The sequence below is a fragment of the Mustela nivalis genome (assembly GCF_964662115.1).
Source record: "Mustela nivalis genome assembly, chromosome: 2".
In the NCBI taxonomy this organism is placed as follows: domain Eukaryota; kingdom Metazoa; phylum Chordata; class Mammalia; order Carnivora; family Mustelidae; genus Mustela; species Mustela nivalis.
The window spans coordinates 147,685,245-147,756,888 of NC_139021.1; the positions used below are offsets into that span (position 1 = coordinate 147,685,245).

The 71,644-nt window shown below is 46.3% G+C and overlaps 1 protein-coding gene and 1 long non-coding RNA gene across 3 annotated transcripts; one reads left to right on the forward strand and one right to left on the reverse strand.

The window, feature by feature from the left end:
• The first annotated feature begins 2,366 nt into the window (after positions 1–2,366).
• LOC309857367 lies at positions 2,367–15,458 on the forward strand. The gene is made up of 2 exons (XR_014307657.1): positions 2,367–2,530; positions 14,876–15,458. It is a non-coding gene; the product is annotated as an uncharacterized lncRNA (long non-coding RNA).
• OGDHL (oxoglutarate dehydrogenase L) lies at positions 15,458–41,748 on the reverse strand. Of its 2 annotated transcripts, XM_082718687.1 has the most exons (23): positions 41,661–41,747; positions 37,627–37,831; positions 35,618–35,776; positions 31,959–32,061; positions 31,428–31,543; positions 31,170–31,324; positions 30,280–30,426; positions 28,761–28,851; positions 26,291–26,470; positions 25,881–26,009; positions 24,672–24,851; positions 24,225–24,377; positions 23,581–23,683; positions 22,872–23,000; positions 21,673–21,823; positions 21,063–21,190; positions 20,274–20,452; positions 18,775–18,846; positions 18,569–18,694; positions 18,394–18,466; positions 16,933–17,096; positions 16,615–16,769; positions 15,460–16,210 (listed from the first exon to the last, which is right to left on the reverse strand). In XM_082718687.1, exons 2-23 carry the CDS (start codon positions 37,828–37,830, stop codon positions 16,087–16,089), a joined length of 3,021 nt encoding a protein of 1,006 aa, XP_082574813.1. In that variant the 5' UTR covers position 37,831; positions 41,661–41,747; the 3' UTR covers positions 15,460–16,086. The 2 variants fall into 2 exon arrangements, with proteins under 2 accessions (XP_082574814.1, XP_082574813.1); XM_082718688.1 differs by lacking the exon at positions 26,291–26,470 and having other exon boundaries at positions 15,458–16,210; positions 41,661–41,748.
• Between the last annotated feature and the right edge of the window lie 29,896 nt (positions 41,749–71,644).

Here is a 71,644-nt window from a genome sequence, read left to right on the forward strand (position 1 = left end):
GAGAGCCGGATGCGAGGCTCGATCCCAGGACACTGGGATCATGACCTGAGCTGAAGGCAGAGGCTTTAACCCACTGAGCCACCTGGACGCCCTGAGGATGCTTTTCAAATAAACATTTAAAATAAAATCAGGCGCCTGGGTGGCTCAATCGGTTAAGTGTCTGCCTTCAGCTTAGGTCTTGATCTCAGAGGCCCCGGGTCAGGCTCCCTGCTCAGTGGGGAGTGTGCTTCTCTCTCTCCCTCTGCTCCTCCTTCCAGCTCCTTCTCTTCCTCTCTCCCTCTCAAATAAATAAAAAAATCAAGAATTTGAGGGGCACCTTGGTAGCTCAGTGGGTTGGGCCTCTGCCTTCGGTTCAGGTCATAGTCTTGGGGTCCTGGGATCGAGCCCTGCATCGGACTCTCTGCTCAGCGGGGAGCCTGCTTCCCCTTCTCTCTCTCTGCCTGCCTCTCTGCCTTCTTGTGATCTCTCTCTCTCAAATAAATAAATAGAATCATTTTTAAAAATCGAGAATTTGATATAGAGGTCATCTGTCCATATAACCTAGCCCTTTTCTGTCATTGATTAAGCAGAGCTTTCTCTTTGGAAATGTAATCATTTTTCAGTCAAAGAAATGTGCCCAAATGCTTCTTCATCATCCTCTGTCTTATGTCTTCTTGAACATCTGTCTCCGTGCAAAGAAACGGGAAACATGGCCTGCTCCCGATTGAAGGCAAAAGCCCTCTGTGCTGCAACAAGCTAGACATCCAGGTGCCTTTTAATGCTTTTAAAATGTCACTTAATTAGCTCATATTTTAAGTTTATTAAGATGCCAAATCAATTTCATTGTGTGGCATGAGAATGTGGAAAAAAAAGTATCTCTTTAGAGGGGTCATCTTTCCTATCTTCTAATAAAATTAGAAACATACTCTCTAACTCATTAGCTATATGAAGTGAAATTCAGACTCTCTAAGCTTGTTTCTTCTAGTTTTAAAATGCAAAAAGAATGAAGTTTGCAGGAGCCTCCCCGGCCTTGCTGCCTGGGGACCTGGCTGGCTATCCCCGCTCTCTTGATGGTTTCACCCTTAAAACCTTGACAAACCATACGGGACAAGTACATATCGAAGAGAACTGTGTGAAAAATCAGTTCCCAAGGTGAGTGCCAGGACACTTGAGCAGTGAATATGGGGAGGGGGGCACCCATAGGACCCTGCACACCCTCGTTAGCAAAGTCTCCTCCCACAGACACCTACCCCGAAGGAATACTGGGGTTTGATGTACAAATCCCCCGTGCTTTGGGGGAGAATATCTTGGGGGACTTGTGGACACCCTATGGGGAACATGCTTCCAGGAGAAATACACGGGTGACCAAATCCAGGTGAAAGGCAAGCAAATACTGGCCCAGGTGGCTGGCATAAAGCCTAGAGAAATGTCCTTCCCAAACCGTCTGAACATTTCAAGGAAAAGAGTCGATCTATGGTTATTTGGTTATACACTTCAGTCCTGGCGGGGAGCTGATGTCCTAAAAGGAAGAGAGACCTGAATTCTCCTTCATGGGGGCCACAGGTCACTCCCCAGCCCGCGGAGGCCGCAGTCGGGACAGCACAGGCTGAGTGGCACTAAGAAGAAGAAACAAGAGGGTTAATGGCAGCATAGCGACCTCGGGCTGCGGAGGTGTGAGGGACGCTGTGGGGGGTGAGGGCTGGAAGGGCCAGAGGGGCCCACACTGTGCAGGACAGGCAGGCCCCTTGGGACCAACGTTCCAAGTTTACCAGGAGTGGAAATATAGATTTTTTTTTTTTTAAGATTTTATTTATTTGACAGACAGAGATCAGAAGTAGGCAGAGAGGCAGGAGAGAGAGAAGGGGAAGCAGGCTCCCCACTGAGCAGAGAGCCTGATGCGGGGATTGATCCCAGAACCCTGAGATCATGACCTTAGCTGAAGGCAGAGGCTTAACCCACTGAGCCACCCAGGTGCCCCGGAAATCTAGATTTTTTATTTGAAACTTTTGGTTTTAAAGCACGGGCTTGATTTTTTGAAAAACACAGTGCCAACCAAAAAGCAATAAGCAAAACTGAGACTACCACATCAGGTCCATTTGCAGGATAATCACCAGTTCCTGGTTGCCTGAAACCCCACCGGTTTATACCTTCCATCTGGCTGTCATTTTCCCCATAAGGAATGAGGTCACCCTTCACATGAGGCCCACGGCCCTCCAGTCCCAGTGAAACAGCTTGACCCTGCTATTTGATTATGCAAATGAAAAGCAAAGACTCTGTTTGCTGATCTCTGAAATGAAGACATTTGACAAGCTGAGCTCCTAAAAAGCCTTATTGTTCTCTGTGATTGGGTGCAAGGGGACCCAGCTGTAGGCAGCGCTGCTTCCCCCACATCACATTTCCTGTTGGGAAATGCTCCTTCTCTACATAAGGTAGGTATTAGACTCTAGGGGCCTGCATGATTATGGATGGGCCTTTTTGGAAGTATGGGTTCCTCTTTGAGCGGCTGTTCAGAAGGGGACAAGAGTGGAGACCCAGAAGCCCAAGGGGAATGGTAAGTCCCAACCATTGCTTCCCATGGGAGTATTAGGTCCAGCTGTATTACTCAAGCCCACAATATATAATATTTAGGACAAAATCTTCGGACTGCTTAAAGGAGTGCTCTGATGTTTGTATTCTCTGATGTTCTCCTATGCTCTGATTTAATGAGTCTGGGATGCGCCCCAGGAGTCTGCATTTTAACACATTAGTCTATTGATTCCAGGGCACAAAAGCCAACTGCTCTCTGAGAAACGTGGGACCGGGGTGTTAGGGAAAGACCACCTCCCTACAGGGAGAGGAGGGCTCCCCCTTGAAGAGAATGGAGTCGCCCTCCTTCAGTCATGCCGTGCAGGGAAAGGAAGACCGGTGAGATGGAATGTTTCCTCCCTCTGAGCCTCTCAGATTCCAAAGAGACTTGGGAATCCTCCTGGGGTGTGAGAGAAGCTGGCCTCTGGAGCACAAAGGTAGGTTGGGGGTTAGACGGGGAAGCTTGCTGTGGCTGGTACTCCATGAATGTGACCAATGATCCCAGAGCCTCCAGCGAGCTCTTGACATCTGCGCTGTGATGTGTGGAGAGGAATCGATTCTTCTTCTCAGTCTGTGTCTACTCTTGGGCTGCAGGGAGGCTTAACGAGGGAAGGGCATATCCCCCAAGGTGTGTAAGCAGCAGAGGCCTTGGAAGGCAGTGGCCTTGGAACATGCTGGGGGTGACTCCCTATGGAAAAAAGAGCAGTGTGGGAGACCATTGGGATGCATCCTCCCATCACTCCTGTCCAGAGAAGGGGGCACATTGAAGGGCGCTTGTCCTTAGCCACACAGAAAGACACTTCTGAGCAAACTTGGCCTTTTGTTGCTAACAGTTCAGTTGTACCCAGGAACCAAGAAGAGTCAGGCAGCATTTGGGTTATGCATACAGAAAGAAATTAAAAATAAAAATTACTTGCCCTTCTCTATGTATATCTGTTTATTAAGGACACACACTTCAATTAGTGGCTCTTTTATCTTGGATAAAAATCAATCCAGGTGCCCCTCCCTTGGCAGAAGCGGCAGACTCCAGCTCAGGGCAGCAGACAGCAGCCCCTCTGAGGACAGAGGAGGAGGGCTGACGAAAGGCCGCACCTGACTAAGGCTGGGTCAGATTTCGGCCTTGTTCAAACTGCAGACACCTTCTGTGGAGACAAGGTAGTACCCTGACCCTCCCTTGGAGGGAGGAGCCTTGCGGTCAGGTGAAGCTCTGCCATTGACATGACATGTCCTATATGAGGAAGACTAGGTGGGGAGAACTCCAGCTGGAAATGTTGTACAAAGTGCCTCTTTCTCCATTAACTTTCATTTTAAACCTAAAATTGTATTTCTGAACTACAATCATTATTTACTCCAAGTTGCACCCCAAATTCATTATGGTTTCTCACGCCTTTTAAGTCCTACCACGGACCTAGGCCTTAGCCCATACACGCCCAACCTGGTTACCTACATTTCTCACAGTTCTCAAACATACACCACGCCTTTCTTGTTCCTGGCATTTTCATGCTTTTTTCTCCTCCTGAAGTGCTCAGGCTGTGTTCTCTGCCTGAAAAAATGTTGTTGCCTAACCTTCAGGTCCCACTTACCCAACCAACCCTGCTCGAAGCCTTCCCTGGCCTCTCCCCTGTCTGGCCTGAGGCACTGGGTACAGCCTCACCAGTGGCTCCTACCGTGAGGTACTCTCTGCTGAGGAGGCTTGCTGCGTTCCCTCTGCGGGAGGAGCTCCTCCGTCCAGACTCTCTTCTTGCCGGTCCGCTCCTGATGAGTGGAATCAAGTTCGGCAACACATCGAAGAAAAACCCAAAGTAACAGTGGTTGAAACCAGTGAGAAGCCAGAAGAAGTGGTGGTTAATGTTATGAGTCAACTTGGTGGGATACAGGGTCCCCAGATATTTGCTTAAATGTTATTTTGAGGGTGTTTGTGAGGGTGTTTCTGGTTGAGATTAACACTGGAATCTGTTGACTGTCCCCATGTACGTGGGCCTCATCCCGTCTCTGAAGGCCTGACTAGAACAGAAGGCAGGGTGAAGGAGAATGCACCCCTTGCCCCCTTTAACTCTTTGACCTGGGACATCAGTCTTGGGCGGCAATTCAGTTAGAGAACTCACTCCTCTGGTTCTCCTGGTTCTCAGGCCTCCACACTAGACTGAACTACACCACCAGCTTTCCCAGGTCTTCAGTTTGCAGAGAGCAGACTGTGGGACTTCTCGGCCTCCCTAAACCTGGGAGCCAATCCCCTATAACACATTTTTCTGAGGGGCACCTGGGTGGCTCAGTCATTAAGCATCTGCCTTCAACTTAGGAGGTCCTGGGATTGAGCCCTGACTCGGGCTCTCTGCTCAGCAGGGAACCTGCTTCTCCTTCTCCCAATTCCCCTGCTTGTGTTCCCTCTCTTGCTGTCTCTTTCTGTGTGTCATAAAAATCTTTAAAAAATAATAATACATTTCCCCCCTCTCTCTAATGTATATATATAGATCATGAGCATACATACACTACATATATATATATATACACACACACACATACACACGTCCCTATACACAAATATTATAAAAATATAATGTGTGTGTGTGTGTGTATATATACACACACACACAAATGCATATATATCTCCTCTTGGTCCTGTGTCTCTGGAGAAGCCTGACTAATACAGCAGTCCAGGCTGTGGTTGCCCCTCCAGAGACCTGAACTCCATCGACCTCATCGTCCCAACATCTTAACATCAAGCCTCCTGTAGCTACCAGGTCATGCAGCAGGCAGCCAGAAAGAGAAGGGGCCAAGAAGAGGGGTCTTCCCCTGCCTGAGCAGGGAGCCCAACCACACGGGGCTCCATCTCAGGACCCTAGGATCATGACTTGAGCTGAAGGCAGACTCGCTTACAGACTTCACCGACCGAGCCACCCAGGTGCCCCTCCCCTTCTTTTTAAGAAGAATTCTCAGAAGCTTCACAGGATCCTTCATTCACATGGCCAAACCTTGCTGCAAAAGGAACAGGGAAATAGGGATGTTCAGCCAAGCAGTAGCATGCTCTAGAACATCTTATTATTAAAAAGACAGAACAGCTAATGTAAGGCCTCAGCCACACGTGGGCACAAAGCCACATGCTCACAGGATGTCTGCTAGATGCATTAAAGGCGACTCAGTCATCCTGGGAGGCTCATCATGCCCCGTCTTGTGACAAGCTGAGTGTCATAGTTCTGGGAATATTTCTAGGAAGTTCAAAAGCTCCCTCCTCGTATCTCCTACCTCTTACTAGAGGCTACTGGCAGACTCATCATAAAACATCAACTCTCCCTAAAGTAATCTATAAATGTCATGTTAAATTAAATTAAAATGCCAACAGGCCTTTTTAGAAACAAGAACTGATTATAAAGTTTATATTGAAATATAAAAAAATCAGTGGTGAAAAATAGAATAGAAATCTGAAATGGACAAACAGAGGAATGTAGGGTATGAGAAAGGGCTTTTCCAATCAGTGGAGAAAAAGAGTGTTTCTTCTAGAATTGTTGTAGACAACTGGGTGGCCATCTGGACAAAATCTGGTTTCCTATTCAACTTTATGTAGAATAAATTCCAGGCAGATCCATTATTTAAATGTAGTAAATAAAATCACAAACTTGAAATATTTTTTTAAACTTGTAATCAAGAAGGCCTTTTTAAGTGTGACTCAAAACCCAAAGACAGAGAACACAAAAAATAAATTCAACTCCATAAGAACAGAAACAATTTTGTGGTTTTTAAAAAATGCAAACAACACTGAAGTTAAAATACAGGTAGTGAAAAGTATTTTCAACTTGTATCTTCAGTTTAAACAGAGCTTCCACAAATCAATGAGAAAAAAGACCAGAAACCCAACGGAGAAGGGCGCCTGGGTGGCTCAGTGGGCTGAGCCTCTGCCTTCGGCCCAGGTCATGATCTCAGGGTTCTAGGATCAAGCCCTGCATCGGGCTCTCTGCTCAGCAGGGCACCTGCTTCTCCCACTCTCTCACTGCCTGCCTCTCTGCCCACTTGTGGTCTCTCTCTCTCTGTCAAATAAATAAATAAAATCTTAAAAAGAAAGAAAGAAACCCAACAGAAAAAAAGGCAAAGGACACAGAGAGACAATTCACAGAAAAGGAAATACATAGGGTCCTTAAACATGGGAAAAGATATCTAACCTCACATTAGATTCTTCTGATCCAAAAGATACACATTCACACATAGGAATTTCTACATGTACGAAAATTCTTTACAGGATGGCTTATCATAACAACATGTCCACTCACAAGGGACAGATTTGATAAACCACACACTTCATTCATAGAATGGAGTCCTGTGTGTCCTAGAAGAAGACAGATCTTTGGAATACTGTAATGGAAGGATCGCCAACATACATTGTTTAAGTAAAAAAATCATGGAACGTATGACTCAGAAAAGTATATGTACTATGCTACAATTTGTGGAAAAAAAGAGAAAGAACCTATGTATAAACGTATATATACACATACATACGTAAACATGTGCATAAAACACCAAGAAGCAGGATGTAGCTACGTCTAGATTGGGAGGCCTGGGGTAGCAGAAGGACAGCAGTGAAAGGGAGACCTTTTCATCACACAGTCTTTTTACCTATTAAATTTGTATTTAAATTTAAATTTGTATATATGATATTACCTACTCAAAAATAGAAATTTTTTCAAAAATTGCCTTTTAAAAAATAAAGCACTTAGGTTTGGATTAACAGAGAAGCCAGAGCCTAGCACAGCAGAGGGTCTTGGGAGACATGAAAAACAAGAATTAGGGGCACCTGGGTGGCTCAGTGGGTTAAGCCGCTGCCTTCGGCTCAGGTCATGATCTCAGGGTCCTGGGATCGAGTCCCACATCGGGCTCTCTGCTCAGCAGGGGGCCTGCTTCCCTTCCTCTCTCTCTGTGATCTCTTCCCTTCCTCTCTCCTACTGTGATCTCTCTCTGTCAAATAAATAAATAAAATCTTTAAAAAAAAACCAAAAAACAAGAATTAGCCAGAAGAAAACAAATCAACTGAAAGGCCCTAAAGAGAGAATTCAGGATATGGAGAAAGACCCAAAAGTTCATTCCCTTAAGAAATAGTTCTTGGACAACTGAATAGCCACATGCAAAAGAATGAGATTTGATCCTAACCTCATACCACATACAAAAATTACCTCAAAATGGATGAAAGACCTGTATGTGAGAACTGAAATCATAAAACTCCAGGTTTGTGCAACACACTTCAAAGTTCACCAAAATTAAGCGAGAGCCTAAGTAACACCAAAGGAGAGACTCAGAGCAGCTGGTGATCAGGCTCCAAGACTTGACTGATTCTTGTCTTTAAAATGTTCCAGTCATTTAAATACTCATTAGGAATTCAGCATCACTGGGGAACTGTATTAAATGAGCTAAAAGAGCTAAATACCACAATTCACAGTGGAAAAATATGCAAACTACTTGTTGAGTGTTGTATTTTCTGAAGCAAGCCCCGGAGTGGCACCAAAGCCAGGCAGCCCCCTGGCATTTAAATCGTGTGTGCCTTCTCAGAAGGAGAGACATTTATTTTCCCTTGTTCTGAAAAATGTTTCCAAGGCATCTAATAGTAGTTCAGTGGTTTTCTGTAGAAATTAAAAAAAAAAAAAAAAAAAAAAACTTGCCTTGGCAAAAAGTGCTTATTAGGACACAGGACTGGTTGCTGACGATTTCTTAGCATCTCCTTTTGGGGATCAGTTGACCTGCTGGAGAAAACTGTCTCCCTAGGTTCTAGGTGTCTGGAAAATCTCTGGAACTGTGGGGCCGAGGAGACTTGGCTCTCCTCTGTGTGGGGAATAGTGGCTTTTCACTTCTGCTGCCTCCCTGCCCCCTTCCTCCAGTTAATAGCTCTGTTGTTTGAGGAACCCACTTCTCCCCTGCCCTTAGCCTGTGGGGTCCAACTGGGATGCCCCTCTTTCCTCTGCGGCATCTGAAACTCAAGGCCAACTAATCAGAGCACAGCACCCCCAGGCCATAGGGACTGCCTTTTCTTAGGGCAGAGTGAGTTTGGATCCCTATCACTTGGAACCAAAATGGTGTTCACCAGCTCAGCCACCAAACACAACAGTGGGTGCTTGGAAAAAGAGCCAAGGCTATAGCATCTAAGAGCATCTGGGGAATCTGTGTCACCTCTCACCCAGGCCCTGGGGCAGCTCCCTGCAGCTCCAGGCACACGCCCCTCCAGTGTAGGACTTGGCCTTCCCACCTCTGCAACAGATGACTTGTCACTCACTTTATCTTCCTCTTAGGGCACTCCCAAATAAACCCACTTACCCAGGGGAGACCATGCGCACAGTAGAATTAATGGAAGCTTTCCTAGGAGAGAGGGGAAGGCTTCTGTCACGTACCCCACAGCAATGACTTCATAAGTCTTCATCACGTGTCTGCACTCCCCAAGGCTCTTCTCTGTCCCCTCTGGCCTGGCACATCCTCCTCCTCCTTGCCCCCCAACTCCCAAGGGCTCTGCAACCTCCCCCCTACAGAAGCAAACACTTTTCTATTTTCTCAGGCGGCAACTCCTCCAGGCAAACAAGGACCGTAGGCCTTGAGGCTTCGCTGCGGTACCTGTTTTAAGAGAGGAAACCATACGGTGCTCATCATGGATGTTAATGAGCTCTCAGCAACCTGGGAGCTAATGAGACTTGCTATCCAGATTTTTTAAAACAGTATTTCACAGGGTGAGGGAACTTGCTCCTGGCCACGAGGCTGGCAGGGGACAGAGTTGGGCCTCAAACCCACTCCGCCTGTGCAATCCGGATGAGGCTAAGCGGCTGGTGTGGACAAGCCGGGTGCTGACGGACAAGGGAGACAGGCAATGGAGGGGTCCAAGAATGCTCGGCTCTGCTTCATTAAATGAGAAGGTGTCCAAACATGTTAGGGCTTTGGGCAAAGGTACAGCAATATGTGTGGTGGCGTTTTTCCTGAGAAAAATGATTGTAACATTGATATGTTTGGGAAAATTGCACGTTTCTCAATTTGTTGTTCAGTGTGTCACCGTGAATGTGGCTATTTTCCAGACAGCCTGACTTGCTCATAACATGAGTTATGCCCGCCCCGGCATGTAGACTCACAGCACGGATGGCCCTTTTGTTGTTTAAAGCGCACGTTTCAATCGGCTGTGAGATCCAAGCAAAAGGTCGCCCCCCCAACCCCCAGCTGGGCAGCCCTCTCCAGGGCACTGGCTTCCCCCAACTTCAGGGACAGCCTTATTTCCAAATCTCCTTTTGACTGTAGAGTCCTCTGCACAACTCGCTGGGTTGTCCAGACACTTAGAACGGGCCTTCAAGGGAAGGGGTTGGGGGTCCCTCCTGGTTATAGATCCCCCTACTGTCCCAGCTCTGACCGGGCCCCAAGTGGTTGCTGTATAAATTAAATCTCCCCTTGCAACAATAAAAAGAAGTGTCCCCCAATCCCTTCCCTGAACAAGACAACCTTGGGAACACAGGTTGGAGAAAATGCTTTGCAGGTTGGTCAGATAGAAACATGTGTACCATTTTACGGACTTGGAGCACAGAAAAAAGAAAACATGGCTTTTTTTTTTTTTTTTTTTTTTTCTTTTTGTCAGCAACACCATAGGCAGAGTTCAGTTTGGAGGTTCAGAGTCTGGGTGTGAATGCTAGCCTCCTCTCTCAGGAGCTGTATGGACGAAAAATAACTCAACCTCACAATCCTCAGTTTTTTCATTGAGAAAATGGGAGAGGTACTAACGCCTTCCTGATCGGACTGGTATGAGGATAAAAATGAAAGAAAGACTCTAAGGAGCGGAGGCATCCTGGCACGCTGATAAGCCATCAGCCATACTGACAAGCCATCAGTAAATGTGAGGTCTTACTATTCCTTATTATGATCCTGAGTGTCTATTTTTGTTCAAGGGACATATATTCTTTTCCCATCAAGAAAAAGATGAAGAATGGTTTTTAAGATCCTCTGAAACAAAGCAGCAGAATCTGTTTTCTTCGGCTTTTCTTTGGGGCCCAGTGATTCTGAGAAGGAAGTGGCTGCAGGCTGTTTTCATTTTGCACTTCAGCTGGAAATAAAGGCGACAGGCAGCATGGAAGGCGGACAATTTGTAACACAGTTCGACTCTGGCCTCTGATGTTTGAGAATTCCTGCTTATGGCAAAATTTCCCTGGGGTATTCAAAATGAAAACAGCTCACAGTATCTCCTCTCACTCCCCACGTATGGAGGAAACCTAGTGAGCCCTGCTGGCCTCACACGGACCGACCTGGTCAGACATTAAACAAGCACCACAGACTGAGCTCTCTTAGGTGCTCTCCCTGCACTGTCTTAAGGTTCAGTCAAGGGTATGAAAATGCACTTGAGTCCGGAGGCAGTGTAATTCAGTGGCTCAGGATAAGAATACCAGACCCCAGCCAAATGCATGCAATTCCCAGCTATGTGACCTCTGGGGTCCTGTCACATTTTTAGATATAGTGAACAATGCTCCTATGAACATGGGTGTATGAATAGCTCCTTGAGACCCTGATTTCATTCTTTTGAAATATATACCCAGAAATGGAATTACTAGATCATACGGCAATTCTATTTTAAATTTTTTGAGGAACTGCCATACTGTTTTCACAACGGCTATACCATTTTACATTCCTACCAAAAATGCACAAGGGTTTTAATTTTCCCACATCCCTGCCAACACTTGTTATTTTCTTTTTTTCTTTTAAAGATTTATGTATTTGGAGGGGGGTGCAGTGGGAGAGGGAGAGAGAGTCTTAAGCTGACTCTGTGCCAAGCACACAGCTGAGCATGGGGCTTAAAACTCACCACCCTGAGGTCAAAACCTGAGCTGAAACCGAGTCAGACTTTCAACCAGCTGTGTCCCCCAGGCACCCCTTTCTTTTTTTAATGATCGCCATTCTAGTGAGTGTGAAATGATGTCTGTTGTAGTTTTGCTTTGCATTTTGATCAATAATTTTATGCTAGTAAGTTCAACAACTTGGTGAAATGGACAAATTCTTTAAAAGACCTTTAAAAGACTCTGCTAGGATTGTCATAAAGTACCAAGACTGGATATCTTAAACAATATAAGTTTATTTTTCCATAACTCTGGAGGCTAGAAGTCCAAGATCAAGATATCAGCAGGGTTGGTTTCTTTTGAGGCCTCTCTCCTTGGCCTATAGATGGTCACCTTTTCCCAATGTCTTCACATGGTCTTTCTCTAAACCTGTGTCCTCGCTTTTATTTATTTATTTATTTATTTATTTATTTATTTATTTGAGAGAGAGAGAGTGTGTGTGTGTGTGTGCACACAAGCAGGAGGAACAGAGAGAGAGGGAGAGAGAATCCCAAGCAGACTCCGAGCTGAACTGGAGCCCTATGTGGGTCTTGATCCCAGGACTCTGAGATCACCACCTGAGCTGAAACCAAGAGTGGGTCGTTCAACCAACTGCACCACCTAGGCACCCCCTAATCTCCTCTTCTTATAAAGACACCAGTTATATTTGATTGGGGCCCCACCCTAATGTCTCATTTTCACTTAATTATCTCATCAAAGGCCAGATCTCTCAATATAGTCCCATTCTGAAATATCAAGGGTTATGACTTCAACATTTTAATTTGTAGGGAACACAATTTAGCTCATAACAAATTACCAAAGCTCACTCAAGAGAAAACAGATAATGTGAGTAGCCCTAAATTTATTAAAGAAATTGAATTCATGGGCTGTCTAGCTGGCTCAGTTGCTTAAGCACCCAGCTCTTGGTTTCTGCTCAGGTCATGATCTCAGGGTCATGAGATGGCGCCCCACATCAGGCTCTGTTCTCAGTGCAGTATCTGCTTGGGGTTCTCTCTCTCCTTCTACCGCTCCCCCTCCTCCTCTCCCTTCTCCCAAATAAATGAAATCCGTAGTTTAAACCTTTCCACAAAAACAAAAACAAAAGAACTTCAAGCCCAAGTGTCTTCACTGGTTAATTCTACTCAAGTATTTAAGGAAGAATTAATGCTATACCTACACAATCTCATCCAGAAAACAAGAGATGATGGAACACTGATATTAAAACCTGACAAAGACACTACAAGAAAAAAAGCTGCAGAACTATATCCCTCAAAAGCACAGATACAAAAATCCTAAACCAAAATTTTAACAAATCAAGTCCATCAATATGTAAATAGGTAACATACCCTGGGAAAATGGGCTTATTCCAGGAATACAAAGTTGACTTAATATTCAAAAGTCAATCAATCTACCATATTAGCAGATTAAGAAAAAAATTATATGATCTTTCAATAAATGAGAGAAGAATTGCAAAAGTCCTATATCCCTCCCTTATAAAAACTCTCAGCAAACCAGAATAGAAGAAATTTTGCTGACCTGATAAAAAGTACCCAAGAAAATATTTTGATTAACATCATGCTTAATGATGAAAGACTAAATACTTTCTTTCTAAGAACAGGAATAAGGCAAATTCTTACAACTTCTATTCAACATATTATAGGAGGCCCTAGCCAGTGCAATAAGGCAAGAAAAATAAACAAAATGTGTATATATTACAAAGGAAGATATAAGACTCTATTTGCAGATGACATGATTATCTTTGTAAAAATCCAAGATCTATTTTTAAAAGCCACTAGAACTAATAAGCATAACATCATATAAAAATAAATTGTATTCCAATATAAACAATGAAGAAGCACAAATCAAAAAACTCTAATACCATTTTTGATGGCTAAAAAAATTTCACAGATAAACTTAATTATGTATATAATATTCTTTACACTGAAAAACTACAGAATATTGCTGAGTAAAATATAAAGATATAAATAAATGGAACATAGATATAGAACATATTTATGGATTGGGAGGTTTTTTCCTAAAACTGATACACACATTTGACAGAATCCCATTCAAAATCCCAGAAGATTTCCAGTATAGTCTATAACAAGCCCAAATTAGGTAGTGTTCTTTGTTCTTCCTTTTCAGTGTTCTTTGGACTAAGTATTTACATATAAATTTTAGAATCAACTTGTCAATTTCCACGAAACAGTTTAATTTGGGTGGGGATTGTACAGAATATAGATTGATTTGGGTAGAACTGATTCTTAACAATATTAAAATTTCTAATCTATGAACATTGTAGAACTCTTAATTTATTAGATCTACTTTAATTATCAGTAGTATACATTAAGTCTTACTTATCTTTTCATATTCTTGATGCCATGTAATTGACTATACATAGAAAAAGTTGCAAAGTTAATTCAATGAATAAAGGACAGTCTTTTTAACAGATGATACAGGATCAATTGGGTATCATATAGAAAATACTAAAGCTTGACCCTTTTTTCATACCACCTGCAAAGTAATTCAAAATGTGTGTTTATAGACTTAAATTTAAAACTATGGTCTAGGGGTTCCTGGGTGGCTCAGTTGGTTAAGTGGCTGCTTTGGGCTCAGGTCATGATCCCAGAGTCCTGGGATCGAGGCCCATATCCTGCTCCCTCCTCAGGGGAGAGCCTGCTTCTCCCTCTCCCTCTGCCTGCTGCTCTGCCTACCTGTGCTCTCTCTCTCTCAAATAAATAAATAAAATCTATTTTAAAAAATAAATAAAAGTAAAACCATGGTCTAAGAGAAAATCTTTGTGACATTAGTTTAAAGAACAATTTTTTACAGGACATAAAAATATGCAATATCAGCCATAGATTGATGATATTTGTAAAACATGTATCTGATAAAGGACTTGTATCCAAATCCTATAAGGATTTGGATAACACAACTTGATAACAGGGAGCAAACAGGTCATTTTTTAATGAACTTGTTTTTGTTATACCTGTACATTTGCATGCAGTTGTAAGAAATAGATCTTGTGTAGCCTTTATCCAGTTTCCACAATGATAACATCTTGCACAACTATAGCATAGTATCACAGCCACAACTCTGACATTGGACTGTCCAAGAACATCTCCATCATAAGACTCCCCCATATTTTCTCCTCCCGGGACCCCTATCCCATGCGAGTCAGAACTGTGGGATCTATGCGTATCCCATGTCTCTTTAAAGCATTCTTTTAAATACGTCTTTGTTCATTGTTCTACATTCTTTGGAGAATTCCTTGGCCTTATCTCCAAATGTTATATTTTTCATTTCAGCTGTGTCCCTTCTGCTATTCAGAACATCTACTGAAGTTATCATGGCAATATTTGGTATTTCCTAAATATCTAAATAGTCATTTTTTAAAATAGGGTGTTACTGCTTCATAGTAGCAATATCCTCCTTGCCCTCTGAAGTTATTACAGTTCATGTAAAGCTTGTGTTTGTTCCACAAGTGCCATTTTACTTCCCAGAATTGGCTCTTATGTTTATAGAGTTTGGACCCCTCATCTCGAGAAGCTGGCTTTCCTCAGTTCAGGATCTCGGCAGCTGGTCTTCATCAGCCTTTGCACAGTCTTTCTACACTGAGAGTGAGGAAGGGGCAACGTGTGCTACAGGTGGACACCCAACCATTCACCTCCGGAGCATGAAGGCTCTCTGCTCAGCCCAACTGAGCCTCCTTCAGGAAGCCTCCTTGACTCTCACAACCCTCTGAACTTACCTCCAATATAAGTCTTTTACTTAGGCCCCAGCATCTAGCACAGAGTACTAATTAAGTACTCAAAGAAGCGATAAATGAATAAATGCTTAGTAGAAAGCAAGACACCCTTCCTCTGCTGCACCTTCCCAGCATCTTTGTGGGGAAGCAAAATCAACAAAAGGCTGAAGAGTGGACATGCCAACAGATTGTTGGCAAACACTGCCTAGGGTGCAAAAAGAAATCTGTCCAGAGGAGGCAGATATTTTACCCTCTACAGGTTCAGTCTTTTTTCTTCCTCCCCCTTCCTTACCCTCTCTAAACCATATGCCTCTTCCCCAATTTTACAACATGAAATGAAAACAGAAAACCTCTCTTAAGCATTTTTTTATTTCTCTGTTATTTGGTTTCTACTTTGGTACACATGAGCTGTGGCTATATTTCACACAGAAGCTGACATATCTCATTATGACACGCCCCATAAAACAGAGCACATATAAATCACCTGGCATGGTTTTGCTTCACCTGGCTGTTATTGCTGAAATCTTTATTTCTAAGAGCACAAAAGGGAACATTCCTTGAATCTACAGATGAATGGGACAGGGTAAGCAGCAACCAAATCTGCTGGGATGGGGAGAGGGACCAAAGACATGGGCTCCCGCGTGGCCGTCTGCAGAGACATGAACAGCACTGACGGAGAAGCCAAACAAAAATTTCAGAAAGACCAGGGCCAGTGGGGAAACACACCCGAATGACAGCCCATCTATCAGACCCCTCTGGCTTGCTCAGTCCTAATAGATTCTGACATAAACACGATAACCCAGGTGGTGTAATACCGAAGCTGGCACGCCCACTCTTTGGCCTGAATCACTTACATGAGTATTGTTTTATCCTGGAGCTCTAGACGGCCCCTCCCCTGGGCAGAAGCACCATCCATCCCTCTCCATGACAGCCCCCATCATGTCCCCAGCCAGTCCCACAGAAAGACCCAGCTGGGCCCTGCCAACTCTAAAATGTCTTGCCCTCAAAAGCCTGGAGATTAAAGGCAGTATCCAGAAACTTCTTCAGAGAAACCAGGTGAGTGTTCCTATTTCCTGTGGCCGGTGCGGCCGCTGGGTCATGGCCAACGTACCTGGAGGAGAAGAGACAAGTTAAGTGGAGGTCTGGGCCCGACCCAGCCACTACCCCAGGACTGCATCAGGTCTAATCCCGATCACCACCCTGCGGCAGACGAAGAGCCGGAGGCTCCAAGAGGCCAAGCAACTGGCCTAAGATCAAAGGAGGTTCTCTCATTCAGCTCTGGCTGCAGAACAAAAACAAAGGTTTACTCTCCATAAGGCAGAACTGACGGGGTCCCTGATCTGGCATTAACAATCACAGGACCAGCAATGCCTATGGGACCCATCCCCTCAATTTCCAACCTGGTCCAGAGAAGGGCAGTGGCCAACAGGGCAGGTAGAGCCAGGATGGGGCCTCATGCCCCCAGAGTCCCTTGGGCCCAGAGGAGGCAAGGGGCACCCACAGCCAGGCTCGTACCATATGGGGCGCGCCCGACTCAGGATGGTCATGAAGCGCGGGTTGATGTAGTCATAGTAGCCCATGTTCTTGTGCTCCTCCTGGCACCACACCAGCTCTGCGTCTGGGTACTTCTCCGCCTCTCGCTTGATCAAGTCGAAGGGGAACGGAGAGATCTGGGGCAGGCAGGGAGACAGCAGAGTACCCCAGAGGAGGGCAGCAGCCTCAGCACCCCTGGTGAGGCTGAGCCCTACCCCTCATGTGCATGCCTCCCAAAGCTGGGGGGCCGCTGATCTGACCCCGTCCATTACTCTGACTGGGCGAGGGCTTAGGCTGCACCTGTTCCAGCCGGGTGATGGCCACTTGCTCCTCCAGGCCCTGGCTGCTGCGCTCTTTCACCAGGTCATAGTACACCTTTCCAGTGCAAAAGATGAGCCGCCGAACCTGCTCCGGGGCCCGCGCCGCAGCCCCGTCCTCAGGAATCACCCGCAGGAAGCTGGTCCCTGGAGGTCCAACAGGGCACAGATAGCCTGAGAACCAGGCCTCCATTCCTGCTGCCCCACAAGGCTCTCTCTGGTCCCTGAGACTAACCCCAGGTTTGGATCTGTGGCTGCCATGGGCACCTCTGAGCCAATCTATGGAGCAGCGGACTGATGACACCCTGAGATGGGCTGGAGTCAAGGGCACAGCCCTGGGAACATGAACATGTAAGGTTGCAGGCTAGGGGTGCAGGTGGGCATGTATGCTAGGGAGGACCTCTGGGGGGAACAGAGAAGGTGGCATCTAGTCCACATCTAATGGCATTGATGTCTGTGCCAAACCTGCTCCCCATCCAGTCACGCCTCCCTCCTGCATGCACTCCAGCCACTGCACCACCATGCTAGAAGGTGAGCAGCTGTCTGGGAGGCTGCTGCACATTTGTCCCTCCCTCCCTCAGCCCTGCAGCCAAGCCCCCACCACCCTGAACATTTTTCCTTCCTGCGCGCACACCACATGCCAGGCACCAAGCCAAGCGTGCAGCAGAGAAGTCACTCTGGTGTCCCCCAATCTCAGGCGAGGACACTGAGGCGCAGAGGGAAAGCAGTTGCCCGTCCCCAGCAGAGGAAAGTGAGCACCGGATGCTCAGGTGGGGCGGTCCGCAAAGCCAATGCCAGGGGTCTGAACTGCTGGCTCAGTCACCCGCCCACACCCGAGGGGATGCCCAAACATATACAGGTGAAAAACACCTGCCAAGTCCCTTTCTGGCCAGCCATCTCCCTCTACTACTTAGGACTGTTTTCCAAGATGACTCTGCTCTGGAGAGCCTCAGGGCCCCACCTCAGCCCCTCCCTCAGCCTCCCCTGCATCACATCTCAATTCTAATCCCTGATCCTTCAGATCAGGTCAGATGCTTTACGTGACCCTCAACTTTCAGGTTAAGGCGTCTGAAAGCTCCTGGAGGGACACTGGGTCCCCAGGGCCAGCAATGTCTATTTGGCTCAGGAGGAAAAAAAAAAAAAAAAAAAAAACTGACTCCATGAATGATACACAGTGCCCTGCCCTCTTAGCTAGGCCCACACCAGGCTTCCCCCCTCAGCTCCCCCAGCACAGCCGGGGGCCCGGCTGCTTGGCCCAGGTGAGCCTGCCCAGACCATGTCAGGTGGCTACCACACGAACCTCCCAACCTGACCACTGATGGAGACTGAGCCAGGAGCCACTACAGAGGCACAAGCAGAGGCGAGGACGAGAGTCCCAGGAGCAGAGAACCATGGGCCACTAGGATCCCCCTTGGCCACCTCCCCAGTAGACTTGGGCACTTACCAGATACCATTTGGTCGAAGCTGGACTTGGCCTCTGGGTGCCGCAACAGAGATTTTGGTGTGAAGATGATCAGCTGGAAGGGAAACATGCCCAGCTGCCGGCGGCCCCACCCGGCCAGAGCTCCCGTCCCCAGGACCCGGCGCAATCATGGCCGTGAGCAAGGCGGGCAGCTCACCGGCTTACGAAAGGGCAGCAGGACCTGGCGGCGCAGCACGTGGAAGTAGTTGGCCGGTGTGGAGCAGTTGACCACAATCCAGTTGCAGTCGTAGAGCTGGCTGACTTCGAAGTCCTCTGTGAACACCTGGGGGGCCAGGGTATGGCTGGGAGCTGGCCCACCTGCGGCACCCGTGCCCTGGCCCAGGGAGGGAGCACAGCACTTACAGGGTAGGCATCAGAGTCATCGTTGCTCATCTGCAGGAACCTCTCAGGCCTTGCTGAGGAGTGCTCTGGGCCCTGAAAGCAAGTGCCGATGGCATGGACTGGCCTAAGTGTGGGGACCCAGGGCACAGGGGAAAACCTGGGTGGCTTCCTAGAGGAGATGTCCTCTCTCTCTGGAGCCCAAACCACAGTAAAGAACCAGGAATGTGGGAGTAGAGTGGAGAGAACATCTTTAGAGGACGGTCTGGTCAGAGCCAGCACTTGTGAACATGTGTGGGACAGGAAGAACAGGTAAAAAGGCCAAGATGAGGTGCTTCTTCCAGAATGTTCTAGAATGGGCAGTTGCCATTTAGTGAGTACCCGCTGTGTGTCAGGCAGAGTTTTATGGGCTCCATACACATTATTCACTAATTCTGAAAGCAGCCCCATGGTGTAGACATGTTTTCTCACTTTACAGATGAAGTTGAGTGGCAAAGAGATTAAGAACAACCCCATGGTCACTCAACCACAAGGGGCAGATGCGAACCCATGACTGACTCCTACTCCTGCCCTCGCCCACGTGGGTGCCTCTGCTCCATGAGGCAGCAAGACGACACCACACTGGCATCCAGGGTGGCTCCCCGAGGGACCAGGGTGATCTGTCCCACAGCCCACAGATTCCAGTCAGGCCTTCCCAGCCTCCCCACCCAGCCTGGCTCCTGCTCCACCCTGGACCTTTCCAGCTACGAGCCCAGGGCAGGTCACTCCCCTTCTTTCCTCATGTATGCAACGGGAAACAGGACTGACCGCCCAGCCCAGGTGTGAGACTTCCACAGGATGACGCTGGGCATGTAAGCCGCTCAGCACCATGAATCCTGGCTGCGACAGGCCAGGATTCATGCACCGGCCAGGTCATCAGTCCCTGACTGGATGACCAGGCCACGCAGAACAGGCCCTCAGGGACACACACAGCAGCCCAGCCATCCAGAGTGGGGAAGGCCTTGCTCCAGGTCACAGAGCCAGGTTAGAGGCTGCACGCACCCTGCTCCTTGCTGCCCTGCAGCCCGCACGGCCCCACACGTCCCCTACCTAGTTGGGCTGCACCCCACCCCAAGTTGTCTCGAGGGTTCTGCTCCTGCCCTCCGTCCTCTCTCTGTGCCACCACTCAGGAGTAGACCACCGGACGGCACTACTACAGAGCATCACGTTCAGGTCCCAGCTTCTACTTCTCTGTCTCAGTTTCCTTCATGTGGAAAGCGGGAACAAGAGCTACTGCATTTGTTGTTGGGACTAGAAGAGTTTGTACAAAGGGTATGAAAGAGCACGAGGCCCAGAGCAAACCCTCAGACGTGTCGGCTAATGAGAGCAGTGCTGCAGACACGTGGGCCACCCTGGGCAAACCCATATGTTCCAGGGGCCTGGAAGGAAAACACCCCCTAGGCCTGCAAGCAGCCAAGGGCCCACCCACCCTCTCCCAGGCACATCAGAGCCTTCCGGACCCCCGGCCACCACGTGGCCCTCACCATGCCCTCCATGCCGTGGGGCAGCAGCAGCACGATGCCGTTGTGCCGCACCCACTTGGCCTGGCCGGTGCTGATGAACTGGTCGATGATGCACTGGGCTGTGTTGTGGAAGTCACCAAACTGAGCCTCCCAGAGGACCAGGGCATTGGGGCTGGCCATGGCATAGCCCAACTCAAAGCCTAAACAGAAGACACAGAGACAGAGCCCGCCGCACACTGTCACCAAGTGGCAGTGACTCCAGTCAAAATCAGCACTTGCTCTTAACTCTCCCTGCCCCCACCCATCCTTCCCAGCAGGCCAGAAAGAGCCAGGGGACTCCTTGGGGCCCAAAGGCCAGAATCTCCCTTCCTGGCAGCTCACAATGTGCCCAGAGATGCCACCCTCAGCCCTAACCTTACATATGGCCAGCTTCAGCCTTATCTAGACAAGAAACCAAGTCCAAAGATATCCTAGGGAAGCATCAGGAGTCATCTGCCAAGAAGAATCCCCCCAAAATATGTGCAGTGCAGCAAAGGGGAAGGAACAGGATGGGGGCTGCCCTCTGCAGGGTTCCGCTTCTCAGACGAGGCAGTAAAGGAGGAAGCAGGCTAGTTAAAGGTCAAGCTAGGGAGGAAAGCGTACAGGAGACACAGTCCTGGGAGCCCAGAGCCTCCGGAGGGGCTCTTAAGATAGGGCAGCTGGGTGGTCAAGGTCAAAATAATAAAGACAGGACAGCCTGGGGTCCAAGACCCTCTCTGGTCCCCAGGTATCACAGGGCCCGCCTGACCTGCAGGCCGAGTTCTGACCCACCCAGGACTCCATATTCTGAGAGGGAGCTGTTGCACACAGTGTAGGGGGCCTGGTCAGGCCAAAGGTGGTTCATGGGGACACATGTCCTCCGGTCAACTTCCTGGTCATGGAGAACGTGGTGCCGGTGACTGGAGAGAGACAGATGGGGAAGGGATGAAAGGCAGGTGGATTACCACCTGTTCACCCAGAGCAGGTGGGACAGGTAGCAGGAGGCAGGCAAGCCTCTGTCACTGTGCCAGGAAACCTGACAGAATTCCAGAGGATGGTGACACCAAGAAGGCCCTGGGAAGCCAGAGCAATCTGGTCTCTCCTCCAGGTAGCCTCCCTTCCCAGTGGAAGGGGTCAGAGAGGCAGCCAAGCAGCCCTCTGATGGCTTGACCCAAGAGCGGGGCCTGGAGAGGCTGATGGGGCTACCTGTGACTACCTCAGCCAGATAAGGGCTCCCCAGACATGGTCCAGGAAAAGGAGGAAGAGCCAGCTCCGTCCAGAGCTCTTGGGCTGATTCTGGGAGACCCCACACACAGAGAGTTCTCAGCAATCCCGTGGGGTCAGTGAGGACAAGGCTAATGCCATGGGGCCCAGGACCCAGATACCACTCTCCCACCCTCACCTGAACGTGCCCCGCTCCACGTCCTGCCCGCTAAGCCGCACATGGATGCCCTCCTTGAGCAGGGAGCCAAAGGCCATGTACTCCGCCAGCGCCCAGTCCACCGTCCGTGTCTTGGTCATGTCCGCACGGCCCCGGAGGATTCGAGAAAGGCCTGCAGGAATGAGCAGCCACGCTGAGGGATGCAGGGCCTCAGCCACCGCAGCTGGGACAGCTATAGCACCGGGGCCCTAACCTGGTATGTATGTACTCAGTATACACCCCTCACACAGAGCAGGGCCCTGGCAGGCCACAGGAGACCCAGCACTGGGCAGCCCTCCTCTGGCACCTCCACTCCACAAGCAGGACTGAACTTCTGGCCACCAACCTCCCTCCCTTCAGGAAGAAAGAACAGGCATCAGTAAGTGAGCGTCTGCCACGTGCCGACACCATGTGCACTGAGCCAGGAACATTCCTCATCGGCCACCTGCCAGAGAGTGCTGCTGACTGTCCCTAGTCTCCAGATGAGGACACTGGGGCTCAGAAGAGGGAACTGATTTACACACAACCACACCACTATAAAGGTGTCTGGGTTTGAGCCCAGGCACCGGCCCTAGAGGGATTCCTGCTGGCCCTACACCTGTACCAGCCCGAGGTGACAGGCACACAGAGCAGGCACCCCAAGACACCTGGGCCACCAGGCACATTGTACAGGAATCCCACAGGCTGGTCAGAGCACATGCAGGCATCCAACTACACCAGGCGGGCCTCCAGGCCACCCAGCCGAGAGGCTGGGCCAGCAACCACCTGCTAGCCTAGGTTCACTCAGAAGCGGCAGGCTCGCCCTCTCTCATCCATCTAGACCACCAGCAGGCCCAACACTCCTGCCCCTTCCGAGCATTCCAGAACCAACCAGCCCCTCCATGGAAGCCCTTGCTTCTCTGTTCTCCTTCTGTCTGACCCACGGACCACTCCAGCAAAGGCACTGTGAAAACCCTTGGGGCCCGACATAAGCCTCCATCACTACCACCCAGCAGCGGGCATGGCTTCCACATCTGCCCACCCTGACAGGAACTACTCTCACGGGCACCTCACAAGAGTGCCAGAGGCTCCAAGAACTCAGCTGACCGGCCAAGCACCAGGTGGGGACGCAAACCCAGCTCCCCTGACCCCTGAGCACCATCTCCTGCAGGGGCCATGCCGGTGCCTGCCCACAGCCTCACCAGTGTGGATCTTAAAGTCCTCCACGGGCACAGAGCTAGCCACCTCGCCGATGTGGGTCAGGATATCCTCGGGAATGCCTGTGGCTGGGCACGTCATGCTCTTGGGCTCCCCGTCCACGTTGAAGAAGCCTGCGAGGGCAGAGACTCTGTGTGCTTTTGGGTCGAGGTCAGGCCTCTGATCCCCTGGTCAGCCCGCCTTCCCAGGACTCAGGGGCCCTGCTCTTCCTTAACCCCACCTGCGCTCAAACCCTGACCCACCCTCAGGACCTGAGACAGCTGACAGCCGCAGCTCCATCTCCAACACCTACCCAACAGCTTCTCCTGAGTGCCTGTGGGGGCTGCTCCCTGGGCCCAGGGTCACTGCCATCTAGCTCCAGCACATGAAGGCCCTCTGAGCATCCCTTCCCCAGGCTCCCTCCACTTTGGTGTGCACCTGCCTTGGCTCAGCCCTCCTTTTCCAGAGGACAGCTGGTTGGATATGCTCCCAGGCCAAAGGCATCTCTCCTGTACCCTGCCCACCCCCACCTGCAGCAATCAGCTCCCCCCTGACCCCCCCACCGAAAGCCTCAGGAGTCTCAGGGATGGAGCGTGCAGCCTCTGGGCTGGGCCCTGACTGCCCTCACCCAGGACCACTGCAGTCCTGGTCCCATGCCCAGGTGAGTCACTCTCAGCCACACACCACTCCCTCACCGGGCCAGGGGAAACTCACCAGGCCAGGGGGAGTCCAGCCAGTGCTTTATATGCAGGATCTTTTTATCCTTGGACCTGCCATATGCCTCTTCACAGATCCGGTCATATTTGGCGATTTCCTCCTGAAATTAGGGTGAGTGCAAGGATTGAGGCAATGACGGCCTGGATAGCCAGAGGCTGGACCAACCTGGACTTGTAAGCCCTGGTCCCCTTCGCTGCATTCTAGAACTGTCTTTCTGCTGGCCTGCAGGGACCCTGTGACCAGGGGCTAAAGTCTCAGAGTTAAGGGGGATCCCTCTTGCTCAGCAAGGGACTTGGAGGAAGCTCAGAAAAGACTCACAGCATTTGCTCTCAGAGCCCCCTTAAAGCAGGAGGACCAATGCATCCATAGGTAACTGTAGGGACAAACCCAGCTCAGGGCTGCCTCCTGCAGGAAGCCTTCCTGGATTCCTGCCTGAAGCAGAGCTTCCCTCACATGGCAAGCATTCACTGGCCCACCAGGCTGTAAATGTCTTTGGCTCTGTCCCCCTTGACAACGACAAGTTGCAAGGACAAAGACCATATTGGCTACTTCTTGAAATCACTGCCAATGTCAGCAACTACTCCAGGATTCCAGCTCTGCCAGAGGCTTATCTCAGGCGTCCATGCAGCCCGCCTGCCCACCTCGAACTCCTGCAGGGTGACTGTGCCCTCAGCAATGAGCTTGTCTGCGTACTTCTTCAGCACAGGCACCTGCCTGTGGATCTGTTTGTACATGAGCGGCTGTGTGAACATGGGCTCGTCCATCTCATTGTGGCCACGCCGACGGTAACACACCTGCAAGGACAGCGTGAGGAGGGGCTCAGGCCATGCAGGCCTAGTCACTGCACAAGGGGGAGGCGGGCACGGTTGGGGGTGGCTGGCAGAATACACCCTTCCAGGCCCTTAAAAGCCCCCAACTACCATGAACCACTGAAAGCCCCACCTCCAATTCAAGCCTTTGCACAGACTCTCTCAGTGGCAGTAAACCTTCCAGCCAGGAAGCACTCCCAGCCCTCGGTGCCCACAACACCGCAGATGCAGCCCAGTCGGTCACGCACACCCCCACCTCGGTCCCAGCCCCAAACCCACCAAGTCCACCACAACGTCTTTGTTGAACGTGTTCCTCCACTCGGCTGCCACACTGCAGACGTATATCACGGCCTCTGGGTCATCGGCGTTCACGTGGAAGATAGGCGCGTTGACCACACGGGCCACGTCGGTGGGGTATGGTGAAGAGCGGGCCATGCGGGGGTCTGTGGTGAAGCCGATCTGCAGGAGTGGACAGTGCCTCTGCAGAGCTACACAGGCACCGCCCACTGGGAGACCAGTGGGTCCAGGAATTCGGGGGGATCTCTGCCTTGAGGTTAGGTGTGACCAGGAGGGACATGGCACAGGAAGGATAAGAATAAAGGGCCCCTCAATCGGGCACTGCAGCAGATCCTACAGTGATGGCAGCAACACCAAGGAAACCCTGCCTGTGCTTTTGTCCTACATTTCATACAGTGGAAGAGCACAGGCCTGGCTCGCTGCCACGCCCCACAGTGGCTATGCGTGCAGTGCTAAGCCAAGTGCTCAATTCCCCAAAGCCTCAGTTTCCTTGTCTGGTAAAAGGGCTCATTAAATACCACTTCACAGGGTTATTCTGTGAAAAGTAAGTGACTTAATGCAAATAAGGCAATTAACTTTACAGGCTCAGAAGAGCTATTAGTGAGCACAGCAGCCAGAAGAGCAAAGGCCTGTGACAGCTGTGCTCCCAGACTCACTGGTTCCCGGAGAGTTAAAAGGAGCATCTAGTTTCCTGTCCTGCCTCTGTACTAGTTACACCTGTACACCTTTGTCCTTGTAACGCCTCCATGGTGTGTGCATGTGTGTGTGCATTTACATGTACTGTATGCATACAGACACACACCAATTTCACAGACCAGGCTGGGGAGAGTAGGGATCCTGCCTGAAGTCACGCACTAAGGAGTGACATAGTGGTGGAAGTAAAGCCAGGATCATCTTGGGGCACCTGGGTGGCTCAGCCGGTTAAGTGTCCAACTCTTGGTCTTGGTTCAGGTCACGATCTCAGGGTCCTAAGATCAAGCCTCACATCAGGCTCCACACTCAGCACAGTGTCTGCTTGTCCCTCTCCCTCTGCTCTACACCCTCACTTGCTCTCATGCACTCTCTTGAATAAATAAAATCTTAAAAAAAAAAAAAAAAACTGGGATCATCTCAGACTTCCTGCAGAAGTGCTACCTGGAATTCAGGAAAGGGGGACACTGAAGAGGACTGCCAGGCAGCCCAGGTCCTCACCTGGTTGTTGACAACCACATGCACAGTACCATTGGTGGTGTAAGAGGGCAGGTCACTCAGGTGGAAGGTCTCGTACACCACACCTTGGCCAGCGAAGGCAGCATCCCCATGAACCAGGATGGACATGACCTGCGGGGCAGGATGTGAGACAGGAGGAATCTGAGCCTGGGCAGCCCAGCTCTGTGTCCTACAACGTAAAGATCCAAGCCCTATTTGTCAGAAGCCAGTACTCAGAGCCCAGGCCTCATAGTCCAGCCCTCGTAGCCCACCCCTAACAGTTCAGTTCCTCAGGGACCAGCCCTCAGAGACCATTACTCTCTCAGAGTTCAGCCCTCAGAGCCCATTCCTCAGAGCCCGGTCCTCAGATCCAGCCCCTCGGGGTACACCCCTTAGCAACCAGGTGGGTTCACCTTCTTGCCCTGGGCATCCCCTCGGTAGAACTGTTCTGCCTTCGTCTTTCCCTGCACCACAGGGTCCACGGCTTCCAGGTGGGAGGGGTTGGCCACGAGGGACAAAGTGATATTTCTGTTGGTGACCCGGTTGATCCTCTCATGGTACATGCCGAGGTGATATTTGACATCTCCGGAGCCCTGAAGGTGGAGGCAGGCACTGATGACACAGCCCTCTCACCGCAGACAGGCAGACAAGTAGACATGCAAGCCCACTGCGGGGCTGGGACATTCCCTGAATTCTGCTCCCTGGGAAGGCTGTGCTATTCCTAACGCTCACCCTCTTCTTGCCCTCACACTCCCACACACTACCCCTCCCTGAGAAAGGCAGGCATGTTCCCCTGGGCCTTGGCTCAAGAGGCCAGACAAGCTCCCTCATCAGAGCCCCTCTGCATTACCAACTACCATCCCAGAGTTAACGACAGGGCAAGCAGAGAAATGAAGGTGCTGTTAAGAAAAGAGGCATGGCCTCTGGGCAAATATTGGAGCTGCACCTTACCTGAGTCCTTACACCAAATAACAAATACTGTACACACAACAGGTGAACCCACAGTATAGCAGAGAAATCATATATCTTGTGATCTTGGAGTAAGGAAAGCCCTTCCAAACAATGTACAGAGCTCAGAAGGCATAAAAGATAAGGGAGCTAAAATTTAATAAACCTGCTGGGGTGGGTGCAGGGAAGCAAATCCATGCACAGTGTTAGGGGGGAAAGAATCAAGCTGAGAAAATATTTATAAGACAACTTCAGGCAAAGAGCTAACACCCTCAATATACAAGATACTATTATAAATCAGCAAGACAAAACCCCAAATCCCATAGAAAAATGAGCAAAAGCCAGGAAGAGGAATTTACAGAAAAAGAAATATACGTGGCTTAAAAACATGTGAAAAGATACTCAACTTAGTAACAAAGAAATATGTTAAAATACAAGCATTTTTGCATCTATCATATTGACAAAGCCAGAAAGATCTGACAGAGTAAGTGGGGACAAGGGCCTGGGACCCTCACACACACTGGGGGTGGGCTCACTGATGTCTTGAAGCTCTCGGGGGGGGAAGTCACTCTGGCCACTGCCCTCTCAGACACCATACAACAATGTACTCGCACATGTGTGAAAAGAAACTCATTCAGCAGCCTAACCGCCATCAACTGGCGAGGCGAACCCCCGCAGTGTGCTCACAGCTCGGGGGTCCCCCGTGCACTGCACAAGGCAGCGACAGCTCATTAAGGGAAAACAGCAAGGTGCCCAGTGCTGTCAGAGACTGCTCCCCCAGCCTTTTGCAAACAGGACTGCACCAGACAGCTGTGTGGGTGTGTGTGTGTACCTGTGTGGAACACTGGTGGAAGTACACACCTTAACACAAACATACATCAGCCACAGAGGAGCCTTCAAAGAGCAGGAGAGGGGCAGGGTCTCATGAGGGAAACACTCTCATCGAGTCTACTTTTTTTTTTTTTTAATAGTGTTCATATTTCTTTTCTGATTAAAAAAAAATAGTAAATACTTCTGTAAAAAATATCCTTTGACCAGACTTTTCAGTTTACACATGTCACCTCCGTGATTCCTCACCACCATCCTGGGGGCAGGGGTTTTCATCTCCATTTTACAGAAGAACAAACCAAGTCCAGGGGAGATGAAGGTGACTTCAGAGCGAGTGCGCTGATCTCTGAGAAGCCAAATGAACAGCATGTTGGGGAGATTCTGGGTTGGAAGCCAGCAGATGTGGATTTAGTCCCTGCTCTGCCTAATGTATGGGATGACCTTGGAGCGGCCAGTTGATGTGGTTCACTTTAACAAACCAAGCCTCTGTACTGGGTGCTGGAGGTTCAGGGACAAGGTCCCTGCCTCATCCTGTCACCAGCCTGGAGAGAGGAAAACAGATACACACACACGTGCACAGGCTGGAGAACGCCAGAAGAGAAACAGTACAGAGAGGAAGGCCATCTGCGTTCAGGCCTAGCGTGAGTGATCGCGTCAGGATGGTAGGTGTGCTTAACATATGTGCAGACCAGGAGCCGGGGTGTGAGCAAAGAAATGTTCCCTCTGCTCCGCAACAGGCACAGGAAGCTGTCCTGGGCAAATATATGAGTAAGAGACCCTTCTGGGCTGGTACACAGGACCTTTCAAACAGAATCAGACCACACAGCCAAAATAAATGCCTTTAGGCCCTCCCCTGCACCTCTCCGGGCCTTAGCTTCCCTAGCTGAAAATAAAGACACTGGTCCGGACTACCTGAGGGCTCTCCCAGCTGTCAGAGATCACAGTACTCACTCTAAAACACCTTAGGGACCTCACACAAACACACCCATTTTCTCCCACTTTCCTACATATCCATCCATCTCCAGGTCTGCTTGAGCCTAGATACTTCTGGTCCAGCCCCTCCCTAGTCCACCGCCCACATAAATGGGACCAGGGCTCAGCACCTACCTCATCTGCTGCCTCCAGCTTGGGGTCAAACTGGCAGAAGATCTGCTCCAGGTCCTTGCGAATCACGTTGGCCAGCACATTCAGCCTGCCCCTGGAGCCACAGGTGGTAGGACTCTCATCTGGCACAGAGGCCACCTCCCTGGTAGGCCCTAGCATCCCCCACATGCCTGCCCACCTGGGCTATCAGAATTAGCATGGGGGAGGGGGGCAGGGGAACCCTCTGTGTACAGCCCAAGGGAGGCCCAGCCTCTCGTCCATCTCAATCTACAAGGCCCATGAGTGATTCTAGCTGGCCAGCTCCCCCAGACACCCCTGGACCTCTCATTCCGACTGTGGGGGCCCTCATAAGCAGAAGCCACCCAGCCTCATGGCCACACAGCCTCATGGCAGGATATACACGCCCCCACTCCTGCCACCCACCCCTCCCTCCCTGCTGCACCCCATCTCCCTCCCCCCACCCACCCCCATCATCCAGAAGTGGAGCCTAACCCAGTACCCCAACCCCAACCTGCTAACGCATCACAGCTGCTCATACATGACTCCCAGCTCAGCCAGCAGTGTGTTGCCACAGGACGGGAAGAGGGAATTTGACTGATTCTAAGGTCAGAAGTTACGGGGGACCTGTCCAGAGGAGCTGAAGTCTAAAGGTAGGGACAGGAAAGCAGCCAGAGACTCTCTTGTCCAGCCTGGACTTCCCATCAGGAGACAGTTCATTCACGGGTGGGCACCAGGCTGACCAGGGCACAGGGGAGGACTCAGAGCTCACCCCCATACCCCACCAGCAGACACCAGCCCCAGGCTCCTGGCAGGCCACCCCACAGGTTGGGGACCCTCTCACATTGCACCTGGATGCCTAGACACCCCTCATGTTAGTACAGTCCGGGACTGGCCCACCCGTGAGCAGATGGAAACGACCATAGGAAATACTGGGGCTCTGCTTCAGGGACTGCTCAGCATGTCCACTTCCACCCCGTTCCCCAGGACCCCTGGCCACCCTGACTCGGGCCCCAGGCTGTCTGCTTCACTAGTCCACAGGCTCCAGCTCAGAGGCTGCCGGGCCAGCCTTCCAAGTCCATGCGCAGTCAGCTTGTAGCTGGGGGGAAAAGCCCTCAGCTCACCTCCACAGACCCCTTGTCCAGGGGATGCCAACCCAAGGCCATCTGCCCAGACCCGGCCCTCACTTTCCTAGGACACACCCCTCCACAGGAACCTTGAAAGGCACAATACACCACTTTTCTGAAATTCTGATGCTCCTGAGGACAGTGGCAACATGGGGAGAGAGAAACAGAGTCTGAGCAAACACGAGGAGTCCCTGCCTCCTTGCGCCCTTGGCCAAGTGCCTAACTCTTTGTGATGAGCAGGTTCTAGGGCCCAAGGACTGAGAACTTTTTAGGCCATCCCACCTCTCCCCGCCAGGTTCCACCCAAACTCCTGCTCTGATTTTCATCCCCTCCCTTCCACCTCTTTCTGCTGGACCTGGAGAACAGATAGGCTGTGGAGGAGCAGAAAGGGGGCCCACCTGTGTGGCATCCCTAGGATGACATTCTCGATCCCCATCTCACTGGATTTGTCAATGATGGTCTTGAGGGCAGGGATCATGACCTCACAGCCCTCTAGGCCAAATCGCTTCTCGGAGGACCATTTCCGGGCCAGGAAGTCTTCAAATCTGCTTGGGGAGAGGAGAAGGGAAAGAATGGAGAGAATGGGGCTCACAGGGGCTATTCGTGGGTGCCTGGGACAGAGGAAGTGGCAAAGTCACCTCCTTCTGCATCATCAGGACCTGCCATCAACAACTGCCAATAAGGAGCATAGGTCAGAGGAGAGGCTGGGCATCCTCCCAGCCCAAGCAAAGACCTCTGCCTGCACCCAAACCCATCTCTCACCTTCTCTCCCCCACCCCCAGCTCCCAGACCACCATCCTGCACACACACACTACACAGGGCTCCCTCTCCATGCTCCAAAGAACCCTGCACCACTCAATTCATATTCCAGCCTGCACTTCCACCAGGTATCCACTCTGCACCCGGCAGCTGAGCCCATGCTGTTCAGGGCCCTGCAGCCCAGTGTACCCAGCTTCAGATGGCCAGCAGGCAGAGCCAGGGGGCGCCCTGCCTGCAGGGAGGTGCTGCGATGCTCGCTCCATGGAGGGAAAGCTTCTTATCCAAACATTCCCACAGCCACTTTCTGCCCCTCTGCCCCTGCTGTCATATGCTCCTGGAGCCCATCCCTGCCCACCTGCCCCCCGTGCTCCTCTTATGGGCTTCCCCGAGGCCAGGGGACGAGGCCCACCCAGTCCTGACTTCCCCTGCCAGTGATCCAGTTTCTTAACCAGGGCCTGGGACTTCTCGAAGAGCCTGGAGCAGCCCCTCCAATCACCACAGCCACCCAGGGCAGGGCTGTGGGTCTGACCTCATGGAGCGCACCAGCCGGGCCAGCAGGGTCCGCTTCTCCTCACTGGAGAACTGCATCACGCCAGGCGTCTCGAACTTCTGCCGGATCCACTGGCACTGCTCCACGTCATTGATGAACATGAACTCTAGGCCGATGTGCTGGCAGTAGGTAGTCTGAGGGAAGAGGCAGGGACTCCACAAGGAGCCAGCAGGAGGGGCAACTGTTCTGAAAAGGCAGCACCCGCCCTCCCTCTAGTAGGCTCCAGAAAGAGCTCACCTCCAGGCGTCGAATGATCTCCCGCAGAGAAAGGGTATGTTCAGACCCTCCGATGAAGGTGGTCGTGGGCAGCTGGAACTCCTTATCTAAGTCAGCTTCCCGCAGGTCATAGAAGGCTGATGAGGCACACACACAGCCCAGGCAGCAGAGGGGAGGGGAGGGGAGGGGGGTCAGGCTGAGTGGGACCTAGCAGGACCCCCGGAACTTCCAACAGTGTCCCTGGTGCTCCCCCACCAGTTCGGGGCTTAAAGCTCAAGGACCCTATCCACAGGATCCAGGGAGGGCAAAAGTCAGAGGCCAGCCTCTACCACAAGGGGGTGCTGGGATGAGTCTCTGAGGTTGCTGAATATGGTGTACCAGCTAGGGATGATGGGGAGACAGTACAGGGAGGTAGATGGGCAAAGGGCAGAAGAAAGCCTCTAGGGCTGGCTGCTGAGCCCCAAGCTCCAGAGACAAGTCAGTTCCAGAGCCCCTCACTGGGCTACAGGTACCAGCTGGCTCTGGAGCTGCCAGAACGACAAGAACTCTCACCCAATTTATCGATGGTTGTGATTAAATCTGAGGGCACAAAGGAGTCCAGATCCGCATCCAGAATGCCCAGGGGGTCCAGCTGGGCCACATGGTGCCCCCGGATCTGGGAGAAAGGGAAAAAGGTTGGGGCCAGGCTGGGACACAGATGGACGGACTCTCACTAAAAGCCACGTTCTGAGCCCTGGCCCCTCATCTCCCACTTTAGAATCTCCACCTTCCACCTGTCTCCAGCACCCGGCCACTGCACAATTGCCCAGGCCTCAGGCACTAAGGCGGCAGGAGCTCAACCTGTTTCAAAGCACAACAGGCAGCTTTTGAAAATGAGGATGCATATGCAAAAGAATTAACTACAGTAGTACTGACAGTCACAAACAAATGTCCATCAGTAGAAGACTGTCATATGAATATGGGAAACCCAGACAAGGAAGTATGATAGAGCTGCTACGAGTAGTAAAAAAGGTCCCTTTCGGCTGCAGTGAGGTCATCTCCACACAATACCATTAAGCGAAAAAGCAAACTGCAGAAAAGGATGTGTGGCAAACTTGCCGTTATCTAAGAAAGAGGAGATTCGAGAAAATATACACATTTGCACTTATCTGTATATATGCAAATAAATATATGCATTAGACAAATACATCATAAAACAAGAAAAACTATTACTTGTGGAAAAAGGACAAAATAGGGTAGAATGCCAGGGCTAGAGGCCAGACTTTTAAGAATATATTTCGCTTCGAAGATTTGATTTGGGAATCTTGTGAATATTTTATATCACTATAATATAAAACAAAATTAAGTTTTAAAAATTAAAACAAAAACAAGTGAATTCACACATCCATTTTGTCACATAACTACACAATCGACTAACAGAATATCCCCGAAAGGCAAATAGAATTCCAGGAAAAAAATATTACAAATTCATTTCAATTACCAATCAGTAGGGGTTGTATTAAGAGTTATATCATAAAACTGTGGTGTACAGACTGTGGGAAAATCAAGTGAGTCATGGTATTGATGTCTTTGGGAACCTCTACTTTTGGCTTCTTTAAAAGACAGTGATGTAAGATTAATGGAGAGAAGAAAAAACCCCAAGTCCTGCATCTGAAGTACACGGAGGCATCAGAATAAACCCATAAATGTGTTATCTTTAAAAAAAAAAAAAAAGTACATAGTTCCTGGCTCTAACCACTAAAAGGGCCCAGAAGTCACGACCAGACCACGCCAGGGACACTCCCAGCATTCCCTGAAGAACTGGCTCATCCAGGATGGGGCAGAAATGCGCAAGACAAGCTCGGAGCGTCCCCTCAGACCAGAAAGCAAAGGGGTACTCCAACTACTGGGGAAGGGAATTAAGGACACAAGTGGACAATGGAAAGGATGGTGTCTGTAACAGATTAAACTTATCACATAGGTTTAAATTCATACATTCATATCACACTAAAAGGAGAAAAACCTTCCTGGACCATCTTCAGAGGACACCGAACACTTTCGAAAATCAGCCAATAAAAAGAAAAATCAAGCACTGATCTTGCCTTTCCTGTACCCTTTGCAGCTTAGGATACATGGGGTTAACAATGGAAGTTTCCCCTGATGGAAACATTTCAGGTAATAAACAAAGAAAGGTAGAAACGGAGTATGATCACCCTTTTTACCACTCCTAATGAATTAATGTGTCCAGGAAATAATTATCCAGAGCTGCCAACTGATGAAGTACCCATCACCACCAGGAAGCTGATTTTGAAACAAAAAAATCAAATCTATATTGGATAAAGCTTCTAGATGTAATTACCAATTTACAGAAATTACACGGGACAAAGGGACAGATGAAGTGACACCATGGGGATGCAATCAGCAAAATCCAGACTCAGAAAAACTCTACAGCACAAACAACCTGGTTTCTTACACACACACACAAACACTCACACACACACAATAAATAAATAAGTGAACGAATGAATGAATGACAAGAAAAACACGCACCCATACACACACAGAGAGAAAAACCAGAGAGGTATCTGGAGAGCACGAGAGACTTAAGAACCGCATCAGCTTATCACAACCTACGGCTTTATTTGGATCCTGATTCATTCAAGCAGTAAAATTGAAAGACAAACAATGTAAATACCAACCGGGTATCTGATGCCCCTAGGATTATTGTTAACATTGTTAGGGGTGATGGCGCTATCATGGCACATTTTGAAAGAGCCTTTACCTACAGAAATACATGCTGAAACCTTCGGTGAATGAAATGGTATGTCTGGGATAGGCTTCAACATAATCATCGGCCAACAGGTGAGGGCCCGAGGTGGTAACAGAGGATTAGAGACTGACCCTGTAATAGGGGTGGGATTTGCTATACAATTGAGCACCGTCTGTCGGCAGGTCAAACAAGAGCAAGGAGCTATAGCCGCCCTGGTAGGAAGGAACTCCCTCACATCAGGCACAGCCTTTGGCAGACTTCTACCCCATAAAAACACAGTAACAGGCCAGAATTCAGACACTGCCCCGTTGGAAGGACTCTCCCGGCATCGTCTAGGCTAAAGAACAAAGAGCCCCGAAAGAGCTGAGAACTGTGCTGAGAGGACAAGGCCCTGAGGCAGCACGAGGAATGTTACCCTGTACTTAACATGGAGTTTTCTGTTCTTTGTTCTTGGTTTTCAAAGGAAATGGTTAGATCATTTTCTGACTCATTCAGCCGAGAGGAACAATTATTACTTCTTTTGCTTGCAGGTGGCCTGTAATCCACAGGTCCTTAGGCCAGCAGGGTGGCCCAGCCCTGCTCTGCGTCACTGGTACCCAGGAAGTGCAGCTGCCCAGCCCCCTCCCCCAACCCAGAGGCAAGGCACCATTTCCATTGGCTAAGGCCTCCCCTCCCCGGCTCCTGTGGAGGCTTGGAGGCTTGCTGCTCCTTCCCAGGGAGTCTCTGCCAAGGGCCCGGAATGCCCTTGTCCCTCCTTCTGCAGGTCTGCCTGACAAGTTGCTCTTAGGAAATACTTTCTGCCACTGATTCCCAGAGAGATCCCAAATGATTACACTTGTTAGGGAGGGAAAACCCAGAGCGGCCTCTCCAATTAGTCCTGTTCGGTCAAGACCAAGACTATGGCACCTCATCAAGATGCTTTGTCAGAGCAGGGGCCCAGCCTGGGGAGCCCGAAGGGGAGAGCTGAAGTCTCCAGAACAGAGCAGCCGGTAGAGAAGGAGCTGTTTCCTGATATATCCATGTAGAGAGTGAGGCATCATTATAAACCTGAAAGTAAACCCTAAGTAAGCACCTGCTGTGTATCAGTCCCAGTCCTCCTGGAATGCTCAGTCAAGAAAACAGACACGAACAGGGTCAATCTACTCAATTTTCAAATCTTTAGCAAGACTGATTACTAAGTAAATCCTGTAGGTGCGTGGGGCATACAGGTGAGTGAGACAGCACTCCACAGGAAAGACCAGACCAAACACCAGGGCGTGGTTAGTGATATGGACAGTTACATGATAACGAGTCATGGGAAGAGCGAGAGCCACCTGACAGGACGACAGGACGCAGAGAAAGGCTCTCCAGAGGAGATGACTGGAGCTAAGTCAGCCCCCTTCCCAGTCAGTCCCCTTCCCAGCAGCACCTGGCCACACGCCAGAAGCCAGGTCTCCCTACCTGGGCATTCCCCGCCACTCACCTGGTAGGCCCGGATCAGAGACTGCACAGCCAGATGGTCTTCTACCAGCTTGCTGGTCTCAGTCCGACTGGAGACTGCCGGCCTGCTCTCAGGGAACCGCGGCTGAGCCGGATCCCAGGCGCCTTCCTCACTGGCTTTTCGGAAGAAGCTGTCCCAGGACTGGGCAGAAGTAGAAAGAAGAAAATGGTCAAGTCGGGGCCTGGGAGGAGTGGAAGGTGGCCCTGCCTGGGGGTTTCAAGGGGTGTTGGGTGTTCCTTCACCACTATAGCTCTTAGGGCCTTCCCAGGACTCTGCCGAGACCTCTTGTAACAGCCCAGGATCCCCCAACCCTAAGCCCAGATCTCTTCAGCTTGGAAGGGTGCTGGGGGAAGGCTCTAACTTGTGACCCAGGGGTCTCAGGTGTGAAAGCGGCTGGGGAACATGCCCTCACACACTGTGGGTTGGCAACCAGGCCCTCAACATCTTCAATGAATGTACCTTCTGAACCAGCAATTCTGTTTCAGTAATTTCTACAGATGTACTTGTGTGCCTGGATGTACGTGTGAGGATGTTCCCTATGAGACTGTTTATAAAAATGACAACATTAAAAAAAAAAAATCTAGAAACATGTGGCTGCCTCTGTCAGCAAAGCATGTGACTCTTGATCTTGGGTTGTAGGTTTGAGCCCCATGTTGGGTACAGAGACTACTTGAAAATAAAAATAAATCAAAAATAAAATTTTAAGAAGAATCTAAGTGGTGACCAGTAGGAAACAGGTTAAATAAATGATGGTACATTTCGATTCTGGGCAATTATGTGGCCTTAAAAAAAAAAAAAAAAGGTGCATTTATTACTATGGATGTAGAACATCACCAAGATATGTCACTGCAAAGTGAACCAAGCAGAAGGAGATGTGACTGATACCATTCATGTGGAAGCCAAAAGCAAACATGCATATACTCAAACAGCTCCGTGTTCCAGAAGAACACAGAAGTGTTTTTTCTCCACACCCTCATCTGAGAGAAGCCAGTCACACAAGTCTTTTGGAAAGCAATTTGGCAATGCCCATAAAAATGGTATCATGGAGCCTTCTGTGACCCAACTTTGGTGAACTGATCCCGCAGAGAGTGGTGCACACCCAAGATGACAAATGGACTAAGTGACGCCCTGTGGCACCGGCGGTGACAGCCAGGGACTGGAAATGAGTGAGTTGTCTGTCAGTGGGGACAGGGGTGGTACAGCCATGCCAGGGAACACTACACAACTGGAGAAAAGAACACTGAGCCCCTTGAGGCACTGACACGGGAAATTTCGACCATGTATGCTGAGAGAAGAGTGCCCGGCCGTCGTGTAAAGGGGTGAACTGAGTTATGTTTGCAATACATTTACTTACGGAAACTCGGAAAGGATACAGAAGAAACTAAGAATAAACTGGGGGACAGACAGGCGAGCACTGAGCAGATCAGGGATGGACGGGGAGGGTGACTTTTTATTACGTAAGCCCACACTTTCTGGTTTTGAATCATGTTATTACCTTCCTCGGAGGGTGCGTGAAGACAAGGGAGAGCAGCTTCACTTCTCACTCCTCGTTCAGTCATCTGATTTTTTGTGTTTTTTTTTGTTTGTTTGTTTGTTTGTTTGTTTTAGCAGTCAGCAGGTATTTATTTTATCAGCTCAGTACCTGTGTCAACACTTTTGGCCCTAACTACACAACAAAGAGCCTCCTGGGCACAGCACCCCATGACAAGGGGGCAGGGGTGGGTCTTGGACCACGTGTGGCTGAGCAGGACAGGATCGGGGCTTCCTAGGCCAGACTACCACCGACTGGCTGGGTCAGCAACGGGACAGCCACAGACCCTCCTCACCCAACACAAGGACAAGACTTTTATGAACGGGAACGCTGGAGGAGCTGAGAGGCAAAGGAACCTGCCCAGATCACAGGACAGGCAAGGTGCTTCTCCCCAGGACCCCCTCGACAGCCTGGCTCTAGAAGGTTCCCTCCTGCATGGCAGACAGGTAGGGGTGCCAACCTTGTGGACGCTCTGGGGGTTTTCCAACCAGGCGAAGTACATCTCCTCCATGTAACTGGAGCTGCCTCCACGTTTGCTGCTCGGGAAGGTAGCCGGTGGCCCAGACGACCTGCTTCGCCAGCCGAACATCTGGACATCATGTGGGGCCAGGAGCCTGGAGGCCTGCGCCCCAAGCCGGAAGGGCAGCAGTCTCAGCTGACTCATTCTGGACAAGGGCAATGAGGGAGAGGCATAAACCACAGGACCGGAACAAAGGCTCTGGCACCCGCTACTGGCTCCTCTGGCTTTTGTTGGTTCTACAGGGCAGGTGGCCCCAGGCTCAGCACCAATGGGACAAAAGAGACTAGGACAGGTGGCCAGCCCTCCTGGGGTCACTGCTTAGTGGGAGCTCCCAGCTCAGTCAACTTCACCAACAGCTATTCAACATCCCTGATCCCCAATCCTGCTGTGCCCCACTCACTCCAGCCCACACTCCCTCGCTGCTCTCCCCCTAAGCCTGATAGAGAGACAAGTACCTCACCCAGGCGCTGGCTCAGGGAGCATTCAGCCCAGGACCAGGAGCCCACTCAGAAGGTCCCAGGGTATGTGCGGGCACTACACTCAAGAAAGAGTGGGCCATACAGCTGGCCACCCTAAAACTCGAGCAAGGGAGTCCTGGGCGGGGGGGGGGGGGGGGTGCTGGTGTGTGCCATGCCTGGCCAGGAAAGAGCCTGAAGAAAGGGGTCTGGCCGCACTGTCTCAGGAAGCCTACGGCACTGCCAAGTCTCTGGTCCCTGTCACCAGAAGTGAACAGTGTCTTCCTCTGACTGCAAAACCAGCCCAGAAAGCCAATTATAGGCCTTAATGACCCCACTTCCTAGTGGGGAAAACAGAGGCTCAGAGAAGGGCAGGGGAAATATTGAGAGGCAGATCAGAAGCCAGCCCCATGCCCAGCTCCCCAGCTCCCAGCCAGAGCCACCCTCTCTGGCTCTCCTACCCTGCCCATAGTTTACACTCAGAACCAACAGCACTCAGGATAACCAACAGCTTAGGGGATCCGTACAGGCTGGAGAGGATGGAGAACCTGTAGCTCATCTCAACCCTTTGCCAGGAAAAACTCCTGAATAACCAGTTTTAAACACTAGCTTCCTCCACCTCCTCCTTCATCAGAGGACAGTTTTGAGGGCCTGAGAGCCTCCTCCAATCCTGGCAAGCCCTGGGGCTCCCTAGCCAGGCCAGACTAGAGTTGACAGGGCCCACTAAGGCCACTTCCTCCTATGCAGGATATGTAAAGTAGGACCTCTGTTCCCCTACCCCACCTCCACAACTGTGAGCAAAGCCCCCTCCTCTGCTCCAGCCGAGAATGGCCTGGACACAGAACAGCTTCCCTTGAATCCTCATTAACACCCTTCTGCCCAGAGAACCCTAGCCTTTGAGTAGGGCGCAGGACCAAAGCCACCCCACCAGAGGCCACGTAAGCAGGGGGTCCTGCTTCCCTTTACATAACTCAGTCCCAGAAAACATGCCTTCTGGGGCATAAGTGGCTCCCAGGTCCTACCTGGCCCTGAGCCAATACACCTAGACAAGGCTCCTCCACTCTACCCCTTTAGCTCAATCAATTCCCCAGAACTATCTGGTTGGCCTTCTACAAGCCCTTCCAGCCTGCTTCCTCCCCCTTTCCCTCCGAACTCACATGAAGCAAAGAGAGGAGGGTGGTCTTCTCAAGGGAGAAAGAGTAGGCTCCTCCAGGAAGCCAGGAGAAATCTAAACAGAGCAAATTAAAAAGCAAAAGTATAGTCCAGTGAAGGGAGGCAGAGGGTGGGTTCAGCTGGAACCTAAGCCCACAGTACCCCCAAGCTTCTCATGCTGAGCCCTGAAGCTTTGGGCTATAAGCCCAGCCCCACCAGCCAATGATTCCAGGCTCCACAGCAAGGGCCCCTAGGGGCTCGATCTCCCTGGAAAGCCTGGGCTCTGGGGTCAGAGTACCAGGGTCCCAACCCCTACTCTACCTCTGACTGTCCCTAGACAAATACAAGTACAGGGCTGACTGGGCCCAAGTGACCATAGGCAATGAGGGAGAGACACAAGACAAACTGGCCTAGGACATCAAAAGAATGGAAACAAGCCAGGAAGTTCTATCATCCCATTCTAAAGCAAAGGAAACTGGACACTAAGACCATTCATTGCAGGAATAAAAGAGCACACGGTCTGTGAGCACGGACTCTGGTGCAGGCACTGTGTTCACTCACCCCCTTAACAATCTCATGTGGTGGGCACTTAGAGTAGCCCCACCTTATAAAAAGGAAACTGAGGCACAAAGTGAGAAGGTGGCGAGTGATGGGGCTCTGTGTGGCTCCAGAGCCTGTGCCCTCCTCACTGCAGAGTCAAAATGTAAACCCAGATTTCCCTTAACCACATGCACTTTCCAACAAAAGTGAACTCTCTACCCGCAACCGCACTCACCCCCACCCCCACCCACACAGGGGAACGGGATGGCTCGGGTAGCAGTGACCAAGCCTGGCTGTGTCCAGTGGCCCTAGTGCAGGAACACTGTGTTTTACAAACACTGAATGGTCTGGAGCAGCTATTGGACACTGCTATGGCCTTCACCCAGGCTGGCAGGAGGAAAGCCAGCTGGCCACCCCTGCCCCCATTCTGGCAGGGCTTGAGGACCCAAGAGCCCTGGAGGGGTGGAAACAGAATCAACCCCAGCCAGAGCCCAAGCCAGCCCTGCCACATCCTGCCCATACAGGTAAAGGCAGTAGCAAAGAGTTAAGAGTCAGGCATCCTGTGAACCACCTGCCCAGCCCAGTCCCTGGTAGACAAATAGGTAGGTTGCTCTGGGCAGCTCTTGGGAGTCACCTTTCTATGGACAAGGTTAGTACTATCCCCATCCCCACCCCCACAACCATAGACATGCCATCCAGGAACCCTCCCACACACAAGGCCCTGTCCAGGCTGCCCTGGTGTGGACTGCCCTCCCCTATGTCCACTGCAGAGATGAGTTAAGACAGATCCAAAGAGGGGAAGGCCCTCCCCAAGACCTTGAAGCCAGGCAGCAAAGGAGGCTGGATTCACACTGCTGCAGGTGTACTCTGGTCCCACATTCTGAGATCTGGGTGGGCTTTTCTCAGGAATAAAACCAACTCTAGTTGGCTGAACCCAAAAGAAGGCAGACTCCAAGGTAAGGAGTAGGGCAGGGAGGGGTGTGCTTATTTCACTGGCAGAGACAGAGGGCCTGAGCTAAAGCTCAGAGGTTATAAAAAGTACAAAGGTAACCGGGACCTGTTCCAAGAGCCTAGGGCATGTGTAAGGAGGTGCAGGGGGAGAGGCCGCAAGGGCGGGCTTGGGCCCCTAGGTGGAGGGGGAGGGGGGGTCAGAGTGGGACCCTTAGAGTCTGGTTGATGCCACTGCACCCCGCTGCATCTTCCCCTCTCCCCCAACATCTCCCTGGGGACGAGAGAAGCACTTCCCAGGCTGGCGCAACCTCTGGCCCATCCTGCCTCTCTCAAGGCCTCAGTTTTCTCATCTGTAAGCAGAGACCATAGTTAAAGCAGTCTATAAGGGCCCGCCCCCAAGAGGTCCCGAGACTTGAAAAACTGCCAATGTGTCCCACCAGGTACATAACGCGGGACCCTCTCCATCACCAGCTCCGCAGCTGTCCGCAGGCCAGCCCTTTGAGAGGGTGAGGAAAAGCAGACGGCACCCCCCTCCCCCAAGGCCACAAAAGGCAGCCTGGTCATTCTATGGTCTTCGGACTGGAGAACCCACGCTGAAGCCCGAAACCCCACCGTTCACAAGGCTCTCCTTCACGCAAAACACTGCATTCACAGGGTCGAACTTGCGCGAACGGCTGAGGGTCCTTGAAGAGGCCGCGGCCAAACAAGGGCGGAGCCAAGGTCACGCTCACTCCCCCACCCCCGCCACCGCCGACGGGGCCCAGCTCAGGACCCCGGATAGCGGCTCCCTAGGACCCGAGAGCAGAGGGACCGCCCCCGAGAAGGCAGGAATAGAGGAGGTGCATAGACCCGGGGTGGCGGGGCCGCCGCGCTCACCCGGCCGGCGGGTCCGCGCAGCAGCGCAGTCCAAGAAGCCGCAAGTCAGGGGCTGCGCGCAGGGGGTGCGCGGCTCGCCCAGCCAATTACCTGGGTCACATGACGCGGCAGCGCCGGCCGCTCGAGAGCGCGCGCCCGGGAGACTCCGCGCGTCGTGACGTCTCTGTGTACGCCCCGCCCCTTCACCCGCTGGCGCTGTCCGCGGTGCTGACAGCCCAGGCACGCCCAAAGTCTCCCGGGCCCGGGAAGAGTGAAGATCCCAAAGACCACAGGGTGAGAAAACTCCGTATGACTGGGACACCTGCTGTGGCTCTGAGCCCCTGAATTCCAATGTCCTTAAACGAACACTAAGGAAAATGTCCTAGAAAATAACCAGTCATTTGTGTGCATGGAAGGATAGTTTCCGTTTTATTTCCTGTAAAACTGTATGCTATTAAAAGTATCATTGACTTAGGGTTGTTTTGAAGAAAAGAGATAATGCATATAAAGTGGTTACCGTAAAGCCTGATACACCTTTTACCCTTCCATCGTGCCAGTGATGGAGACCTAGATTGCCTTCACCTCCCTGTTGCCACAAACAATACTGCAATAAACATCTTCCTACATATTCTCTTATGAACCTGTGTGAAATTTTCTCTGTAATATATAAGCAGAAGTTGAATTGCTCGGTCATGGTTTTGTGTATACTTAACAACTCAGCAGCGTCACATTGTTGTTCAATTCTAGATTCTCAGTAGGAGTGCAAGAGGACTTTTAAGTCCTTACATCCCAGCCAACATTTGGCAGCACCCAGCTTTACAACTTTTCCCAGAATAACAGATGTAACATCATATAGTTGTTTTCAGCTGCACTTCCCTGAATATCAGTGATTTGCATTTCACATTTTCTGTTAGTTTTGAGGGTTTCCTGTTGTATTTCTCTGGGGTTTTGTTCTTGTTTATACACAGGAGTTTGTTGTGTCGGTGGTTCAACTACCATCAACTCTTCCATGGATTATATTTTTTTAAAGATTGTATTTATTTATTTGACAGAGAGAGATCACAAGTAGGCAGAGAAGCAGGCAAAGAGAGAGGGGGAAGCAGGCTCCCTACTGAGCAAAGAGCCCAATCTGAACTGGATCCCAGGACCCTGAGATCATGACCTGAGCTGAAGGCAGAGGCTTAACCCACTGAGCCTCCCAGGTGCCCCTCTCCCATGGATTATTGGCAAAGCCCCCCTCTCATTTACTCTCAACACATCAGAATTTTCCTTGTAAAATACGAAATCATGTTGCTCTCTGCTCAAAACCGTCAAATGACCTCCCATTTTACTAGAAGTAAAAGTCAAAGTCCTTAGATTTGCTCATAAGGCCCATTATGTCATCTCAGTTACTGTGGGCATATTACAATGCTTAATGTAGAAAATTGGAAAACTACAAAAACATACGATGTAATAGTTTTTCTGTTAACTAAAAGCACACGGTCATGAAACTACACTATACTTTTCACAAGAATACATTTAAATATATATAAAACACATGAATATGGTTGCCAGTTGTGGGATATAGATATGAGGTAATTAACTGATTGCCCATACCAATACTGTAAGATACCATGAATGGAGGAATATAATTAATTCTACCCTCTACATCTGAAGGTCCCACAAAAGTCGTTTATTTGGAGATATTTTAAGGTCCATATGGCCAAAGACCATACCTATTCAATTTACTATTAAATCCCTAGCACATAGCACAGTGCCCAACTCATAGTCTGTTTTCAGCAAATACCTGTTGGATGAATAAATGAATGAAAAAATGGACACTTAATCTGGATCCTGAATGATAAGGAAGAATTATCTGCTACAGACGGTCAGGGTTCATTGAGATTTCTTTAATTAAAAGCATTAGAAAATTACCTGGCAGGCTTATTCCAAAAAGGAGTTGATAGGAAGGTTGTCAATTCATAGATTCAAAGGAAAACTCAGGAGTTAGTCTCAGGAAACAGGGCTGAGCCAGAAATGGACTATCTCTTCAAGGCTGTTATGATGTTCAAAACTCAAATTCCCGGAGCAAAGAAGCAAAAAGATCTGGTCTGGCCTGAAGTGGGAGATAGAGGCCGGAGGTGACTCATCTGAAACACATGTGGGTTAAGAAACAAAAGCAGATAGTTATTAGGATGCTGGTACCACAAGAAATAGGAGTGGGTGCTGGGGAGGAAAAATCAACACATGTGCACTGATGACCTTTAGCAGGAAAGCGCCTATACAAAATTAGGTTATGTATACCTATACAGAGTTATATGAAGGACTAGGGGGATTAGAACGACCTACATGTATACAAGACTGGTGGCCTAGGCCAGTGAAACTGTTTTTGTTTTTGTTTGTTTGTTGTGTTTTTTTTTTAAGATTTTATTTATTTATTTGAGAGGGAGAGAGAGTGCAAGCAGGGGGAGGAGCAATGGGAGAGGGAAAAGCAGACTCCCCGCTGAGCAGGGAGCCTGATGTGGGGCTCCATTCCAGGACCCTGATATCATGACCTGAGCTGAAAGCAGACACTTAACCAACTGAGCCCCCCAGACCTCTCAGAACTGGTCTTTACACCATATGTCAAGGAGTTTGGACTCTCCAGTATGCCATGGGACACCACCAACATTTTAAGCTGTGAAGGACATGTCGGATTTTATTTTTACAAAGCTTTCTCTGGCAACTGGAAGGAGGATAGAGTGGTAAAAAGTGAGAGTGAAAATATATCCAGGTGAGAGACAATAATGCACTCTCAGTAGAGAGAGAGAAAAAAGGATACAGATGTGAGAAACATTTAAGAATTGGTTCTGCAGGGCTTAGTACTTAATGAAGCTTGAGTGGTGGGGGTAATGATAACTCACTGATTTCTGGCTTTGGTGAGGTGTTGGGGGCAGGAAATGGAACCTCTGAATAAACTGGGAAACAGAAGGAGATGCAGGTTGGGGAGAGTAACAGAAAATTTACAGGTTGCATCTACCAAGAAGCTACTTAAGAAAGAGTGTGGGGGCACCTGAGTAGCTCAGTGGGTTAAAGTCTCTGCCTTCCGCTCAGGTCGTGATCTCAGAGTTCTGGAACCGAGCCCCACATCGGGTTCTCTGCTCCACAAGCAATAAGTCTGCTTCTCCATCTCTCTCTGCCTGCCTCTCTGCCTACTGATCTCTCTCTATCAAATAAATAAATAAAATCTTAAAAAAGAAAGAAAGAAAGAAAGAGTGTGATGTAGAGCAACAGGCAGGAACAAAACCCCAGGAAATCAAAGGTCTCCACAGTTTCCCATTTGCCCACAGTGGTCTTTAGAGTTCATGAGAGAAAAACAAAGAGCCATGGAGGGAGAGAAAACCATGCTATGGTGGGAAGCTGAGTCACCAAAGGGGCTGGGTGGGGCAGCCAAGAACAGAAGGCACTGCTGTGGAAGACTGCAGGGCTGCCAGGTCTTCCAGCCTAATTGATGTTCTGCTAATTACACTGATTAAAGCAAACATTGGGACAATCAAGGCTCCCATGAGGATAGCTGCCATTCTCAGAAGACTGAGAAGCTTTGAGGCATGGCCACAGTTTGGTAAACATTTTTACAAAATTGTGTACTATGACTACTATACAAAATACACATTTACAGAAACATTAAATAGATCCATGAGAATATAGTTCTGCAATTAACTTCTTTTTTCCCTCTTGTCTTAAAGATCTTTGTTTTAATCTCAGTATGTGTGGGACCACCTCGTTCATTTTAATGGATATATTGCATTCAATGTAGGCGTGTATAATGGTTGTATTTAACTTCTCTCCCATTGAATGAACATTTAGATTGTTTTTTTTTAAGATATATTTATTCATTTTAGAGAGAGAGCATGCATGAGGAGGAGAAACAGAAGGAGAGGGAAAAGGAGAGAAGCAGACTCCCCACTGAGAGGGAGCCGCACATGGGGCTCCATCTCACGACCATGAAATCATGACAAGACCATGACCTGAGCTGAAATCAAGAGTCAGATGCTTAACCGACTAAGCCACCAAGGAACCCCAACATTTACTTTGTTTTTGACATTTACAGAAATAAAAGTCCTTTTACATATATCCTTTAGAATATGTGCAACTTTTTTGGTAACGTTGGTTCCTAGAAGTTTAACATTGGACTAAAAGATATGCATGTTTTACATTTTAATAGGTACTGTAATAAGAATGGTAACACTATTCTTATTTGTTTGCCATTAGCATTTGAGAGTTCCTACTTCCTTACTAACTTCCTACTTCCTTCCTAACAAGACTTGTTATTATCAGTGTTTTTAATTTGTGCCCATCTGATAGATGAAAAAACAGCACTTTGTTTTAGTTTGCATGAAACTGATAAGTAAGGTTGAAAACCTTGTATGTTGATAATTTTGTATTCCTTTCCTATGAATTTCCTATTCATGTTTTGTCCATTTTTCTATTGAACTGTTTACATTTTTTTTACTGATTCAATAAGCTCTGTATATATATTCTGAATAAGAATTCTTTGCAGGTTTTAAATGTTGTAAATATTTATTTCTCTTCCTCTGTCACTTGTCTTTTAACTTTGTCTACAGATGCTTTAGTCATATGGTAATTTATGCTTGTCATGGCTTGAATTGTATCCCCCCTTCCCCGGCCAAAATTAATACTTTGGTGTCCTAATCCCCAGTACCTTGTAATGTAATCTGATTTGGAGATAAGTTTGCCAAGGAGGTAATGAAGTTAAAATGGGCTCTAATCCAATATGACTGGTGTCCGTGTACGAAGAGAAAATTTGGACACAGTCATCTGCGCACACACACAGAACATCATATGAGAAGAGAGGGAGAAAACATCTATCTGCAAGCCAAGGAAAGAAGCCTCAGAAGATATCAACCCGGATGACAACTTGATCTTGGATTTCTGGCCTCCAGAACTGTGAAAAAATAAGCACATTTCTGTTGTTTAAACCTCCATTCTGTGATACTTTGTTATGGTGAGAAAATGAATACAGTGCTATCGTTGGTGGCCCCATTCCTTGATTTGAGAACCACTCAGAACTCCAGGGTTTTCCCTCAATTCCATCTTCTAGGGCAGAACTCTTTCTATCCTCATGCAGGGTAGGAATGGCCCCATTTTACCCTCTCTGTTAGCTCCCCACTAAAGTCTGCTTACAGTTTGAGTACATTTCTTCCATTCTTTTCCTCTCCCATCTTTTCTTCCCCATCCCATCCATTAAATTCCTCTCCCATCCCACCATTATATTATTATTATTTTGAAGAGAGCTATCAGTGGGGACAGGTCATCAGCACAAGGCAAATACTGTTAGCTTCTGGGCAGATTTTAATCCTCACTTTTTTTTTTAAAGATTTATTTATTTGACAGAGAGAGACACAGCGAGAGAGGGAACACAAGCAGGGGGAGTGGGAGAGGGAAAAGCAGGCTTCCAGCTGCGGAGCAGGGAGCCCGATTACAGGGCTCCATCCCAGGACCCTGGGATCATGACCTGAGTTGAAGGCAGTATCTCAACCAACTGAGCCACCCAGGTGCCTCTATCCTCACCTTTTTAAATGTATTTTTACACAAACAGTTGAGATCATCCTTCACTTATTTAGGATAACTAAAGCATTCCCCCATGTGATCAGATATTTATAAACCTCACTTTAATGACTGCAAGTATATAATAATAAAATTTTTTTGGTGCTTCCTACAGTAACATATTTTTTTTTATTTCAATATGAGTCATTCTCTGTGGCCTCTGGCCAGACCTCACACTGTTTGCTTTGTTTGCCACTGTGATTACTGCTCCCAATAGAGAGCTGGGTTAGATGGTTAGATCTCAATCTTTACATTTAAGAGACCAAAAAACTGACATTTGCAGAGGTCACTTATAAACAACTACATAGGTGAAGGCAGTGTATCTGTGTATCAATGAAGAAATATCAGAGTAGAACTCTGAGACTGCCAGTTCTAGTCTCAATACCCCTTTAATGGAGCTGGTAGCTGAGAACCCACTGAGATTCTGATATTTGCCCAGGATCATAGAACATGGCCAGGGGCAGAGGCTGGGCCTCCTCCCTCTTCATCTTGGCTCTTTCTATGAGCCAGTCTATCTTTCACATGCTTCACACCCTCCGCTAGAGAGGCCCCAACCCAGAAGGCACCAGGCTGTTGAGAACTTCTCTGGACAAGCCTCAGCCCCAAAGGAGTCCCACCTCCCACTTCTCCAAACTCTTTCCCTTTAGTGCTTGGGGGGTGGGGACCTATGTATGAAAGAAAGCTTCATTAATTCAGGTCCCAATAGCTTCAAACCAGTCCATCATCCTTTAAGATACGTTCTAATTAATCTTAATCTATGCACGCAATTGTCCTAAAGCAAATTGATTAAATTCAGAGATATGGATAGTAGACATTTTTAGTCTTAAACTTCCTATTTTGAGATGCTTGCAAATTCACTTATAGTTGTAAGAAATAATTCAGAGAGATCCTGTGTACTCTTTACCCAGTTTCTCCTAGTGGTAATGTCTTGCAAACCTATAGTACAATATCACAACCAGGATACTGACAATGATACAGTCAAGATACAATATATTTCCATAACAGGAGGATCCCTCATGATGCCCATAACTACATTTGATGAGGTCACTATCTTTTTTTTTAATTTTAGCCTTTCCAATGGCTCTGTAATGATATTATGGCTTTACTTTGCATTTCCCTGATGGCTAATGAACATCTTTTCAGGGCTTGCTTGCCAATTCACTCATCATCAGTGAAGTGTCTTTTATTCCTTTTTCTAATTGGATGCTTTTTTTTTTTAAACAATTGAGCTTTGAGAGTTCTTTTTATAGTCTAGATACTAGTCATTGGTCAGCCCTGTGATTTGCAAATATTTCTCCCAGTCTGCAGCTTGTCTTTTCATCTTCTTAAGAGGGTCTTACACTGGACAAAAGTTTTCAATTCTTGTAGAGTCCAGTTTTTTAACTTTATGGTTCATATTTTTGGCTTCCAGTCTAAGAATTTTTTTGTCTAGCCCTGGATTCTAAAGAGTTTCTTTTTTTCCCCAAAAAGTCTTTTATTTTTATAATTATATTTAAGCTCATCATCTATTTTAAGTTAACTTTTTTGTAAGGTGTGAGACAGGTTGAGATTCTTGTTTGTTTGTTTGTTTTGCCTATAGAAAGGCAATTGCTCCAGCATAATTTGTTGAAAACGCAATCCTTCTGATATAGTGTGGCCAGGTCTGAGAACCCAGAAGGGTTCCCACAAGACCAGTCAAGGGGGTCCTTGGCTTTGCACAGAGTAGAAATCAAATCCAAACTGAGAGAAAGTGAGAGCAGTTTATTGAATGGCATCAGTGACACAGTATAACTGACCGAGTGTCTGGCAGACTCAGAAAGGGAAGGAGAGAAAGCCTCATCTTTGGTTGGTGTTTGGAAGGTTTACTGAGATGGTGTCTTGGTATAGGTGCCCTCTCAAGCATCCAGGAACTGGTCAAAATAAGGACAAGTGTTCAGGTGTCCTCCATAAGTCACTCATGCCTGGAACTGGGGGTTCTGGCATCGAGGTGTCTAGAGTTGGTGGTCTGGGCATGACAACCTTGCCCAGCCACTCCTTTGGTGTTATCTATAATGCTACAGGACTCCAAAGAAATCATTAACTCCTTGACCTTGACGAGGAGGACATACACAATCTATCCTATAAGGCAGGTGTAAGGCAAGGGTGCAGGTCCTAGCAAAAGTAGAAGCAGGAAAAGGAGCAAATGCAGTGTTTCATGGGGTCCCTTCAGTTTCCCTATCTCACTTCCTCCATTGAACTACTTCTGTACGTTTGTCAAAACTCAATTGGACATATTTGTGTGGCTTCATTTCTGCGCTAACTTGATTGAGATATAATTTGTATACCATGCAATTCACCAATTTAAAATGATTCTTAGTATATTCCCAGAGTTGGGAATAAGGCATCATCGCAGTCAATTTGTGAACATTTTATCACTCCAAAAAGGAATTAAAAGGGGAACTTTTACCACCTTAAGAAAAACAAGTTGTAGGGGCACCTGAGTGGCTCAGTCATTAAGCGTCTGCCTTTGACTCAGCTCGGGTCATGATCTCAGGATCCTGGGATGGAGCCCCACATTGCATGGGGTGGGGGTGGTCCCTGCTCAGCGGGAAGCCTGCTTCTTCCTCTCCCACTGCCCCTGCTTGTGTTCTCTCTCTTGCTGTGTCTCTCTCTGTCAAATAAATAAATACAATCTTTTAAAAAAAGAAAAAGAAAAGCAAGCTGTTCCAAAACATAAAGCATTAAAAATTATCTGCATGTGCCCAGAGTGGAGAACAGGCTTTCTCTGATAAAGCTGTGATGAACATTAGTCTGGGCACAAGCCTGGAGTGGTCAGCTCCACAGGAAGGCCCCAGAGACACTTTGACTAGTTCCACACAGTCATAGCTGCCTCCCACAGGTTTCCACTGCCTGTGGCATGGGACCTTGGCTCCCAACCTCCTGAGGACAGGCGGTCTTCATCCCTGGAAGATGGAACCCCTGTTGCCAAGCCTCTGCTTCAAGTCTGTCTCCAGCTGATGCTTTACACTCTGTGCCTGGCCAGGGGGAGCAGACCCAGAGAGGGCAGTGACTCTGGGTTCTGTTCGGAGCAGCAGGGTTCGGATGCAAGTACTGCCTCCAACCACCCGGGCAGCAGCTGAGGCCTCCCACCTCCCCCAGCAAGACCCCAGGGGAGGTCACAGCCAGGCACTGGAATGAAAGAAGCAACAATCCTTGTTCTCTCTCCAGGCTGGGGCACCTGCTGCAAGGTCCTTACAGGCACCTGCGCGTCAGCGGCTGCTCCTCTGTGTCGTCTTCAGTAAGTGCAGCCTTCCTCTGAGGAGTCCTGAGGCAGTCCCCTCCTTGAGAGTCCAGAGGTGGGGGGAGAGCAGGTGGCCGATCACCACCACCACCAGCGTCTTCCTTTCTTGCCACTCCGGTGTGGACTACGCGTGGCAGGCATCCGCTGGTGAACCACTGTTGTCCCAGAGGAGCAATTGGATGCTGCCTGCGTGAGGCCTCGGGCGGGCTCGGCGATATCAGTTAGTGGAACTGGGAGCTCGGGGAAGCCCTCATTGGGTAGGGTGAGCAGGAGTAAGGAAGTGAGAGGGCCTTTGGGCTGGAGCCCTGAACTACGTAAGACTTACAGGCTGTGTACGGGGTGAACGCGGGCAGAAGCCGCGGGAAGGAAAGCCCCAAGGACGCGACCTTGCCTAGTTGTTTAAGGGATGCGAGGTCCTTTCCTAGAGTGGGAAGAGGTAGAGGAAGGAGGGGAGGCTGCAAAGGCAGGTTGGGGGCAGACATCCTCCCCCCACGTGTGAGTACAGAGACGCGATCCACAGACACAGCAAGAGAGCGGAGCCGAGGGAAGCTGGGCGGGAACTCCGCGCCGCCGAGGGGCTGCTCTCTGGGGCCGGCCTCGGGCCCCCCCTGCTGGTGACGCCCCGCAGTGCGCTCGGACCTCCGGAGCTTTGCACCCCGCGGTGTCCCTACGTCTACGGACGAGCTGAAGAGACCTTTCCCCGCTTTCGCGCGACAGGCTCTTCGGCGTCCGAGCTTCACCCCAGCCAAGAGCGTAGGGCGAGAACGCCGCCTCCCAGGAGGCTCTGAGCCTGCGAGCCGCGGTTACTGCAGGCGCTCCCCTCCTCAGCCTCAGACCGCGCGCCTGCCTGAGCCTCACCCCCCACCTCGCCCACCACTCACCCCCCACCACGCCCCCCACTCGCCCTGAGCTGGAGCCCGCAGCGTGTTCAGAGGTGGGGGCAGGAAGCCGCCGACCATGTGTTGAAATGGGCGCCTGGGAGGCAGCAGCCTTGTGCCTAACTCTGATGGGCTTTCTCGGGGAGTATCCGGGAAGATCCAGCCCAGCCAGGCCCCTGATGCGGGAAGACACTGCCTGCGCTGTAAGAAAGCCGCATTTCTCTTAAGAGGGACCCGAGTTTCCCTTAAAATGGAGACAGGCAGCTTGAAATCCCACACACCATATGAGCCCTTGTGTATGAGAACCCTCCAGGCAGGGCCAGGTAGCCTGACCCCCTTTGGGCCTGGGGAAGAGGACAGATGCATCAGAGTTTCCAGGACGGGAAGAAGGAAAGAATGGAGTGAAGCGGAAGGGGTATGTTGTGGGCAAAGGTCTGGAGGGCAAGCAAGGGTCAGACAAGTCTGGGGAGGGGCGAAAGGAGGGGGCAGGGTGGGTCTCGGTGACCCAGCATCCAATGGAATGGAGACATCAACCAGGTCCAATGAAGGGCCTCAAATGTCTACCTAACATTCGAGGCCACAGTATAGCATAGGGAATAGAGTCAATAATACTGTAATACGTTGTGTAGTAACAGATGGTAACTACACTTACCATGTAAGTATGGGGTATGTCTAGAGCTGTCCATTCACTACGTTGTACACCTGAAACTAATACAACATTGTATGTTAACTATGCTTCACTAAAATGAAAACAAAACACAAAGCTCCGTGGAGCCGCTTCAGGGTTTAAGTAGGGGATATGGTTAGATTTTATTTTAGAAAGTCATTCTGAGGGGTGGTGGAAGGACTGGTAGGAAACAAGCCAGAGGCAAGGAGGGAGCCCCTCAGTGGAGGCCTGTATGAACTGCCAGTGTGCCAGCCCCTCCTGGGGAAGGCGCCCCTAGCACTGTAACCCGTAGGTGGGATAGTTTGGTGGTGGGGACTGAGGGAGAAAGAGCCAAGGGTGTGGTCCAGGTCCTCAGGTGTGCCCAAGACCGCTCATGCCTCTCAGGAAGGGGATTACCATCGTTCAGGAAACCCTGCTTTTTGCAGAGCTGGGCCTTATTATCACTTGAGGCCAAGAGAATTTTGTTTCCTCACTGCCCTTGGAGAACTACTGTGAGCTCAAGAGGAGAGACATAGGCAACCCCTGCTTTATTGATGGTTCTGAGGTCGTTTCAGGACATAGGTCATTCTCAGCAGGTTCAGGAAGAGCCTGCAGCCACGAATATTCAGAGAAGACAGGACAGAGACTTAACGAATAAAAGGAAAGGAAAAAATACTGAGGTGATCAACAAATCAGATAAAGCAGAAACTCTTAACTGAGTTGTTTTTAGAGCCAAGATGTTTTTAAATTTCAATGCCAATACCTGCTCATTATAGAAACATTTAAAAGCACCAGAAAAAGTAAGAGGAAAAACATTCATATTCTCTCACTCAAACTCTCACTCAGTTGAGTTTATTATTTAGTGTTTTCCTTCCTTTCTTCCTTAGTTTTCAAACTTTTAACACAGTTGTTATATTGTTTTCTTAACTCACAGAATCCCTTTTTACTTAAGAATATCAAAAGTACTTCTCATTATGTAACAAATTTTCCTGGCTCATCTTAAACATTGCAGCATTGAACAAATTACCCTAATCTGGGCATGCCAGATTCAGCCTTATCCCTGAGCCCTGAATTCCAATGAATCTACAAATTATGAATGCAAGTGCCATTTGCTTTACTTGCTTTTACATTATAAGAGAAGTTAAGAAACCTAGCTTTCTGACTCTTTTTTTTTTCTTTAGATTTTTTTTAAGTAATCTCTACACCCAACAAGGGACTTGAACTCACAACCCCAACATCAAGAATTGCGTGCTTCACCAACTGTTCTAGCCAGCCCTCATTTCCTGACTCTTATTGATCCATTTTTTGTTTTCCTGAAAAATATTTAGGCAACTCTAAGCACAGTGACTTAGAAATTATAGCAGTATAGTTAACTTCCAGTGGAAGCAAGGAGAAAGTATAGGCTGAGGTTAGTTCATAAGATTGGGATAGTCTTGGGGCACCTGGGTGGCTCAGTGGGTTAAGCCTCTGCCTTTGGCTCAGGTCATGATCTCGGGGTCCTGGGATCGAGCCCTGCATCAGGCTCTCTGCTCTGCAGGGAACCTGCTTCTCCCTGCCTCTCTGCCTATTTGTTATCTCTGTCTGTCAAATAAATAAATAAAATCTTAAAAAAAAATTGGGATAGTCTCTTGTATTACATGAAGCATGTGAGCTCTAGAATGGCCTTAGGGAATAATCAATGCCATTTTTGGTTGGGGTCAGATTGATTTCATAAGGAAGAAATGAGCTATTGAAACATAGTCACATATGTGTCATTATTTAAACTCCACCACCCAAAAGAGTTTTCAACATATTCTCAGTGGTTGACCAGGGAGGGGGAAGGAGATATTTGTCATTCTTCACACTGTGAATTACAGCTAGAAAGAGGGTCTCTGCTAACCTTAAAGGAAACCTTAGGGAACAGGCCTTAAGTTTCAAGCTCAGAGACCAAGGAACAGGAGTGCTCAACATCTTCTAGGAATTGGGTTCCACCATTGTCACGCCCTTGCTCTTCAGGTTGGGGGTCTACAAACCAGAGACATCAGCATCATACCGAATCAGGATCTATCAGGATCTATATCAGGTATTCCCGGGGGCGGGGGCACCTGGGTGGCTCATTAGGTTGAGAGCCCAACACTTGATCTGGCTCAGGTCATGATCTCAGGGTTGTGAGATTGGACCCCACATCGGGTTATACACTGAGTGTGGAGTCTGCCTGGGATTCTCCTCCTCTTCCCCTCCCCGTGCTCGCATGCTCTCTCTCTCTATCTCTCTCTGGCCCTCAGAAAGAAAGAAAGAAAAAAGAGCAGGCAACCCTGGGGCACCTGGGTGGCTCAGTCAGTTAAGCATCTGCCTCGTGATTTCAACTCAGGTCATAATGTCAGCATTGTGATATCAAGCCCCAGGGTGGGCTCTGTGCTCAGTGAGGAGTCTGCTTGAAATTTTCTCTCTCCCTACCCCTCTGCCCCTTCCCCCCACTGTGTGTGTGCACACACACTCTCTCTCTAAAATAATAAATAAATCTTTAAACAACATCCCCAAGTGATATGCACATTAAATTTGAGAAGCGCTCCTCTCTGTAACATCAGGAATCCTTCAGCTTGGGCCGCCTGGGTGGCTCAGTGGGTTAAAGCCTCTGCCTTAGGCTCAGATCATGATCCCAGGGTCATGGGGTCAAGCCCCGCATCGGGCTCTCTGCTCAGCAGGGAACCTGCTTCCTCCTCTCTCTGCCTGCTTCTCTGCCTGCTTGTGATCTCTGTCTGTCAAATAAATAAATAAAATCTTAAGAAAAAAAAAGAATCATTCAGCTCTTTTCTTCAGAAAAGATATGACTATATATTCAGGAACTCCAATCTTTGGGAATATCCTTTCTTTTTCTTCTTTTCGGGAGGCAATTATTTTTCTCCCAAGTGCCACTGAGGAGTGTTTTCTACTATGACATTTATGGAAGATTCTGCAGGAATATGAACTATAAGGGACTTGCCTGTGTGTGATTCACAGACAGACCATGTCTTCTCAGGAAGGTTTGCAATGTATTTTTAGTATATACATTTTTTTTAAAAGATTTTACTTATTTGAGAAATAAGAGAGGGAAAGAGAGAGAATCACTAGTGGGGGGGCAGAGGAGGAGGGAGAAGCAGACTCCCTTTTGAGCAAGGAGCCCCATACGGGGCTTAATCCCCAGACCCCAAGATCATGACCTGAGCTGAAGGCAGACACCCAACTGACTGAGCCACCCAGGCGCCCCTTTAGTATATATATACATTTTTTAAGTTTTTATTACTGTTAAGTAATTTGGCCAGCTCTATTCCTTTTCTTTGGCTTATCATTTTTCCATGGTCATATCGTGCACCAGACCCCAACTTAGAGAAAGGGACCAGGCGCTGCTAGAGGTGCGCAATCCCCTTGGTGATGGTATAGCTGAAGAAACAAACCTCTGGGAGACCGATGAACTGTGCTCTTTATTCCTTGGTAGTTTAGGAGGTGCTGAACTCATCACGTCCAAATTGTTAGAAGCCCACTCCTTTGCCACAGTCAGTGTGTTATTGCTTTATGATAGAGGAAAAACCATGATCCAGGGGGTGACTGAGGACTGAAATGTACACCGCAGATCTGCCACCAAGTCATCTGGTCAACTCGCAATCTCCAGTGTGTAAATTGTGTAATAAAATGACCCAAAAGGACAGTATTCGGTGCACCTAGGGAGTAGGATAAACAGTTGGTAAGATACTACTTTTAGTCATTAAGATCTGAACACTTCTGGAGGCACCTGGGTGTCACAGTTGGCTAAGTGTCCAACTCTTGGTTCCAGCTCAGGTTGCAACCTCAGGGTCATGAGATGGAGCTCTGCATTGGGCTCCACGCTCAGTGGGGAGTCAGCTTGGGATTCTGTCTCTCTCACCCTCTGTACCTCTCCTTGATGTTCCCTTGGGCGCGTGCACACACACACACACACACACACACACACTCTAAAATTAATATATAAATCTATAAAATCTATATAAATATCTATATTTATATACAAATATATAAATATATAAATCTTTGAAAAAATATCTGAACACTTCTGTTGTAAATGGGCGACAGATGTACAATGGCTTTTGCTTTGATAAATTATAGTTTCCTTGGCTGTTTCTGAGTATTTGCAGAAAGAATACTGTATCTTAGCTGCTTCTGAACACTAACACCACTTTACAAGGTAACATGAGTCATGATGAAAGAGAACCAAAAAGGGAAAACAGGATTTAACAGGATTTAATAAACTAGTCTCTGGGTCAGAGCTTAATAATGTCCTTCTCGAAAGAGGTGAGCTAAGTCTGCAGCCAGACATTAGTCAGTGAGTATCAAAGAGGTCTGCATGCAAAATGTGAGTGCCAACTAAATGCATTAAGGCTCTCCTTTTCCTGACAAGTGAATTTTCACTTTCCTGAGACTGCACTGTGTGCCAGAGATACTGTACCGGGGATAGTGAGCATCTTATGATCCCTCCCCTCAAGAGGCTTACAGTCTGTGCCACAGAAACAGATAAGTAAATGGGAAATTGTGACCCAGCATAAGTCATGTCTGATGGCAAGTGCAGGGCTGGAAGTCAGAGATAAGAAAAGTTAAAGCTGGTATAATATGAGTCAAGAGGAAGAATAACAGAAACCTTGAGTAAATAGTGATGCACCTGGAACCAAGAAAGAAAGGAAGGAAGGAGGAAGGAAGGAAGGAAGGAAGAAAAAAAAGCTTGCAGAGGCCAAAAGGGGCCCCAGAGTCCCCTGGACACAGGAAGTATATTACAGGTAGCTGACACTTCCTATCAGGTTCAGGGGTCCTCTTTTCTGGTCCTGGCTTACATGCTCTCTCTGCCTGGTTTTTCTGGGGTCAATTTCCCTACAACTGATTGATATTTTAAAGTTGTTCAGAACTATATCATCTCAAATCCTCACTGCAAGTCATCTCCGTCTACAGATGGTATCACTTTATTATGTAATTTAGTTTTGCTTATTATAATCCATTGTACCTATCAGACTATAAAAGTATATAAAAAAAAAAGAAGAAGAAGAAGAAGAAAGAAAGAAAAAGACAAGCCAGTGAGAAAAGGAAAAAGAGAATGGCTTAGGGAGCTGACCTGTTTGAAAAAAAGGAGACCCTTTTCATTCCTGAGTGCTCAGCCTGCAAAGCAGAAAGAGGAGACAGACAGATACACATAAACAAGAACAAAACCTTGCGCTGAGAATTCTGTATTCTTACCAAAGTGTTGCCAGGGGTCAGCAGCATCAGTGTCTCCTGAGAGGTGGTTAGAAACACACAGTCTTTGTCTCTAGAATCAGAATCAGTATTTTTTTTTAAGATTTTATTTATTTATTTGACAGAGAGAGATCACAGGTAGGCAGAGAGGCTGGCAGAGAGAGAGAGAGAGAGAGGGAGGGGAGCAGGCTCCCTGCTGAGCAGAGAGCCCGATGTGGGACTCGATCCCAGGACCCTGAGATCATGACCTGAGCCGAAGGCAGCGGCTTAACCCACTGAGCCACCCAGGCGCCCCAGAATCAGTATTTTAATACAAACGGCAAAGTTTTAGAAGCACTGCTCTGTGTAGTGAGGGGCTGTGGGTACCATGCAGTTGGAAGAAGGGCTGACTCTGCCTGAGAGAGTTTAGAGAAGACTTTCCCAAGAAAGTCACTTCGGGGCTGGCTCTGCAAAGATGAATGGAGCTTACTGGTTTGAAAAGAGAGGAAGGAAATTCCAACGAAAAGAAGGGCCAGGATGAAAGGGTAGCCTAAGAGAGACAGATGAAGCCAAATTGGAAACAGGCTAGAAGATGATTTCGAAGATACTTATCCCCCATACGAAGGAATTTATGGGTTTTTTTTTTTTTGTTGTTGTTGTTTGTTTGTTTCTTAAGGATGAAATCAAGCAAGGAGGGAGAACATTCTCCAGGCACCATACTGATGTTTAATCAATGGCAGAGTGTTCAATGCACATTAGAGGTACTGATGACCTTGTTCACAGTGAAAATATATTTTCAGGGGGGAAAAAATCAGAACAGACTAGTGCCCTCCAGGTTTGCTCAGAGAGAATGAGAGTCCATGAATTTCAAGTGAAACAGAAAAGAAAATTTCTATCCAAGGACTTTTTTTCCCCCCTGAAGGCAATAAAGGCAGGGAAATGATCAATTCCTCTAAATGGTATTAAACTGAAACACGATGCCAAGGGACTGCAAATTAATTACTCTTAGAGGCAAAGTAGCAACAGTTTAATCTTTTATACAACCTCATGAAAAGCCAAAGTATATAGAGAATACTTGCCTCACTTCGGCTGAAACTTAGTTCTAGCTCAGGACTCAAAGTCTGGTGTTCTGATAAGGATGGCCAATCAATGAGCCAGATCAACTAGACGTTGAATCGTTGCCCATGATCTTGTGATTACCATCCCTATGCAGGTCCAGGCTTTCCTTCATCTTCCAACCGAATGGATCTCCTCAATAATGAGCCAGAGAAAGCCACAGTGTTTCTTTCTTTTTTTTTTTTTTTAAGATTTTATTTATTTATTTGACAGAGAGATCACAAGTAGGCAGAGAGGCCGGCAGAGAGAAGTAGAAGCAGGCTCCCCGCTGAGCAAAGAGCCCAAAGTGGGGCTTGATCCCAGGACCCCGAGATAATGACCCGCCTAAGGCAGAGGCTCAACCCACTGAGCCACCCAAGTGCCCCAGCTATGGGGCTTTTAAAAGTGGTGGAAGACATTTGTCCTACTCTCTATAATAATGGTTATTGATTTCTTAACTGTCCTCTGTGGAATACGAGGACATAACTGTCCTGTGTGGAATAAGACAGTGTGTCAGGTCGAGCGTGGATAATTCAGACTGCTCCCACTTTTAGAGAGAAACTGGTCCTGGCATTTGAAAGTGACTTATTGTAGTACAAGTTCTTGGGCCATTGGGATTGCTAATTGGAGGGTAAAGTGTGTGAGAAGTGAAAAGCAGAGCATGAGTAGGTAGAACAAAACCATTCTGCAATGTGTACAACTGGCTAAAAAGGCGGGGTGGGGGGGTGTTTCTAGTCCAAGCACCCACTAAATGCTGTCACTAAATGAATGCTCCACAGTGTTCACCTTTAATTTAATTCCATAGCCCTACAAGATAGCTGTCATTAACCCTTATTTCAAATGAGGAACCTGAGGCTCCGTGAATATGGTTAAGGCCTCACAGCTGGGATGTGCAGGGCTGGGATTCAAATCTAGGTCAGACTTATTGTTGACAATCCCTCAGCACCCCTGTCTTCCCGGAGTGCACTGCACTGTCACTCAGAATTCTGTCCCTGAGAGCCTGCCAGTTTATTTTGCTGCCAGTTCATCTAGCCTTCAGAAAATTCACCAAAACAGAACAACAGACAAGAACCACATGGATGAAGATGTTATTGAAAAGTGACCATTAAATCATATAAAATTTGTAAATTATATATAATCTATCTAATAATGATTGTTTCACTCCAAAAATTCACTTTACAAAAGGCTTCAGCATAGATTTTACATATCCAGTGTCTACATACACTGAAGACAATCTCTTTACAGATACTGAGTTTATAGTTTTTCCAGAACACAGTTTTCACGTACAGATGAATGAATATTTCACATAAATGCAAACTTACCCATTTACTTGGTTCCTTGATATACTAGTAATAGTAAATCAATAAGCATATATCTATCACTTTTTCCTTGCTAAATATGCTGTGCTAAATCCTGGGAGAGAAACAATCAGGCACACAGATCTGCTCATGATCTCATGTGTGTGAGAGTGAGCCCCAGGTGGGTCTCTGCTCCCAGGAGGGGAGACAAATCAAGCAAATGCAGGATTAAGTCTAAGACGTTTTTGTTTGTTTGTTTGTTAGTGTTAGTGACAATAGGGAGAAAAACAGAGAGAAGGAGAGAAAGGTTTTACCAAACTGAAAAGTATTCAGATGATACCTGTTACAGAGACTTGGAACGAAGTAATGGAATCAGGTTCAGGAGGGTCAGGGAAAGCTTTGCAGAGACAATTCTTGTTCCTGGGTTTAGAAGGGAGATAAATGTTGAAAGGCAAAAAGTGAATGTCCTTCTCAGGCCCAAACAAAAATATAAAGAAAGATGGTATTTAGGGAAGAGTAAGGGGACTGATTTGAATTTGAAGAAACATGTGCAAATGGACTAAGGACTGTTAAAAGAAGTTAAAACAGTTAAAAGACCATTAAATCAGAAAAGGTAAGCTGGAACCAAATTATGAAGAAAGGCTTGAAAGACCCATGCAGTCTCTGGGTGGCTCTTATAAGGTGTGGAAGCCACAAAAGATTTTCAATCCAATTAAAACCCTTCCTTTTCAGTAACTGGTACTGAGACAACAGAGTATCAACAAGGAAAAAAGTGAAGTTGACTCCCCTACTTCACACCACGAGGAAAAATTAACTCAAAATGGATCACAGAACTAAATGTAAATGACAAAATTCTTAGAAGAATACACAGGAGTAAATCTTTGCGATCTTGGGTTAAGCAATTACTTCTTAGGTACAACACCAGAAGTACAAATGATAAAAGAAAACTGATAAACTGAACTTAATAAAAACAATTTCAATTTTATACCTCAAAGAACACCATTAAAGAATGGAAAAGAAGACCAACAGACTATATATAGCTACATATAGCTATATGTATGTCATATAGCTAAAGACAGACTGAAAATTGAAATATTAAAAAGAAAAACCAACTCTGACAACTCAATAAATTTTTTTTTACTTTAAAATGGGAAAAACATTTGAATATTGAATATTTTTTCAAACAGACATATGAAGGGACGGTAAGCACCTAAGTAGATATTCAACATCACTGGTCATTAGAGAACTGCAAATCAAAACCACCACAGTGAGATACCACACACACACACTAAGATGTCTACAATAAAAAGAAAATTGGGGTGCCTCAGTGGCATGGTCAGTTAAGCATCAGACTCTTGATTTTGGCTCAGGTCATGATCTCATGTGTGTGAGAGTGAGCCCCAGGTGGGTCTCTGCTCTCAGTGTAGAGTCTGCTTGAGATGCTCTCTGCCTATCTCTTCCCCTCCCCGCCAATATGCACCTCTCTTTCTCTAAAATAAATAAATAATAAAATCTTTTTAAAATGTCTTTTAAAAGTCAATAACAAGTGTTGGTGACCATGTTGAAAAATGGAATTTCCACACACTGATGATGGGAATGTAAAACAGTGTAGGCATGATGGAAAACTGTTTGGCTGTTCCTCAAAGTGTTAACCATTGAGTTACCATTGACTCTGAAATTCCTTTGTTAAAAAATTCTCCAACAGGAGAAAAAATGTTCCTACAAACACTTGAATGTGAGTGTTCATAGCAGCATTATTCACAATAGCCAGAATAGTGGAAAAAACCCAAACACCCATCAACTGGTGAAAAGAGAAATAAAATGTGGCATATACATACAATGGAATATTATTCGAACATGAAAGGGAAATAAGAACTATGCATGCTACAGCATAAATGATCCTCAAAAATACAATGCACAATAAAGAAGCCAGACATAAAAGATCATATGTTATATGATTCCATTTATATGAAATGTCCAGAAAAGTCATATACCTAAAGACAGAGGTCTAGAGGTGAGTGTGAGGATTCATGAAGTCATAAAATTTCTTTTGGAGTGATGAAAATATTCTAAAAATTAGATTGTGGTTATGGTGTACACTTCTGTAAATATACTAAAAATCACTGAAGTATACTCTTAAAACAGGTGAATTGTATGGTATGTAAATTATACCTCCATAAAGTTATTTTATAAAAAAAACTATCCTTCATTCATTCTTTTCTCCCTTCCCTCCCTTATCCTACCTTTCTTTTCTTCCCTTCCCTTCCTTTCTTTTTCTTTATTCCTTACTCCTTGGCTAAACTCTTAATCACAGGTAAACATTTAAACTACAAATGTTCAGCAAGCATCCATGCTAGTGCTGTTCTGGTCAATAAACTGAATATTTCTAGCTCCCCTGAGGGTTCTCTCCCTTCACCTCTAAATAACGCCATTCTAGCTTTTATGATAACAACTTTCTCACTTTTCTTTAGAGTTTTTAACAATAAGTATGTACTCCTGAAATATGTGACAATAGTTTTGCTTATTTTTGAAATTGATACAGATACAAATATTCATAACTTGTGTGTAATTTATGCCTGGTTTCTTTCATTCAACATAATGTTTGTAAGAACAGAATACAGATATAGAGTCACAAATCTTCACCAATTGTTGATGAAGTGACCAAGGTAATTCAATGAGGAAAGAGAAGTATTTTCAACAAGTGATTGAAAGAAATTAATATCTACATACCAAAAAAGAACCTTAACCCTTACTTCATTCACCCTATGTATAAAAATTAGCTTGAAATGAATTATAGACCTTTGTGTAAAACCTAAAATTCCAAAACTTTTATTAGAAAACATAGGAGAAAAATCTTTGTAAATGTTGGTCAGACAAAATATTCCTAGATAGGACAGAAAAACACAAACTATTAAAGTATTTTTAATAAATTGTATTCTGTTATATCTTAAAACTGGTCTTTAAAAGCACTATTAAGGAAGTGAAAAAACAAGTCACCAACTGGAAGGAAGTATTTTCAAAATACGTATCTGATTTTTAAAAAAACTTATATTCAGAATACATAAAGAATTCTCAAAATTCAATAATAATACCAAGCAGTATGGCTAAAATTAAGAACCCTGACATAACCAAGTGTTGGTAAGTATGCAGAACAAATGCCACTCTCAGATATTGCTGGTAGGAGGACAAACTAGCACAGACACTTTGGAAAACAGTATGGTGTTTTTTTTTATAAAGTTGAACACACATTTACTATAGAAACCAGTGATCACATTCCTAGAGATATGCCCAAGAGAAATGAAAATACATATCCAAACAAAATCCAAATGTTTATAGGAACCTTACTCATAACCACCTACCTGGGAAACAAATCCAGTTTCACCAATTAGAGAATGAATATACAAATATGGTACCTCCGAACAAGGGACTACTACTCATGAATAAGAAGGAATGAGTACTGGTACACATGCCACAACATGGATGAACCTCAAGAACATACTGAGTGAAAGATGTCAGATAAAAAAGGCTCTATATCAAAGGATTACATCTCTTTCTGGAAAAAGTAAAACTATAGGAGCAGAAGTCAGATTAGGGTTTTCCAGAGGCTGCAGTGAAATTAGGGGATTGACTTCAAGGGGTTAAGGAGAACTTGTGGGGTCACTAAAATATTCTATATATCCTTCTAATATTCTCTTGATTATGGTGGAAGTTACATAATTATGTACATTTGTCAAAACATTCACCTCTAAAACTTTTTAGGGTGAATTTTATACCTCAAGAAACTTAACTTTAAAAAAAAAATTCATCCAAGTTGTTTTGTGTAGGTATCATTCCTAAATTATTGCTCTGGATGATGATGATGATGATGATGATGTTTAATATTGCCATTGTATGAGTATACAATTTATTTTATTATTGATGGGCACTGAAGCATTTTATCGTTTAGGGGCAACACAAATAACCGTGCTGTGGATATTCCTTTAGCCAAATCTACCTCCCAGGTGTATGTGCTTGCAATTCTGTTGAGTAAATACTTAGGAGTAGAATGTTGGTCATGAGGTATGTTAGCTTCAACTTTACTAGAAAACACCAAACTCACTTTATGAAGTGACTGTAACAATTTACACTCTCACCAGTGAAGGAGAGTGTCCCTTATTGGACATTCTTGCCAGCAATTGGTACTGTTAGTTTTTTTTCTTCTGAATAGCCAATGTAATGGATGTGTAATGATATCTCATGATGGTTTTAGGTTTGCATTTCCCTGATGACCAGTGGTGTTTAGCACTTTTCCTTAAGTTTATTGGCCATTTTTATTTCCCCTTTATTGCCTGTAGGGAGTTTTTTTTTCATAGTTCTACTGGAGTTTGTCAGTCTTTCTCTTACTGATTTGTTTCATAGTCTGTGTCTTTGTTGACAATATGTGCTGAAAACATCTATTCAGGGGCTTGTTCTTTCACATGTAATAGGTGTCTTTTGATAAAGATAAGCCTATAACTTAAATGAAATCCAACTTCATTCTCTTTCATTAAGTTTGCTGCTTTTTAAAGAAGTTTTCTTCTAATCTGATGTCAAAAAGATACTGTCTTTTCCTGAATTCTAAAGGCTTCATAATTTTGACTTTCATATTGGTACTTAAAATCCACCTTAAATTGATTCTTTCTGTATAATGTAAGGTAAGGGTTAAGATTAGTTTTTATCCATATATCTATTCCAAGGACCACTTACTCAAAAAAAAAAAAAAAAAACTTTTTCCCCTTTGCCTATAAGCCAAGTACTCATGTGCATATAAGCCTGGGTTGTTGCATATATAAAACTATTTTTCTATAGCATTAATTCTTGAAAGACAGATTGGCTAGATATAAAGTTGTTTCTGTTTGCTCATTTACACTTAGGGTGGTCTACCTTTTTGTGACTTAGGTGAACTCTGAGTTTATTTTTAAATACTGCTCCATTCATAAGTTGCTTTGTATGTTTTCTTTTGGGAGGTCTGATATGAATCTAATTCCCTTGCTCTCAAATTTGCTTGTTCTTTCCAGACCTGGAGGCTCTAAAAACATCTAATTTTAAAGTCTAATGTGTTTACTAAAATTTAACTTAGAGAAGATCATTGTTAAGTCAATTTTATATGGTACCAGGTGGGCCTTTTCCATATGTTAATTCAAGCTTTAATTTATCTCTGGAAGTTTTCTTGGAATATAGCTTCAAATATTAGTCCTGTTCCCCTTTTGTTGTTGTTGTTTTTATCCTTCAAGGATTCCTAATATGTGTACTTGGCATTTTTTGGCCTGTCTTCTATTTAAACCAACTTCTCTATGATCTTTTTTTACTTTCTTAAATTTTAAATGTTCTTAATTATAGTATATCATTACAGAAAGCCAGCAAATCATGGGAAAAGATAGGAAAAGAAGAAAAGAACAGAGCAGAACTATAAAAACAACCATAAAATAAGTAAGAAAATGGCAGTAAGTACATAAATAAAATAATTACTTTGAATGTAATTGGACTAAATGCGCCAATCAAAAGTCACAGTGTGAGAGAATGAATAAAAGCAAGACTTATCTATATGCTGCCTACAAGAGACTCATTTCAGACCCGAAGACACATGTAGATTGAAAGTGAAGGACAGAAAGGCATTTATCTTGTATATGAAGTGAAAGAAAGCCAGGGTAGCAATACCTTGGACAAAATAAATTTTAAAACAAAGAGTGTAACAAGTGACAGAGAAGGATACTACATAATCATAAAAAGAACAATCCAACAAAAAGATATAACAATTGCAAATATCTATCACCCAAAATGGAGCACCCAAATACATAAAGCAGCTAATAATAAACCTGAAGGAAGTAACTGGTGATAATAAAATAACAGTAGGGGAACTTAACACCCCACTTTAATCAACAAATAGATCATCCAAATAAAATCAGAAAGGAAACGTGACTTTGAATGACACATTGGACCAGATGGATCTATCAGATATATTCAGAACATTCTGTCCTAAACCAGCAGAATACACATTCTTTTAAGTGTATATGGAACATTCATGGAACAGAATAAATCATATGTTACCTCACAAAATAAATCTCAACAAATTCAAGAAGATTGAAGTCATACTATGCATCTTTTCTAACCACAACATTATGAAACTAGAAATCAACAACATGAAAAAATCTGAAAAGCACATAAATACCTGGAGGTTAAATAACATGCCACTAAACAATGAGTGGGTAAACCTAGAAATCAAACAGGATATTAAAAAAATACATGGAGGGGACGCCTGGGTGGCTCAGTTGGTTAAGCAGCTGCCTTCGGCTCAGGTCATGGTCCCAGCGTCCTAGGATCGAGTCCCGCATCGGGCTCCTTGCTCGGCAGGGAGCCTGCTTCTCCCTCTGCCTCTGCCTGCCATTCTGTCCGTCTGTACTCGCTTTTTCTCCCACTCTCTCTGACAAATAAATAAATAAAATCTTTAAAAAAAAATACATGGAGAGAAATGAAAATGAAAATACAATGGTCCAAAATCTTTAGGATGCTATGAAAGCTGTTCTAAAAGGGACATTTATAGCAATACAGGCCTACATCAAGAAGCCAGAAAAATCACATACAACCTAACCTTACATCTAAAGGAGCTAGAAAAAGAACAAATAAAACCCAAAACCAGTAAAAGGAAGGAAATAATAAAGATTAGAGCAGAAATAAAATAGAAGCTAAACAACAACAACAACCAATAGACAAATCAATGAAACCAAGAGCTGGTTCTTTGAGAAGAGCAACAAAATTGATAAAACTTTAGCCAGACTCATAAAAGAAAAGAGAAAGTCAGAGACAGAGACAGAGCTCAAATAAACAAAATCAGAATTGAAAAAGTAAAAATAACAGCTGATACCACAGAAATACAAAGGATTATAAGAGAATATTATGAAAAATTATATACTAACAAATTGGACAACCTAGAAGAAATGGATAAATTCCTAGAAACTTAAGACCTCCAAAACTGGACTTGGAAAGAAGCAGAAAATCTGAACAGACCAATTACCAGCAAGGAAATTGACTCAGTAATCAAAAAACTCCCAACAAACAAAAGTCCAGGACCAGATGGCTTCACAGAAAAATTCTACCAATCATTTAGAGAAGAGCTAATACCTATTCTTCTCAACTATTCAAAAAAATAGAAAAGGAAGGTAAGCTTCCAAATTCATTCTATGAGGCCAGCATTACCCTGATACCAAAAATAAAGACACTACAAGAAAACAGAACTATAGGTCAGTATCTCTGATGAACTTAGATGCAAAAATCAACAAGATATTAATAAACTGAACACACCAGTACATTAAAAAAAATCATTCACCATAATCAAGTGGGATTTATTCCTGGATACACATGGGTGGTTCAGTATTCATAAATCAATAAATGTGATACATCATAGCAATCAGAGAAAGGCTAAAAGCCATATGATTATCTCAATAGATGCATAAAAAGCATTTGACAAAGTACATTCATTCAGAGTACAAACATCCATTCATGATAAAACTCTTAACAAAGGAGGCTTAGAGGGAATATACCTCAATATAATAAAGGTAATATATTAAAAACCCACAGTGAACATCATATTCAATGGGGAAAAACTGAGAGTTTCCCCCTAAGGTCAGAAACAAGACAAAGAAGTCCATTCTCACCACTTTAATTCAAAGTAGTACTGGAAGTCCTAGCCACAGCAACTGGACATCAGAAAAGAAAAGAAAAGGCATCCAAAGTGGTAAGGAAGAACTCAGCCTTTCATTATTTGCAGATGACATGTTACTATATACAGAAAACCCAAAAGACTTTAACAAAAAACTATCAGAACTGATAAATGAATTAAGTAAGGTGGCAGGATACAAACTCATACAGAAATCAGTAGCATTTCTGCATATAAATAGTGAAGTAGCAGAAAGAAAAACAAAAAAACAACTCCACTTACAATTGCACCAAAAATAATAAAATACCAAGTTATAAGCTTAACCAAGGAGGTAAAATCCCTGTACTCTGAAAACTATAAAACATTGATGAAAGAAATTGAAGACAACACAAACAAATGGAAAGGTATTCCATGTTTATGGATTAGAAGAATAAATATTGTTAAAATATCCATACCACCCAAAATAATCTACAGATTTAATGCAATCCCTATCAAAATATCAACAGCATTTTTTACAGAACGAGAACAAATAATCCTAAAATTTGTATGGAACCACAAAAAACTTTGAATATCCAAAGCAATCTTGAAAAAGAAGAGCAAAACTTAAGTATTACAATCCCAGATATTCCAGATATCAAGATATACTACAAAGTAGTAATCAAAACAATATGTTACTGGGGGCACCTCGGTGGCTCATTTGGTTAAGCATCTGCCTTCGGCTCAGGTCATAATCTCAGGTCTTGGGATGGAGCCCCATGTCCTGTTCCCCACTCAGTGGGGCGTCTTCTTGTCCCTCTGCCCCTCCCCCTGCTCGTGTTCACATTTCTCTCTCTTTCTCTCTCTCAAATAAATAAATAAAGTCCTTTTTAAAAACCCAGTATTGTACTGGAATAAAAATAGACACATTGGTCAACAGAACAGAGAGCCCAGAAATAAATTCATGATTATATGGTCAATAATCTATGGTAAGAGAGGCAAGAATATGCAGTGGGAAAAAGACAGTCTCTTTAACAAATGGGAAAACTGGAAAGCTACATGCAAAAGAATAAAACTGGATCACTTTTTCACACCATACACAAAAATAAATTCAAAATAAATTAAATGTGAGACCTAAATATGAGACTCGAAACCATAAAAATCCTAGAAAGGAGGACAGGCAGTAATTTCTCTGACATTGGTCATAGCAGCATCCTTCTAGATATGTTTCCTGAGGCAATGGAAATAAAAGCAAAAATAAACTGTTAGGACTACATCAAAATAAAAAGCTTCTGCATGGCAAAGGAAACAATCAACAAAACTAGACAGCCTACTGAATGGGAGAAGATATTTGCAAGTGACATATCCAATAAATGGTTAGTCCCAAAATATATAAAGGATTTATACAACTCAACACCAAAATCCTCCTCATCATCATCATCAACATCATCATCATCATCCAATTAAAAATAGGCAGAAGAGGGGTGCCTGGGTGGCTCAGTGGGTTAAGCCTCTGCCTTCAGCTCAGGTCATGATCCCAGGGTCCTGGGATCGAGCCCCGCATCGGGCTCTCTGCTCAGCGAGGAGCCTGCTTCCCTCTCTCTCTCTGCTTGCCTCTCTGCCTACTTGTGATCTCTCTCTCTCTCTCTCTGTTCAATAAATAAATAAAATCTTTTAAAAAAATAGGCAGAAGACATGAATAGACATTTATCCAAATGGCCAACAGATAGATGAAAAGATATCCAACATTACTCATCATAAAAGAAATGCAGATTAAAACCACAATGAGGGGGCGCCTGGGTGGCTCAGTGGGTTAAGCCGCTGCCTTCGGCTCGGGTCATGATCTCAGGGTCCTGGGATCGAGTCCCGCATCCGGCTCTCTGCTCAGCGGGGAGCCTGCTTCCCTCTCTCACTCTCTGCCTGCCTCTCTGCCTACTTGTGATCTCTGTCAAATAAATAAATAAAATCTTAAAAAAAAAAACCACAATGAGGTATCACCTCACAATTGTCTTGAACAGCTAAAATCAAAAACACAACAAATGACAAGTATGGTGAAAATGTGGAGAAAAAGGAAACTTTGTGCATTGTTGGTGGGAATGGAAAACTGGTGTGGCCACTGTGGAAAACAGTATGGAGGTGGCTTAAAAGTTAAAAATAGAATTACCATATGATCCAGTCATTCATTATTTACCCAAAGAATATGAAAAACACTAATTCAGAGGGATATATATACCCCTATGTTTATTGCAGCATTATTTACAAGAGCAAAAATATGGAAACAACCCAAGGGGTGATCGATAGATGAATGGATAAAGAAGATATGATATATACACAATGGAATATTTCTCAGCCATAGAAAGAATGAAATCTTGACATTGGATGTCAATGGATGTCCAACAATATGGATGGGTCCTGTATTGTATGTTTGGGGGGAGGGAGGTCTGTGCTCAGTGGGGAGTCTGCTTAAGGATTCTCTTGCTCTCTCCTTCTGCTCCTGCCCCCCAATCACTCTCTCTCTCTGTAATAAATAATCTTAAAAAAAATCTTTAAAATATAAATAAATAAATAAGCTTCATGGTTTTATCCATCTTAAATGAAGTATTATATATGTCGTGAGATAAGGGTTAATGTTCATTCCCCCCCACCCCCATAATGTGTAGCCAATTATTCCAGTAATGTTTTTTGAAAAACTTTCTTTTTCCCTTTGTACCTTTCAGTCAACCTTGTTGAATCTCAAATTATATAAATTAAGGGTCTATTTCTGGCTATCTAGACTGTTTCATTAGTCTATTTCTTGATCTTTATTATAGAATCAAACTTTGATTCCTGTAATGTTATAATAACTTTTGAAATCGAGTAGTTAATTCCTCCAACTTCATTTTTCTTCATCTTTGTTTTGTACATTCCAGGTTTTTTTTTTTTTTTTGCATATCTACAATTTAGAATCAGTTTGTTATTTTCTACAATATGTCTGGGGGATTTTCGTTATATTATATGAGAGGTGATGGGGAGGAAAGAGTCCCATACACTGTAATGTCCCTTCCCTTTATAGTGCTCTTTGATCTGCTAAGACAGTATTTCAGAATTTAAAAATTTTGAGGGGCCTCAATGATATGTGATTCGCATAACATATAATTCCCCCATTTAAACTGTACTATTCAGTGGTTGCTACAGTATTCACAGATAAATGCAACTACCACCACAATTTGAGAACATTTTTATCACCTCAAGAAGAAACCAAGTATTGCTATCATCCTGTTATTTTTCCACTCCTTGTCCTCAGCCCTAAGCAACAACTAAGTGACTTTCTGTCCTTATAGATATTCCTATTTTGGATCTTATCATTAATGGAATATTAGGGGTCTTCTGTGATTTCTTTCACTTGACATAATGTTTCCATATATCATTATGTAGCAATATCACCACTTCATTTCTTTTTATGGCTAATAATATTTAATTGTATGGAATATACTACATTGTGTTAATCTCATCATTCATTGATGGATGATGGGACTGTTGTAAATAATGCTGCTATAAATATTCATGTACAAGTTACTGTGTGAACATGTGTTTTTACTTCTCTTCATCTATTCCCTAGAATAGAATCCTGTGTCATACAGTGACCTTCTGTTTAATTGTTTGAGGAACTGACAGACTGTTTTCCACAGTGGCTGGCCTATTTTTACATTGCCAGGGTTCCAATTTCTCCACAGCCTCACCAACCATTGTTATGTGACTTTTCAATTCTAGCCATCCTACTGGGTGTGAAGTGGTATCTCATTGTGGTTTTGATTTGCACTTTCTTGATGACTAATGATGTTGAGCATTGTTTCATGTGCTTGTTTGCCATTTTTGTATCTTCTTGGGAGAAATGTCACTCAGATCCTTTGCCCATTTTTAAACTGGATCATTTTTCTTGTTATTATTGTGTTGTAAGAGTTATTTGTATATTCTAGATATAAATTCCCTTATCAGATATGATTTGCAAAAATTTTCTTGCATTCAATGAATTGTCTTTTCACTTTTTCGATAGTGTCTTTTGAAACTCAAAAGTTTTAAATCTTGATGATGTCCAACCTGTATTTTTCTTTTACAGTTTGTACTTTTGGGGTAATATTTAAGAATCCTTCATCGAATCCAAGGTCATGAAGAATTTTTTATTTTTACTTCTTTATTGTGGTAAAATATACATTATTTCAACCTTTTTAAGTGTATGTTTCAGTGGCATTAAGTATATTCACATTGTTGTGCCACCATCACCATAATCCACCTGCAAACTTTTTCATCATTCCAAACAAACTGTCCGCATTAAACAATAACTCTTTCTTCCCCCCTCCCCTAGTTCCTGGTAAGCATTTCTACTTTCTGTCTACATGCATTTGACTACACTACGTACCTCATATAA

Excerpts from the sequence above, each read along its gene's own strand:
- OGDHL (XM_082718687.1), bottom strand. The coding sequence starts at position 37,830 with ATGAGTCAGCTGAGACTGCTGCCCTTCCGGCTTGGGGCGCAGGCCTCC. Across the intron at positions 24,378-24,671 it reads AAGACGTTGTGGTGGACTTG|GTGTGTTACCGTCGGCGTGG; the intron begins GTGGGTTTGGGG and ends CTGTCCTTGCAG. Across the intron at positions 16,211-16,614 it reads AGTCGGGCGCGCCCCATATG|GTACGTTGGCCATGACCCAG; the intron begins GTACGAGCCTGG and ends CTTCTCCTCCAG.